Genomic DNA, 72,089 nt, shown 5'->3' on the forward strand with positions numbered 1-72,089 from the left:
GCCAGGTGCAGTGGCTCATACCTGTAATCCCGGCACTTTGAGAGGCCGAGGCAGGCAGATCACAAGGTCAGGAGTTCGAGACCAGTCTGGCCAACATGGTGAAACTCCATCTCTACCAAAAATACAAAAATTAGCCAAGTGTAGTGGTGGGCACCTGTAATCCCAACTACTCGGGAGGCTGAGGCAGGAGAATCACTTGAACCCGGGAGGCAGAGGTTGCAGTGGGCCAAGATCATGTCACTACACTCTGGCCTGGGCAACAGAGTGAGACTCTGTCTCAAAAAAAAGATAGAAAAAGAAAAAGAAAAGTTGGCCAGGAAAAGCATCGTTAAAGAAGCATAATATTTGATAACTAGATTTAAGTTGATGCGTTCTCTGGGGAATTAGTTATTTTCTTTCTGATGCAGAAAAGGAGACACCCTTACAATGGAAGTTTTCTTTAAAGATGTAAATTTATCTTATGAAATGGTAACTCTGCTTTCAAAGCTAATTTGTTTCCAAAGCTCTGTGTTTGCTGTTTCCCAAAATAGCTCAAAATAATCCTTAGGTCAAAAGGTGTATTTTGGGGTAGTATGTCCTGAGCCCCATCATTACTCATCTTTATTTCCCTGGCCAAAGGTCTCCTTGCTCGTGACAGTCAAGTACTAAAGGACAGAGGGAACTTTTTAATGAGAGTTTGCTGACATGCAAACACGTGTCATCCACTTTCTGATAAAAAAACAAAGAATACATTCCTGTGGCCCAAGCCTGACATTTTAAGCCATTTGAGATACCCAGCAGTCTAGAAAGAATGCCCCTGAGAACTAAAATGAAAGAAATGTCTCCAACCAAATCAGAGACTACTAAATGAGTCTTATTAAGAAGCCAAGTGGAAACCCCATCTCAGAGAACAAATTAGGCCATAGAAATCAAATTGCCATCATTAAACCAAAATAAAATTCTAAGTCCCTCGACCAAGTGAATGGCCCCCTCCTCTCAGCCAAGGGCCATCTAAAGTAAACCTGAAACACTAGTTCAAGCCATGATGGGAATAGGTGGTCAGACATGTCTCATTACACTTTCCTCCTTATGGAATTCAGGCACATCTGACCAGCATTTACATTCAAATAGCAACCTTAAGACTGACAAAACAGACTATTTGTGGCAGTAAGATATCAACATGACAGATAGCAGGCCTGAAATAAATAGAAGTATTTTACCCCAAAATATATTTCTTTGACATATTTTGAAATGGCCCTGCAAAGTTGTCTCTTGTGGGAAAAATCTACATTCTATAGAGAATCCCCTTCCCTTTCCAGGTCTTTTTCCTGATTCAGGAGAGAATTAAGAGTCTGGCACCTTTTTAAGGCTTATAAGAAACATTTACCATCTATTATCTCTGAAGCCTGCTACCTAGAGGTTTCATCTGCATAATAAAAACCTTGGTCTCCTCAACCCCTTGTCTTAACTCAGTCACTTCCTTCTATTGATTCCAGGTCTTTAGATAAACTCAACCAATCTCCAATCAGAAAATCTTTGACTGCACCTAAGGAATCAAAATCTTTGACTTCACCAATAGGAATATTGAGAAATAGGCAATATTCCTATTGGGGCACAGAAAACAAGACCTCAACGTCCACGAACGCAAAGGAAACATCTTCATCTTTTACACAGTCAAGGAGGTATCACAAGCATGAATGTGTTGGGGTCCGTGTGTTTCCTAAACAAAGGAATGAACACACAAGACAACACAAGACAAGACAAACATGGCGGCCGCCCCGAATGGCGTGCTCTGCTTTATTTTATACAGTCGTTTGTGGAATGTTGCCAAGTCCCAAGACACATTGTTGCTTTTCTGACCTTTCCCTGACTTTCTGGATTTTCAAGATGTTTACACATAAACAAGTCCCCAGAGTCTGCCATTTGCAGCTGGCTCCTTTGTCCTCCCTGCAAACAGGGAAGGAACACCCTGCTTCATTTGCAAGAGCAGGACTTATCGGGAATGTCTCGTTTGCGAGCACGTAGTCCTCTACATGAATGCCCTACAAATGTTTCCCCAGTTTTCTGTTTAGTTCTGTTAGTTTCAGAGTAACAATATTATTAATCATATCTACCACTAATTTAGTGTTAGCCACATGCACCTGGCACTATGCTGAGTGCTTTACATGCACCATTTCATTGAAGGCTTGTAATTACAATGTGAATTATTATTATTATTTATTATTAACCTTATTTTACAATGAGACAACTGATAAAGGAGGAAATTTATAAATAAAAACTTGTAATTCATAAATGAAACTTGTAAATGAGATCATGTGTAAATGAGAAGAAGCTTTATAATGGGAGTATCAGGGCTCTGTGCCTCCATTAAACATCTGAATCTAAAGTAAAATTTACCTTCTTAAGTGAAAAATAAATTAACAATACAAATTAACATGGATGAGGGGGTCAGGAATGTTTATGATCAGGCAAGAAAAGCTAAAATGTTCAGGGTGCTGTGGAAGAATTAAGTAAACGTTGCTGGAAATCCATGTGGGTAGTTGGAAATCACTAATCTAAACCAGGTTTGTGAGAGTAAGGTAAGTGGTCTCTAGCCCTTGAGGACTAAACTGATTTTTTTTTTTTTTTTTTTATCTTGCCCAAATTCCTATCTAAGGGGTCTGGGGAGTCATGCCCTACAAATCATAAATTCTCATCAGATGAGTTTTATTTAACCCTATATATATATATATATCATGATTTACTTTCCAACCCGACTCTGGCATAACATTAAGAGACAAAGATAAAATAAAAATATTTTACCCCAAAACATGTTTCTTTGCCATATTTTGAAATGGCCCTGCAAAGCTTTTGTTTGTAGGGGAAAATTTGCATCTGTAAAGAATTTCTATTAACATAACTAGATCTTTTTCTTCCAGACTCTCCCAAACCTAAAGAGATTAACTAAGATCTGAAACGGAAACATCTGTCACCTATTGTCTCTAAGGACAGCCACTATAAGACTTCAAAAGGACTTTGGTCTCCACAGTCTTTATCTTAACCTGAACATTCCCTTTCTATCTATCCCAGGTCTTCAGACAAACTCAATCAATTGTCAACCAGAAAATATTTAAATTCATCCATAGCCTGGAGGCCCCCCACCTTTGAGCTGTTCCACGTTTATGGACCAAACCAATGCATTTCTGAAATGTATTTGATTAATGTCTCATGCCTCTCTAAAATGTCTAAAACCAAGCTGCACCCAGACCACCTTGGACACATGTTCTCAGGACCTCCTGAGGGCTGTGTCACCATCCATGGTCACTCATATTTGGCTCAGAATAAAGCTCTTCAAATATTTTAAAGAGTTCTACTCTTTTGGTCAACACCCTGTAGATCCTCTTCCACCTAGAGGTGGCCTCTCCCAGTCTTTGTGGAGGACCAGGAAGCACTGGTTGGAGAGGAGAGGAGAGCAGAGCGGGGATTGTTTGTGGCATAGAGCGAAACTGAAGCTCCTCTCTTTGAATGCAAAATACAACGTTGGATCCTTTAGTCCATCTGTGAATCTACATTAAGCACTTGGTGAATGTATTTTAATATATTTTTTATTACAGTAAAGTTTCATACAAGCATATTTAACTGACTTTATATACAAAATTCTTATATTTTAGCATCTCTTGATGTTGTCATAATTATAATTGGAAGCATTTTTTTCATTTTTACTAGTACCTACGATGATGATGGCATCTTATTCAATATCTACTATGTAACAGTTGAAATCTCTAAATGAAAGCCAAGGGTTTGGAAGAATTTATGTCCTTTAGTACTAAGTAATAGACATAGAGACATCTGATACATCATGGTGTGTGTGGGTGTGTGTGCTGCGGAGTGTGGATGGTTGAGTATATGCACACGCACTTAGTGGGTAATGGAAGGGGCAGGCCATGGGACAGAGAGGTGCAGAATCCAACCTGGGTAAATTTGTTTTTTTCTAGGGTAGTCCAGCAGATAATTCAGTGAGAACATATATTGAGTGACACCTACAGTGAGTATTTGCAGTGGGATCAAATAGTTAAATAAAGAATTAAATAGAAAGCAGCACTGAGTGATTTTTTAAAACATGACTTCAAAACAGTCAACAACATAGTAGAAGCAGAATTAAAGCAAATGAGGCTCATCTAGCTTGCTTTTCTCAACAAAATTGGAGTAATTAAGTACAAAGGTAGTATGATAAGAAATTACACAAAAGTAGGCAGATGCAGACCAAAATTGCTTCCCTAGAATTCTTTCTCAGACTCCCACTACCTTGCGCTTTTCTGCTCCCCAGCCCCTCTCTCTCCCTAACCACTTTTCTGCTAAATATTTTCTGGCTTTTGTCTCCCTCCTGTGCCCTATACATTTTTTTTTTTTTTTTTTTTTTTTGAGGCGGAGTCTCGCTCTGTCGCCCAGACTGGAGTGCAGTGGCCGGATCTCAGCTCACTGCAAGCTCCGCCTCCCGGGTTTACGCCATTCTCCTGCCTCAGCCTCCCGAGTAGCTGGGACTACAGGCACCCGCCACTTCGCCCTGCTAGTTTTTGTATTTTTAGTAGAGATGGGGTTTCACCGTGTTAGCCAGGATGGTCTCGATCTCCTGACCTCGTGATCCTATACATTTTTGTAGCTTTCCTGAGCTCAGGCTTCAGCCCTTTTTTCCCTTCAGTAGAAACAACATGGTACTCTGAGACACCATATGCTCTAGAGCCCAAAGCTTAGTGTTATCGTTGGCCAGCTATGTGTCCTAGTCAAGTTATTTAGTCTCTCTGAGTGTCACTTGTCCCATCTTTTAAAATGAGTAAAATAATACCTACCTTAAAAAGTTTTAATGAAGTTTAGAGATATTCCTTCTAAAATTCCTGCCGCCATGTGGCTGCTTCATAAAGTAGAGCCCTAGGTATCAATGACCCTTCAATCTCTTCATCTAAAACCCTTTGCTAACATAAGTATCATTTTTCCTTCCTTTCACAACACTGCAGTATCATATTTTTACTTTTTTAACTGTGGTAAAATACACATAACATAAAATTTACCATCTTAACCTTTTATTTTATTTATTTATTTATTTATTTATTTATTTATTTATTTATTTAGAGACAGAGTCTCACTCTGTTGCCAGGCTGGAGTGCAGTGGTGCAATCTCGACTCACTGTAACCTCTGCCTCCTGGGTTCAAGCGATTCTCCTGCCTCAGCCTCCCAAGTAGCTGGGACTCTAGGCATGCACCACCAAGCCCAGCTAATTTTTGTATTTTTTAGTAGAGATGGGGTTTCACCATGTTGGCCAGTGTGGTCTCGATCTCTTGACCTCACAATCCTCCTGCCTCGGCATCCCAAAGTGCTGGGATTACAGGCATGAGCCACCATGCCTGGCCCATCTTAACCATTTTTAAGTGTACAGTTCAGTAGTGTTAACTATATTTACATTGTTGAGCAGCCAAGCTCCAGAACTTTTTCATGTTGCAAATCTCAAACTCCATACCGAGAAAATAACAATTTCCCATTCTCCCCTCCCCACTCTGAGCCTTTGGCAACCACCATTCTACTTTCTGTTTCTATGAATTTGACTACTGTAGGCACCTCATGTAAGCCAATTTACCTAACTTTTGTCTTTTTGTAACTGACATATTTCACTAAGCATAATGTCCTTAAGGTTCATCCATGTTGTAGCATGTGTCAGAATTTCCTTCCTTTTTAAGGCTGAATAATATTCTATCTGTATGCATAGCCCACATTTTGTTTATCCATTCATCCTCATTGGACATTTGGGTTGTTTCCATCTTTTGACTGTTGTGAATAATGCTGCTGTGAACATGGGTGTACAAACCTCTTTGAGCCAGGTGTAGTGGCTCACACCTGTAATTCTAGCAATTTGGGAGGCTCAGGTAGAAGGATTCCTTGAGCACAGGAGTTTGAGACCAGTCTGGGCAACAAAGTGAGACCCTATCTCTACAATATTAATAATAATAATAAATAGCTTGTCATGTTGGCATATCGCAATTGCTAGGAAGGCTGAGGTGGGAAGAGTTTGACCGCAAGAGGTCACACCACTACACTCCAGCATGGGTGACACAATGGGACCGTATCTCAAAAAATAAAAGTAGAACTAATCTCTTTGAGATCCTACTTTCAATTATTTTGGGTATACACCCAGAAGTGGTATTGCTGAATTATATAGTAATTCAACATTTAATGTTTTGTGGAATGGTCATACTCTTTTCTGTAGAGGCTGTGCCATTTTGCATTCCCACCAATGGTGCGCAAGGGTTCCAACTTTTCCTCACCCCTGCTGGCACTTGTTATTTTCTTTTTCTTTTCTTTTCTTTCTTCTCTCTCTTTTTTTTTTTTTTTTTATAGTAGCAATCCTAATGAGTATGAAGCAGTGTCTCACTGTGGTTTTGATTTGCATTTCCCTAATACTTAGTGATGTTGAGCATCTTTTTATGTGGTTGTTAAACATTACTATATTTTTATAGTTTTATATTTAGTTTTAACACCATCACTTCAAATAAAAAGTATTTTTGAATGCATTCACTTTAATCCTCAAATTTCCTCTCCCAAATTACTTATTTTTAGTTCATGTCTTGCTTACTCAGACTAGAAACTTGACCATCATTTTCATCATATTTTATACTGAATGACTCTTCAAGTCCTCACATCTCTGTTTTTGTGATGATTCTTACACACATTTTCCTCCACTTGGGCCGTCACCTACCTCATCCAGAATCTATTTCCTCACACTTAGACACTGCAGTGGCTTCCTGTGCACCATGACTTATTTTTCTCCACCAAATCCTATTCATCTTGAACACTGCTGCCAAATTAATCTGTCTTTAACATACCACATTTGTTCTAAAATTTGTGTAATCAAGAAATTGTGATAACTATTGCATACTCCAGAGGTTCTTAGATTTGTCTCTCACGGAATGTTTGTCTTCCTCAAAGCAGAAGTATTCTGTTGATAAAATTAAGTAATGGTAGCCATTTTCTAAATCATAGAAAAATTACATGGATGGCTAATTTCTTTTCAATTTTAGGCTTTTCTCCTACTTTTATTTATTTAGCCTTTTACACTTGTGATTGTCTGATTGGTGGCAGGTCCTGGCAGATAACATTATAAGAATATATATATATATTTGAAATTAATTGAAAAGCTCAGAAGTCATTAATCATACCTAGTTGGGCAGCTTGGGATTTTTGCCACTGTCATCATAGCTATTTATTTTGTTAATAAACATATGTGTATAGTTTCCTACTAGATAAATATATGAATACTGTAGTCACATTTTTAGCTGAGAAAATTGTTACACTTCATAAGGAACTAAAAAAGTATCTACATTAGTGATCCCTAATACTAACATGACTCTCAGGTTCTCTGCCATCTGACAAATTTGAAAACAAGTGATCCAATAATTGATTCTGGATTCCTCAACTTCTAAGGACAGTCTCCCTAAAGGGATATACTAAAGATGTTTATGATTTTCACATTTTGAGAGGGTGAGAAAAGGGGGGAGCAGGTATTGCCTATGTTGGGAGATGATTTTCCACAGAATTTTCTTATGAGACTCTCCCCTTGGAAAATAAAAGGAAGTCATAGGCATTATGTTCAGGGTTAGATACTGAATATAATTTTACAAACAATGTACAAACAATTAGAGAAGGGTCTACTATGGCCTGTAAGATCCTAGGAGGTATCTTTTTCAATTTGTGTGTATTTCACATAAGATAAAGCAAATGAGACAATGTCATTACCTCCCATCCCCTATCCATCTGCTGATACTAGGGAATGAGTCAACTGATGACCCCACCTTCCTGATGTCACAGCACAGGACAAGGTGGATCAGTCTTGAGCTAGCTTTCTATGGGTGCGTGGAAAATGGTGACCCTGGTTACTGGTTTGGATGGCTTTGCAATTATATTTTTCTCATGTAATAAGCAAAAAATCTTAAAAATTTTGTTTGAAGACCTCAACCAGTATTCTTCTTCAACTCTTTCCCTGAATAAAGACCTTTGCAAGAGGGCCCAGGACTTTTGAATCATCGTTCAGCGAGATCTATAAACACAGAGCTATAAACACAGCATCTGCCTTTGACCACTTCCCTCTGGAAGAACCTGAGAGATAATCCATTTTATGAAATTTTCCCTACCCTGAAATGGGAGAATGGTAGGTAAAGTAGTGGCAACCCCTTCTCCCTTTGCCTTCCGTGTGTGTGTGTGTGTATGTGTGTGTGTGGGTGTGTGTGTGTGTGATGTAAAGAATGCACACTTCAGGTAAAATATGTGAGCAGCTAGGGAAGATTTGGATTATTTAGCTCATAAAACATTCCTCATCATCCTCCAAGGTGTACACTTGCCCCATATCTAAACTTTTACTTTCCCCAACAAAGATCATTCACTCCAGCTAAGCCAGTCTCCTTCTTGTCCCTGCAACACACGACACCTCTCTACCATACCACCTCCATGCCTTTGCTCATGCTGTGTCTACACCAGGGATCATATTCCAGGCCTCCCTCCCCTCTGCCTCTCCAAATCCCATATATCCTTCCCCTAGAAAAACTTCTTGTATTATTCCAGTCTTCATATACCTTACTATTTCAAAAAAGTCCCTCCCTATTCAGAGCTACTCCTTTATTGCATCCTATAATATGATTCCATATTAACTGATTCATTCATTAACCAATATTTAGTGGGTGCCAGCCATTTCCAAATAATTCTGCTAAATTCTCAGTTTTTACTGTGCTCAATCAGATAACTACACAAATAAGTATGACACAGAGTAGAAAGTGAACATACATGAAAAAGCCAAAGATAGAGTGCTGTGGCCATTCAGAAAAGAAGGCAATGAACTCTAACTGGAAGGATCAGGAAAGACTTTGGGAAGGTGATTTTGTGGTGGGAATTAAAGGATAGGAATGTTTGGAGGCAAAGAGTAGGGAATTCCAAACTCAGGAAACTGTTTGCAGGATGCATCTTGCTGGCGATACTTTGCTACAAAGCTGCCTGAAGAGGTGCCAGGGAAAGCTGCTGGCTGCTAGGTGCTGCTGGCTGCTAGGTGCTGCTGGCTGCCATTTGCAGTGAAATCTGTATACTAGAAAAGCTACCTGTATTGTAGGAAACAAGTTCTGGAGAAGTGTCTGGGCTGCTAGAACTGGATGCTGGAGAAACCAGGTATGCTGAAGGAAGTTGATGAAACAAATACATTGGAATCAGAAAGAGAGTCCCCTTCCTCCTGCAGTATTCCACCAATGCCTTCTACTGACAAAGCTTAACATTATGTCAGCTGACTTAGAATAAGTATTTGCAGGGTCCAGCTGCATTATCCACAGAATAGGGAATGAAGGATGGATTTGGAGCTGAAAGAAAATAAGTTGACAACTGGCACAGTGAAGTATTTGGCTCTACAATTTCTGTGTACACACTTCTATACATATTTACACTTCTGTGCAACAATGAAACAACTCTATATTTCACCTAAAAAGATACAGCTGTCTTAAAATATAAAGAAGTCCTCAGCTTTGCTTTACAATGAGGAGATGCACAGTCAGTCTCAGTTGTCATGATTTCCATCATTGGCTATATATTCAATATTTCTAAAATTCTGTCACAGTCTCTGTTACCTAAAAATAAATTTGTAAAATTAACCTCCAAGAACTTACATGCAAAATAAAAATGAGAAGAAGAAAATGGTTAGCTTATATGAGGGGTCTTCAAAAAGTTCACAGAAAATGTGTATTTTATATATATATATATATAAAGATGTGTGGATTTCAAACATTTTTGGCACAAAAGTAAACTCGTACTAACTTGTTATAACATGCCTGAACAGAATCTAATTTGAGGCGCTAAGAAGGATAAGACATTCATTTGAAAAGGACTCCTATATTGCAACATGAATTCTGCTAAAATTGAAGCAAGAACAAACATCAAATTTATGATGAAGTTTGGGTAGAAGAAAGATGAAATTATTAACTTTTTATAAAAAGTTTATTGGGACAATACCCCAAATAAATCAGCAGTTTAAAAATGTATAACTTATTTTAAGAAGAAACAAGATGATGTTGCAGATGAAGCTGCAATGGCAGACCATCTACATCAATTTGGGAGGGAAAAATTCATCTTGTTCATGCCCTAACTGAGGAAGACTGACAATTAACAGCACTAACAGTAGCCAACACCACAGACATCTCAGCTGGTTCACCTTACCCAATTCTGTGTGAAAAATTAAAACTGATCAAACTTTCCACTCAATGGGTGCCAAAACTATTGCACCCAAGTTAGCTGCAAATAAGAGCAGAACTTTCAATTGAAATTTTAAACAAGTGGGATCAAGATCCTGTAGTATTTCCTTGAAGAATTCTAACAGGAGATGAAACATGACTTTACAGTATGATCCTGAAGACAAAGCATAATCAAAGCAATGGCTACCAAGAGGTGGAAATGGTCAAGTCACAGCAAAAGCAGATGAACAATGAGCAAAGGTCGTGGCAAAGTTCTCTGGTGATGTTCAGGGTGTTTTGCTTATTGACTTTCTGGAGGGCCAAAAAACAATAACATCTACTAATTATGAGAGTATTTAGAGAAAGTCGGTCAAAGCTTTAGCAGAAAAACACCCAGGAAAGTTTCACCAGAGAGTCCTTCTTCACCATGACAATGTTCCTACTCATTTTTCTCACCAAACAAGGGCAATCCTGTGCGATTTTCATGGGAAATTATTAGGTACCCACCTTATAGTCCTGGTTTGGTTCCTTCTAACTTCTTTTTGTTTCCTAATCTTAAAAACTTTTTACCTTAAGTTAAATTACATAACTATTTAAGATTTCCTAATCTTAAAAAAATTTTTCTTCAGTTGATAATATGAAAAAGATTGCGTTGACATAGTTAAATTCCCAGGACCCTCAGTTATTTATGAATGATCCAAATGGCTGGTGTCATTGTTTATAAAAGTGACTTGAACTTAATGGAGCTCATATTGAAAAATGAAGTTCATATTTTATATTTTTAAATTTTATTTTCCCACAAATTTGGAAGTTCCTTGTACATACAAGATAAATATGCAAAGTGACCACAGTCTTCATTTCTATAATTGGTTAAGCTGCTATTCATAATTGATATCTATGGTTAAAATGCTATTCATAATTGATATCTATGATTTTCTTTTTCTATAATCCATTTTATATTTTCATCTTTCTCAGCCAGCTCAGTCAGAACTTCAGCTGTTTGGGGTTTCTTTACCAGGTAGAGTGATCCAAACCTTCGTTCTTTAAGGGCTCACTTGTTCTGCTTTTTCTGCCTTTTTTTTTTTTTTTTTTTTTTTTTTTTTTTTGCTATAGCTTTTCATTAACCTTTACTACTGGGCATAATGGTACTAAAAGGTACCCGGAAGAATTCTCCTTGCCTCTGCTGTGAGCAGTGGCCTGTTTCCCTTGGTAAATTGGGACCAGTTCTTTCAGCCAGTAGGATGACCTCTTTTTCTGCCTGTTGGTTCAGTAGCATAAGGATCCTGAAGTCGCCAGGTGACAACTTCGTCTTCCAATTTATTGGAATTGTTGTTGTATCCCCTGGTGGAAATGTTTTCTCTCTAGGTACTAAAACTTCCAAACAAGCAGAGCTCACAGATAGCAGAAAAAGAAGCAAAGGTTCTGCAAGTGGGTTCTTATGTGTAATGGTGAATACAAAAAGTACTAACCAAATAGTTAAAACATTAAAAGAGATAAACAGGAGTTTATCAGAATTTAAAACTTGCTCTGTGTGAGACACTTATTTAAAAAATGAAGAGACAGGACACCAGCTGTGGGAAAATATTTGCATTTCCTGGATTATTAATGATACAGAGCACTTTTCATTACTTATTGGCCATGTTTTCTTCTTTTGTGAATGCCTGTTATTTTGATTGGGTTTTAATTGTTTTATTACTGAGTTATGAGTGATTTATATATTCTAAATGCACATCCTTTGTCAGATATATGTGTTACCAATATATTTCTCAATCTGTGGCTTGCGATTGTGCCCTATTTATTTTTTAAAGTCTGTTTTGACTAGCAAAAGTCTTGAATTAGAGTCTGGACTTACTAAGTTAAAGATGTTGATTAGACATCCAGTTGGAGATGTGGGCTAAGCAGTTAGATGTTAGAGTCTGGAGTTCAGGGTTGAGATCCAGGATATAGCTGCACTTGAGGGGTTCTCAGAATATAGATGGATTTTAAAGCCACCAGATTGGATGCTGTCATCTAGGGAATGGGTACAGATAATGAAAAGAAGAGGGACTAGCTCTGCGTTCTAGGACACTCCAACATTAAGAGGTTGAGAGAAGAAAAAAATCCAGCAAAGGGGACTAAAGATATTGACAAGTAAATAGGAAAATCAAGAAGGCGTGGTGTCTTAGAAGTGAAACCAAGAAAATATTTCCAAGAGGAGAGAGAGATCAGTAGTGACAAATGCTAGTAAAAGGTCAAGTATGGTCGCAACTAAAAACCAATCATTGGGTTTGGATACACGGAGGTCATAGATGGTCTTGACAAGAGCAGTTTTGGTTACTAATGGGGCATAGTATCTAACATGGAGGAAGAAACCAGAAAAGGGCTGTGTGATTATTGAGTGAGAAAATGGAGGTCTCGATTCAATCAAAGAATAATTTTAGGGAATAAGGGAATGTGAGAGATGTATGAACAGAAAATTGGTAAAGACTTTAAGCTTTCAGAAGTTAAGTCATTCTGGTTCATGACAGCTTTGAGGGTATAGCTATGGGTTTGCTTATCTGGCACAAATGGAGCTGAAGAACTTCAGAGTTGAGGAGTTTAAATACCTGTGAAACCCAGTCTTAGATGGGCTATGCACACAGACATTGATGTTGCCCAAGGGAAAGGCAGGAGGTGATGACAAACAAGCCCTGATCCCGAAAAAGCAAGATATGTTCTAAGAGTGGACGGAGGACTAAAGGACTACGATGCACTATTGAACCACCAGCCAAAATATGCACTAGTCCCTTTTTATTTTCTTCCTATTATCATGATTGAACATGTCAGGAATAAAGCAGCTGTTTAGAATTTTAGGGATTTACCAAAAAGAACAAATGGTCCCTGTCGTGTGGGCTGTGTCATGCCATTCCTCAATGGGCTGAGATAAGTGATTCATGGGTATGAGTCACCCATGACATCTGTCACACTGGATCTCTAAAGACAGTATGGATTTGCATTGAGATGACCTTGTTTTTTAGGGTCCTGGGTGTAGGGTGTGTGTGTGTATATGTGTGTGTGTGTGTGTGTGTGTGATCACAGAACTAAAAAATTTGAAACTTTCTGATTTAAAATATTTAGAGAAGAAGAAAATGTTCCAGAGGACACTGAATGCTCAGATCTGACTTTCATTTTTGTCTTGATAAAAAAGAGATATTAATAAAGCCTGATTCCTGAGCCATCCTCTGAACTCTTACTGAGGCCCACAGTGGTGTTTCAAGTGGATACATGGTGATATCTTCACAGTTTAAAACAAAAATACAATACCCTTTGTTTACTTTGCCTTGGCATACATTTTGGTTCCCTAGGTCCAGGAATTTACATCCTATAGAATCCCAGAGAAGTGTCTGGGACCACAGGAAATGTCACATCAAAGAGATAAATGATCAATGTCAGGTGATTACATAAAAATCTTTATCACATGAAAGTGAAACATGGGCTGCTGGGCTTTGGATGAGGCAGATCAGGGTTTGAGGATCAACTCTGCCACAGATCTGCCTTGAAAACTTAAGCTAAGACTTTACCTACCCTGAAATTCTATATCATCTTTTGTAAAAATAGAAATAATATCACTCAATTTAAAGGACTGCCATGATAATTAAATGAACAGACTTAAATGAAATCCTCTGACCCAGACTCAGCAAATATTGATTTCTTTCCCTTCCTCTTGTCTTCCCTTCATCAATAAGAGAGAAGTCTATCTGAGTGTCAAAAACTGCCTCAAACCCAAAAAGACAATTCATTAGAAAATGCCCTGGAAATTATAAACTATATCATTGTGTCATGCTAATTAAAAAGTGCCTAAGCTGCCAGTAGGCCCAGGTTGGGTTCAAGTCTACACTTCACAATTTATTGGATGTGTGACTGTTGGTAATTAATGCACTTAGCCTCAGTTTTCTCCTCTGTACAATGGGATAACAGCCCCTATCTCAGATGGTGGTCAATGAAAAATTTCAATGAAAGAATGTGTATAATGTGCTCAACAAGGTTTTAATCATGTAGTAGCATGTACTCAAAAGCCATTAGCTAGAAGATCCACCTTTTAACAGTCTTGGTTATGATCTAATTCTACTCTTTCTCTCAGAAGTAATAGGGAAAGTTAAAGGGAAGGTGGAGGAACAAAACAGTTTTAGAGGCCTTGCTCTTGTCTTGGTAACACAAAAGCCCATTCTAAGCACCTACCACCTTCCCTCCACCTCATCTGGCAATACCACCCCTGGAGAGCACAGATTCCACCATCACTGTGACAATGAACAGGTGGGTGTGGGGAGGCTTCTGAGAGATGTTCAGACACACACACATGCACACACACCAGCTTGGAAACCCAGGACAAAACACCCTAAAGCCCCTCAAAAAAAAAAAAAAATTTAAGTTTAATCCAGCCAATTTTGGTGAAAAATTTCTGAGTTTCAGAACAATTGTAGAAAAAAGCCTGGGAAGCTACAAAGCACCAGGCAGCACCTCCACACCAAGCGGGTGGCCAAGCCCTGGGTATGCTGTGGAGAATCGGGTCTGCAGGTACTCAGCACCAGGGTGCATGGTGGTGCTTCTCTTCCCTCTCACCCCATAGCTCTGGGATTCGACAGAAGTATAAATTGAAGGGTGAGAGGTCTTCTTGGGTTTTTGGCAGGGAGCTTCCAGTTGTGGTTTGTTTAGTTTTTAAAGAGAAAAATAGTAGTGATGTATGTGTATAGGGTGTGTATTTGTGTGTAGCGGTAGTAAAAGATGGTGTTGAATCACTTTGAAAGCTTTGCTAAACTAAACATAGTTGACCTTTCCTCTATCCGTTCCTAAAACACAAAGGTTCTAATTCAGTAATTCTGTTGAGAGGTTTGGACGTAAGTCTTTGGCAAAAGAGTTCAATTCTTTGAGACTTCGATTCATAAGACTCCCTAGGCAGCAGAACCAGTAAAAGAGTATCAGCAAAGTCATCTCTATCTACCTCCAGTTTTTTTAGAAGCAGAAAGTTAAAGTAATCCAGAACTCTTCCATGCAGGGCAGGAGCATTCAATCCACAAGAGGCTTGCATGTTACCCATTATGTTACTCATTAATATTTTCCTACTCTCAATACCCTCTTTTCTTTCTTCTTTCCCTGCTTTGCTTTAATCCTCCCTCTGTTTTTGATTCATTTTCTTTCCCCTTTCTCTGCTTCCTATTAGCCTCTATGATATTTGCAGGACTGGTCAGCATAATATTAAGGAACTTGTTTCTGCCACTGCTCTATTTTAATGCCCTCCCACCAGGGGTCCCTCAGGGGCCCTCCATTGCACCTGCATTGTGATGCTCTTTAGTTGCTGGTGTTTACCACAGTATAGCAGGGAAGGGGCTCTCTTTGCTGGCGACACACTGTCCTGCCCAGGCTGTTCCCTGCCCCTCTTCCTGCCTCCCTCATCCATGCTCACCTCCATTCTGATGTTCCTGCCTCCCAAGACACCATGGTGGAGAGCAGTGCTTCTCCAACTTAAGCATGCACCAGAATCCTTTGGAAGCCTTGTTAAAACTGATCGCTGGACCCCAATCCTCAAGGTTCTATTTCTAAATCTGAGTTAGATCCCAAGAATTTGCTTTTCTAACAAATTTCCAGGTGATATAAAGGCTGCTGGTCCAGGGACAACACTTTGAGAGCCACTGGTGGTGAGGAAAGAATGGACATCGTGGCCAACCTCTGACAACCTTCATTTCTAGTTTAGCTGCTGACCAGCTGAGTGATCCAAACAATTTATTTGCCCCCCTGAGAGGCTTGGTTTTCTCAGTTGTAAAAATATGTTAATAATAACCTTGCAGTACTGTTATTATATAAGACATTGTCTTTCTGACCTTCTCTGTGAGAATCAGAATTTATTCAATAGCATCAGAAATACTGAGCTCACCTTATCAGCAATCATTGGTTATGCAGGCATTACTGGCCACTAATACCAATGTCATATGGCGACTGCAAATGTGTGGCCTTGGCTCATGTGGGAAACCACTTAAATATACAAACTCTGGATTCTCTCGCCTTCCCCTGACACTTAGGTTCCCTATAAATAGATAGTTTAAGTAGATAAGGGAAAAAAGTCACTTTCATCTTCCTGGTTCTCACTCCCCTTCCTCCCTTATTTATGCCTTTCATTCTGGAATCCTGTAGCTAATTCTAAAGGGCATATTTTGTCCTTAGAAGGTACATGCAGGGCTTGCATTCCTGTGCTCAAAAGAGAGTGTGGTCTAATGGGTAGGAAGTGGGTGTGGAAGGAATGGTGGGTTCTATTTAAAGCCTCCCTACTGACTCACAGAGGCATCTAGGGAAATGGCCTAACTTATCGGGGACTTGGGTTTCCTCTTGTTAAAAGGAGGACAGATAACCTGTTCTTAGCAGGGTGCTTCTGATGACAGAGAAGTTAGTGTTTGAGAAGCACTTGGAGGTGGGGAGCTATCTGATCATATAAATATGGTATCTAGAGATGCACATTCTTTCTCCACCTTCTCACAAGCATTATACAATGATTCTGTCCAGCCAGTTAGGCAGGTCAAGATCCCATCCTGACCTATTTGGAGCTTGCAGATTGAAAACGTTTGGAAAAATAGAAAAGTTTTAAGCATTCCTGCCAGGCCTACATCTCATCTCCCCTGAGATGTAGGGTAAGGAGAAAGCAGGTGCAGGAGAGTCATGGCCCAGGAGACTGAATATAAGCAGTCTCGGCCTGGCTGTTACCATCTTGAGGTCTTGGCCCAGAGCCTGCCCCACTCTGAGTTTAAAGCTCTGATTATTTCTGACTCTGCTTTCAGCTCATTAACACCCCAAGGTTCTATAGTCCTGAGTAGTGAAGTCTTTTGGAAGTAAATAGAAAATAGCTCATGGTTCCTACTAAGAGATCACAATTCCACTTGCACTGTCTTTTCCATCTTCCCATGGAGAGGCTCCCATGCATCAGCTATTTACTATTTCAGTTTTTTAATGGAGTTCTTACTTGCCTTGGGCTAGAGACTGAGCTAGAACTGGGAATACAAAAGATAAGACAAGGTCCTGGCCTATTAAAGCACTTACCATTTAACAAGAGAGACAGCTCCTTGGAGAATGGCAGCACAGAGGAGAGTTAACCCCGACTGAGAGGTTGAAAAGGCCTTCGAAGAATAAAAAGGAAGAAAAAGGAAACTATGGCTTATTGGGAAAAAAAATTAAATCACTTATTCACCTATTTTGCCAAGTACAAAGTCAGTTGCTTTACATACATAAATGTATTTATCCTATGAAAATGCTTAACTGGGAGGCCACTAGACTGCAGAAACTCCAGCACCCTGGGTCTCTTCCTAAGCAAACCAAATCCCAACCTAATGTAAACAGTGAAACAAAGCTTAAGCTTAACCTATCAGAAACCACCAAGTAGCCTCTAACTAGGGACTTCACCAATCAGAAACCACCAACTAATCTCTAACTAGGGACTTTCCATTTTAACCAATCAAATTATTCCTCTGTCTTTCTTTCACAAATGCCTTATAAAAGTATCCCCTTCGCACCTCTTCAGTGGAGTGCCAGGCCACTTGCGGTCTAATGCTGCCCAAGTAATGAAATGCTGAATGCTCAAACTCAGTAAAATATTAATGTGCCTAAGTTCATTTTTTAACAATCCTTACATTAATCTTAAGAGGTAGATATTATTTTCCACAATAGAAAGCTAAGAAAAGTTGGGCATGAAGAGAGTAATACATTCCCTTGTGTCCACAGAGTTAGCACATGATGAGGCAGTGATCAGGCTGAGGTGTACTGGATTCTACAGCATTTTCTCCTCAAGACGTGAAACTTTACCTGGACCTTAAACGATCACGAAGACATCTCCCATCAGAGAATGGGAAGTTTCTCCAGGTAGAGGGAGCTTAAAGGACAAAATCAGAGAGTCTGGATTACACTAGTGGTCACGATGTAAAGGCAGACACAGGCAGTCTCGGGAGATAAGGTGGGAAGACAGGTAACTCCAAATGTTCTAGATGCTGTTCCAGGCTGCTGTGCTCTACGGACTGAGGAGCTATGGAAATGGGAACAACTTGACTTGATTTTTGCCCTTTAAAGCTGCTTCTTTAACAACGGTGTAAAGCAGTGGTGCCCAACATTTTTGGGACCAGGGACAGGTTTGTGGAAGACAATTTTTCCACAGACCAGGTTAGGGAGATGAATGAAGTGCATTACATTTATTGTGCACTTTATTTCTATTATTATTACATTGTAATATATAATGAAATAACTTTACAACTCACTATAATGTATAATCAGTTGGAGCCCTGAGCTTGTTTTTCTGCATTAGATGGTCCGATCTGGGGGTGATGGGAGACAGTGACAGATCCTCAGTCATTAGATTCTCATAAGGAGCACACAAACCAGATCCCTTGCATGCACAGTTCATAATAGGGTCCACGCTTCTATTAGAATCCAATGCCAACACTGATCTGACAGGAGGTGGAACTCAGGTGGTAATGCCAGCAATGAGGAGCAGCTATACATACAGATGAAACTTTGCTTGATTGCCCACCTCTCACCTCCTACTGTGAGGCCTGGTTCCTAACAGGCCATCGACTGACACTGGTCCATGGCTCCAGGATTGGAGACCCCTGGTGTAAAGGATGAATTAGAAAAGAGTTTGACTGTGTTCATTCATTTACTCATTTGCAGGCACCGATGAAATGATACCGGGGAAAGGAGACCAGTGAAAAGATGACAGCAGTAGCCCAGAAGAGAGATGACGAGGACATGAGACAAGCTCTTGCTTCCCTGTCTTTGACATTTCATTACATGGAGAAGACCTAGAAAGCCCAGAGGGCATATGCTTGGAATTCTAAGAGCTTTCAGGAAGCCTAAAGTGACCCTCAAGCCAAGATCCTTGGGGCTACTTAATAGATACGAATTTAAACTAGACCAAGCCCTGAAGGTTTGTACATTTTTATGAGAATGCTTCAGAAACAGACCTGGTCCTCAAAGCTACAAGGCCCAGTGGGGATTCTAATCTCCTTTGGGAAGGAACTAGGGAAGCTTGATTCAAATGTCTCCGGACCCTCCTGAATATATATCCTCTTAACGGAGGAAAGAGTTGTTCTTGCCTAAGCAGGCCTCTAATGCTAGTTAGAAAAAGAGCAAGGTTCTAAGACTTCAACTGCTTGCCTGAAAGAGGAAGAGAATCAGCTGACTCATATACTGGTCCTTTTAGACTGCATGGTTTGAATGATGATGCTCAGGAGAGTTTCCAGCACAGCAGACCTCAGGGAAGGCAGAGCTTGAATTCAGGTAGCCCACTGTGGAGTCAGGAAAGCTGTAGGGACAAACTGGAAGTTGGTGGCAAAGAGGTGTTTTCACTGGGGTGTAGATCAACACAAGGCCAACCTACAGCCCCAAGGAGTCCAAATGGAAGCCAAGAGAATGTGGAAAGAGTGAGATGGTACACCCACTTATTAGAGCTGCACTGACTTTTAGAGTTGCACTGAATCTAAAAGTGATCAGAAAATGGACATGATGGTGTTTCCTGTTCATTTTGAGACCCAAGTAACTGATCTCATCTTCACCTCTATCAAAGAATTCACTTCTCAACTTGACTCTCACCCAGTACCTATTCTTCCTCCCATTACTTAGATGGGCAACAGGGTTAATGCACAGCTCACTAAGAGTTAGATAACCTAGAAGAGTCAGAAGAGTTCTGGTTCCTTCTCTGCCACTTACTAGATCTCTGGCTTAGCCTCATTTGCTTTGTCTTTTTATTACAAAAACAAAGAAACCATAAAATGATGGGTTTAGAAGAACAGACTTCCCTTTAAGGTCTCTTCCAGTTATAACAATCTCTTATTTGTTTCATTCTCCAAGCCTCCCACTCCTTACTGCACTTATTTTAATCTTTTTTTTTTTCTCCTTTCTCTGTGTTTTCTTGCTTATGAAATGAGTGTGTGTGAGTAATGTTCATATGCTGATGAACACAGTTGGGTCTTTGTCGTCTGTAATAATGAGAAATGGATCATGTGGATAACTCCAAACTGAAAACACTGTTCAAGTATGTGACTAAGGAACATTCCAGTCTGACTAACAGTCTAATGTTTAGTTAGGGCTGCACTCACTGAGTATCCATTATCTAGTTAGCAGGATGGGCAGAGAGAAGTCAACTGGGTTAACTGGGCTAACTTGTGAAGAATAGGGACTGAGGCTGGGATGTGCACATTGGCCGAGTCTCCTCCACTAAGAAATGGCTTGTTTGCAAATTAGACTTGCTTGGTTTGTGGGATTCATACTACAATGGCCAGTGTTTAGGACATGCCCAGGGATGGGGTGGAGGCTGCAGTAAGAAAAGATAATTGCTAGAGATTTTAGGAGACTGAGAGTCTCAGAACCAAGAAGGGTCACAGTACCTTGGGTCAAGAGTGGCTCAGCCAGCAGTGACGAGGGCAAGGCCCCTCCTCTGGACTCTGCTGTCACCTTGATTCACCCTACAGGTGGCTCTGCACTAAGGAAACCCCCTTGGACATTTGCCACACGGAATTAGGGGAGCCACTGTGTGCCCATATGCATCTCTGATTCTGCAGCCTGGCCAGGTCAGCTTTTCTGGAATGAAAATGGGGAAGAGGATGTTTCAGGGCTATTAGTGATGACTGTCCTAGGACTCATATCCTGCTATGCTCCCTGCCCACTCCACTAGTGACCTGGTCTCTAACAAGCCCCTCATCCTCAATTACCCCTTATCAGTTGGTAGAGACATGTGGCATGGGTGTCTCAGGTGAGTTTAAATGTCAATTTGAGCTGAGTCAAGATATTATACAAAGCTTGTGGGAGGCCGAGGTGGGCTGATCACTTGAGATCAGGAGAGTTCGAGACCAGCCTGGCCAACATGGTAAAACCCCATCTCTACTAAAAATACAAAAATTAGCCAGGCATGGTGGGGGACACCTGTATTCCAGCTACTCAAGAGGCTGAAGCCAGAGAATCACTTCTTGAACCTGGGAGGTGAAGGTTGCAGTGAACCTAGATCGTGCCATTGCACTCCAGCCTGGGCGACAGAGAGAGACTTTGTCTCAGAAATATATATATATATATATGTGTGTGTATATATATATATATTATACAAGGCTTATTCTGTTCAAAACTGGTTGAACATTATAAGACTACAGATCACACAATTCTGCATGTTTTATTTTATGATAATATTTTATTTTTATTTTTGGTAGTGGAGGGATCTCACTATTTTGCCCAGGCTGGCCTTGAACTCCTGGCCTCAAGCAATCCTCCCACATTAGCTTCCCAAAATGCTGAGATTATAGGCATGAGCCACCACTCCTGGCCTATACAAACTTTGATTTCTCTTTTATTGTAAAGATAACATGATCACTATGTATTTGGAAAACATAGTAGAAGCATACAAAAGAAAATGTAGACTTGCTGTAACACCCGGAGATACGCACTATCAATGCTTTGGCTTATTATTTTTATTGTCTTTCTAATAAACAGATAAATAGATGGTAGATAGATAGATAGATAGATAGATAGATAGATAGATAGATAGAGATAAGATAGATGACATTGTATATAGTTTCATATTTTACATTTTCTAACAATTTTGTAAGCATGTTCTTGTCATTTAGTTTTTTTAATGTTATATGTTAATGTCTCCATTATAATTTAATTATATTCATGTATAATAATTTATTAAGCACTTCTTTATTATTGAGAGAGTGTTTCTAACTCTTCGCTTATCTTATATAATGTAGCAATGAAAACCCTCTTGCATGAATAGTTCTTTGAACTGCTGAGTTTTCCCTCAGCAAGGATCAGGATAAAGGTATACAAAGATTTTTAGGGCTCTTAAATAAATTGTCAAATAGTTTTCTAGATAAGTGGCAACAATTTATACTTCTACTGGCTGTCACAACATTAAGAATTGTCATGTTTTGTTTTATTTTACTTATTTAGTTTCGAGACAGTCTCACTGTGTCACTCAGGCTGGAGTACAGTGAAGCAATCATGGCTCACTGCACCCTCTACCCCTTGGGCTCAAGCCATACTCCCTCCTCTGCCTCCCAAGTAGCTGGGACTACAGGTGCTTGCCAACATGCCCAGCTAATTTTTGTATTTTTCATAGAGACAGGGTTTCGCCATGTTGCCCCGGCTGGCCTCCAACTCCTGCGTTCAAGTGATCCACCCACCTCGGCCTCCCAAAGTGCTGGCATTACAGGAGTGAGCCACTGCACCTGTCCAAAACCTGTCATGTTTTATAATGTTTGGAACTTGATATATGCAAAAAAAAAAAAGTGATAACAAAATGTTATTGAAATTTTCTTCAGTTTATTTTGTGTGATTGAAAATGTTGTATATGTTGATAGAATGCTCTATTTATAACCTTTGTCCATTTTTCTTTCCTAGTGAAATATTCTTATTTATTTATATGAGCTATTCATATGATATATATATACATGCATATGTATATTAATCCTTTGCTATCTATGTTGCAAATTTTTTTCTACACGTTTTCTGTCTTTTAATTTTGCTGATGATTTGCTGATGATTTCAATATTAAAAAGTTTTAGGCTGGGCACAATGGCTCACGCCTGTAATCCCAGCACTTTGGGAGGCCAAGGGAGGCACATAAGCTGAGGTCAGCCTGGCCGACATAGCAAAACCTCGTCTCTACTAGAAGTACAAAAAAATTAACCTGTAATACCAGATACTCAGGAGTCTGAGGCAGGAGAATTGCTTGAACCTGGGAAGCGGAGGTTGCAGTGAGCCGAGATCGCACCACTGTACTCCAGCCTGTGCAACAGAGTGGGACTCCATCTGAAAAAATAGAAACAAAAACAAAAAGCAAAAAAGAACTTAAATTTACTTGTATTCAAATCTTTGCTTTTACTTTGTAATTTCTTCCATGCTTTTTTGTTTATAATTCCTTCTCAACTTTGAAGACAGGAGAATATTTATTCATATTTTGAGATGTTTTATTTTTTGTAATTAACTTTATAATTCATCTTGTGTTTATTTTACATGTAGTATGAGGTGAAGATCTAACTGGAGATCATCCCCAAACTGTTTGCTGACTAATCCATTTGTGTGGTTTTCCTTATCATGTATTAGATCCCCATACACACCATGGGTGCCTTGGTCCATACCCCAGACTCCCTTTCAGGAATGAAGGGCTTGTTTCTCCAGCAGCTAGAAGATAGCTCCCAGCTGCCAGCTCTTTGGGGATTGACTCCGCAGGATTAAAAAAAAAAAAAAAAAAAAAAGACAAAAAAAATCTGCCTGAAAAAAAATCTAAGTGACCTTCTCAGTCCCACAGCTCCCTATGTGGTGTGTGGCTGCAGCCTTTCTTGGGACTGAATCACAGCTCAGCTTCTCCCTGTGCTCAATTTCATGTCTGTCCTCTCCTTCCATGCTCACCCCAAGCTTACTCCCTAATGAATGTCTGATATGGTCTGGCTGTGTGTCCCAACTGAAATCTCATCTTGAATTGTAATCCAAATTGTAATCCCTATATGTTGAGGGAGGGACCTCAAGGGAAGTGATTAGATCATGGGGGCAGTTCCCCCATGCTGTTCTCATGATCGTGAGTAAGTTCTCATGATATCTGATGGTTTTATAAAGGGCTTTTCCCCACTTCACTCTTCACTCATTCTCTCTCCTGCCACCCTGTGAAGAGGTGCCTTCTGCCATGATTGTAAGTTTCCTGAGGCCTCCCCAGCCAGGCAGAACTGTGAGTCAATTAAACCTGTTCTCTTTGTAAATTACCCAGTCTCGGATAGTTCTTCATAGCCACGTGAGAACTGACTAATACAACGTCCTACAACCTAATCTCCATATCAGAGTCAGCTTCCAGGGAGTACAGCCTATGACATACATAAAGGCCCATGATCTGCAATCCAAAATTTCAAAATTAGTAAAGTTCTGAAAAGCAAATTTTGTTTTCATGAGTTTTGTGCCAATATTCACTTGGGAACAAAATATGATGTGAATCAGTTGGAGATTATTTGTGGTTTTGATGTATCCTACTGAGTTTCATTACAGAAATATCAGTATGTTAGCTTATGTAGTACTGGTCTTAACCGCACTGGGTTCTGAGGTCTATGAAGTATTCAGTAATATTTAGGATATGACCAGATTACCTTTCTGAAATTCAAATTTTAAATTTGCAAACATATATAACCCCAAGAATTTAAGACAGAAGACAGTGGGCCTATATGGGATGTATTTTGAAATTTACCTTGATTTGTATGCTGTTTTGATGGCAAAATCATTAAGCATTTAAAAATCTCGTAGGTTAAGGCTTCTCCCTTAGCATTGCTATTCTTTTGCAAAATACTTTTTGTTATTCCTACCTGTTTACTCTTTGAGATGAACTTCAGAATCATTTTACCAAATTATCTCCCCAATTGAGATTTCCCTTGAAATACTACTATGCCTAAAACCTAATCCAGGGACCATTAGTATCTTTCAAGTATTTATCTCATCTAAGAATATGGTAAGTCTATCTCTTTGTTGATGTTGAGTTTTACAGCTCTAGGTGAGTTTTAAAACTTCTTCACAAAAGCTCCGCATGTATTTCATTAGAGTTATTGCAATGACCTAGATTTTTGTTGTTATTCTGAAAGAAACTATGAATGTTTTTTACCTACTAATTATCCTAATTGATTATTATTTGCTTATAGAAAAAATAATCCTTTCATAATTTTACTTTTTATTGCCTCGCTTCTGAAATTACATTAATTCTAAGAGCCTTTCAGTTGAATTATCTTGATTTTTCTTTGTATTTCATTATGTCATCTGCAAATAATGATATTTTGTCCTCTTTTAAAATATTCATGCATCCTCTTTCCATTTTATACCACATTGTGCTGGACAGTATGTTCATTGGTAAGAATGTGAAATAATGATGGCAGTGGCAGAAATTCTGGTCAGCTTCCCAGTTTTAATTGGGATTGTCCCTAGTGCTCCACTATTAAGCATTATGCTGGCTGGTGTTTTATGATGCTTATTTTTAATCATCTATAGAAATATTCTGTTCTTAGTTTTCTAGGGGTTTCTTTTTCATCTGTAAGAAATATGTTGCATCGTATCCTATATTTTTTGACATTTGTTGAAATTACCATATGTTTGTCTCCTTTGAAATATTGCTATGATGCAATTATATTAATACATTCCCTAATATTAAAAACATTCTTAAACTTTACCATATCCTTTATTTCATTGTAGTGGGTAAGTTTCACTTATTCTTTATAGAAATATGGATTTTTACATACATATTTATAATTGAGACCAGTCTATAGTGATTAACTGCTCTCAAATGTGAGAGCAGATGTTATCATCTGGGGAACAATTTTAAAATGAAGATTACATAATCCAGTAGCCACGACAGAAGAGAAAGATGAATTTGATTCTCAAACCGTTTTAATTTTCTAATAGAAAATAATGCTCTATAGTTACAAGAAAAATAGTCATGTGTTAACAAACTGACAGGAGATCAATTTCATATTCTACAAAGTGCTCAAGAAATCAATTATGAAAAGAGAAACAATCTAATAGTAAAGTGAACAGTGGTTATGAACAGGCATTTTCCAGAAACAAAATTATAAATGAGCAATATAATTTGGAACAATGACCAAATGTAAGTCTTTGATAATTAAAGACCTACAATTCAAAACTCTAATAGGTATTGTTTTATGCCTATCAAAAATAGCAAAGTTCCCAAAATTTGACGATGATACTCAGTCCTGGCAAGAGTATGGGGAAATGGGAATTCCTATTCCTTGTTTCCAGAGAAGGGTTTGGCAATAGTTTTCAAATTAAAATCTATGTCTATTAGGTCCAGCAATTCTGCAGCTAATAATTTACAGTACAGATTTATTCACCAAATATACATAGAAAGTACAAAACTAAGTCAAAACAACTGTTACATCCACTAATAGAAAACTGATTGAATAAATTAAGACATACTTATTTGATGGATAGTATGTTGCTATGAAAAAGAACAGATAGATCTGTGGGTACTGATGTGAAAAATTTCAAATATAAATTATTAAGTCAAGGAAAGCAAATTGCAGAAGAGTAAGCATATTCTGACCCTTTTTGTAGATATGTTGAATGTTGGACAAATATAGATGCTGGTAGTGTGCATCTTTTTTATTCTTCATACTACACTGTTAGCTAGGAAATAGGTATAAGAATAAGACAGTAAGGTCAGGCACGGTGGCTCACGCCACCATGTAATCCCAGCACTTTGGGAGGCCAAGGCGGGTGGATCACCTAGGGTCAGGAGTTTGAGACCAGACTGGCCAATACAGTGACACCCACCTCTACTAAAAATACAAAAACATTAGCCAGGCGTGGTGGTGGGTGCCTCTAATCCCAGCTACTCAGGAAGTCGAGGCAGAAGAGAACTGCTTTAACTCAGGAATTGGAGGTTGCAGTAAGCCAAGATACTGCCATTGCACTCCATCCTGGGCAACAAGAGCGAGACTTTGTCTCAAAAAAAAAAAAAAAAAAAAAGAGAATAATAAGATCGTGAGAAGGAAGGAGGTCAAGGACACTTTTTATTGTGTGCTCTCTGCACTGTCTGAATCTTCTATATTACCTCCACTAAAATGTAATATAAGCAAAGGTTTTCTGACATTTTTAAAGTTTGTTTGCTTCTAAGTACTTTTTAATATTAAATTTATAATAGGAATTTAATATCATATTCCCAAGTTCCACCCTTAATAATTCAAAAGGTGAGATGTGGAACCCAGGAAACTGACATTTTTGCAAATATTCCCAGAAAATTCAACGTAGGTGGTTGGGAAACACAGTGAAAATCTCAGTTCTGTAGCTATGCTATTTTCCTTTATCTCATTCAAATATGAATACCAAGATGAAGCCAGCATAATACCTGTCCTTGATTTTCTATGATCTGGAAAAGTTACATAGCATATGAATTATCAATGTCTTGACAATATGGAAAAAATACCAATAAAATAAGAGCCTTTGTAGAAATAATGCATTGATACCTTACTTATTTTCTTCAAAAGCTAATTTTATAGTCTTCTACTTATTTTTTTAATCACATTGAGTCAATTATGTTTTCATCCCAAAGTACCCAGATTTTCAAACTTAATGCCATAGTTAAACAAATAAATCTCTAAAATTTTCTTCTCTAACATATCTGTTATATAACCCCTTTCTGATTTCTCGGTTTTATTTATGAATACCCCTTTCATTTTTCCTTTATTATCCTCTATTTTGTAAGTGTTTCTAAAGAAGTTAGCCCTTTAACTTTTTGATTAGCACTAATTATTCTGTTCCTGTTGCCTATTTAATATCTGCTTTTATCTTTATTAATTATTTCCATTTCTATTTTAATTAAATTAGTTTTATTGTTTTTTGCAATTTAAAACAGTCATTTTCACCCTGTTCTACTTAATTCTAAAAGCATGCAAAGTACTAAATGTTACTGTAAGTATAATCCTAGCCACATATCATAATTTTCTAAGTAAGTTTCTTAATATGATTTCATGGTCTTTAGCAATAATTGTACTTTTCTTTTAGCATAGTGGTTAACAAATTTTAAATAAATTGTCATGTAACTGTTCCACGTAACTGTGGCTCACACCTATAATGCCAGCACTTTGGGAGACCAATACAAGAAAATCACTTGAAGCCAGAAGCTCAAGACCAGCCTGAGCAACAAAGAGAGACTCTCATCTCTACGGAACAAACAAACAAACAAACAAACAAAAATTAGCCGGGTGTAGTGGCGTGTAGGCTTGCGGTCCCAGCTACTCCGGAGGCTGACTTGAGAAGATCATTTGAGTCCCAACCCAGAGTTTGAGGCTGCAGTGAGCTTTGATCATGCTGCTATGCTCCATTCTAGGCCACAGAGCAAAACACTGTCTCTTAAAACTGAAAGAAGAAATTATCGTGTGATTTAATGTTTTTGTTAAAATTGTAATGGTTAATATCTGATGAAAATGCAAAGTTGTTAGAAAATGTAATTATGCTACATCTGTGTTTTGAAATTTATTGAGGTTTTCGTCATATATTTAATCTGTATTTTAAATGTATATTCTATTTATTAATAGATATGTATTAACTCATTCTTGTCAAATAGTATTTATTAGTTTAATTCTGTTAAGTTATATTGTCAATCTATCTTTGTCTTTGATTTTTGGCTACCTAATGTTTCAAAGTATGAGAGGCATGTGGTAAATTTTCCTGCAACAATTTTACTTCAATTCATTTCCATGTCCTCTCTATGTTCTCTAATCTTAGGTGTCTCTTTTGCCTTTCAGGTAAATTTTAGAGGCTTTAACTTATTAAAATATATGCCTGGGTTTACTTTAGGCACCTTGTTTTATTCATGTAGTCATTTAACAAATATTCCGTACTCACTCTGTATCAGTATCAGCTGGCAGAGCCATGTGCTAGTGTTCTGGCCAGTAAGGTGTAGGCAGAAGTCCACTGGAGTGACTGCTTCTTTTTTTTTTTTTTTTTTTTTTTTTGAGAAGGAGTTTGTCTCTGTTGCCCAGGCTGGAGTGCAGTGGCGCAATCCCAGCTCACTGCAACCCCTGCCTCCAGAGTTCAAGCAATTCTCCTGCCTCAGCCTCCCTAGTAGCTGGGATTACAGGTGCCCACCACCATGTCTGGCTAATTTTTGTATTTTAGTAAAGATGGGGTTTCACCATGTTGGCCAGGCTGGTCTCGAACTCTCGACCTCAAGTGACCTGCCAACCTCAGCCTTCCAAAATGCTGGGATTACAGGCGTTATATACCGTGCCGGCCCTTTCTCCTTTCTTCTTATTGGATGCAGTCAGCTGGCTGGAGCTACAGCAGTCACTTTGTAAGCGTGAGGGAAGGACCAAGACTTGTAGTTATACCTTCCACCATTATTTACTTACTGAAACAACATAAATAAGTATCTACCTCTGGAATTCCTCTTATCAGAGAAAACTAAATTTCTATTGGTTGAAGCTACTGTTAGTTGGCTATTGTGTACTTGCAACCGAATACATTTTTAATTAATCTATGTCTTTACTTCTGTACCTCAAATTTTCAAAAATATATTTGAAACTACACACTTTTAATTATTAGGTTGGTGCAAAAGTAATTGCGGTTTCTGATATTACTTTTAATGCTGTTTTGCCATTACTTTTCTTAATATAAAAATCAAGTACCCTGCAATAACTCCGTAGGTAATAAAAGAAATTAGAGTGCTTTAAACTCTACTGCCTTCCTTCCCATTTTCCAATGTTTATAATATTTGTAAAATCAAAATTTTATTTCGATTGAATTTTTACTTTAAATATCTTTTTCATATCATTTACTTTTCATTCAAGTTATAAACCATAACTATAACAATTATTTAGAATTAACATTTTGTGTTCAATGTTATCAGTTTACACTAAAGTTTTTTAAGAGTTCTATTTGTTCACTCTTGGATAAAAGCTTTTCACCCATCTTTTGGCCACCTGACAGATGTCTTCAGGCATTTTTCCTAAAGGATACAAGAGTGCTATTTCTCTTTTAAATCCTTCGCTAATTAAAAACGCCTTTCTTTTGCCTTTAAACATGAATAACACATAAGACAACAACATCTTGTTAAAACTGTAGAATTCTTGAGTTAACATATTGCATAAAAACTCCAGATTTCAAAAACTGTCTTATGAAGTTTTTATGTAGTATTATGAAGAAAAGCCTGTGAGCAGCATAGTTTTTTTCCTTGCTAAAGTACATGTTTAAAATTATTTCTGAAGCAGTGTAAGAATGTGATACTCTATCAGCAGTTTATCCTGGAAGATGTTTAACCCCTTGGATCACAGCTCAAATGATCATCATGATGGATGGTGATGGTGACGATGACATTGGGAGTAACAGTGGTAGTAATGGTGATGACGATGATGACAATTTTAGCTCAGGAAAGTTTTCTTCTATATATCTTTTCTTATTTCTTCTTTTCTCTTGGTTTATTTCTTCTGAATGTTTCCTGTTTAAAATTGGTTTCTGTTCTTCGTATCAACTTTCTCTCTCTGTTTTTTTAAACCTATTGTCTTAGCATTTATAGAAAGATGTAGCTTGCCTTTTATGTCATTGACTTGATTTTCTGTGGTATCTATTCTCCTATTTATTACCTTCAAGGTACGCTTTAATTCTGTTATTCTATTTGTAAGGTACTAGAATTCTCTTATTTTCCTTATAAAATCCTTTTAGATATCTACTGGCTTTCCAGAGAGCCAGTATTATCTCATCTCTCCACTCTTGTCCCATAAGTCCATGCTTCCTCATTTTCATTGAGAAATACAGAGAACATCATCTAGTTTATTTTTCTTCACTTATTTTATTTTTTTCTGAAAATGTTATTTTAGTTTCTTTTGTTTTTCTTCTAACTTTTATTTTGGATTCAAGGAGTACCTGTGCAGGTTTGTTACATGAGTAATTTGCATGTGGCTGGGGTTTGATGTACAAATGATTTTGTCATCCAGGTATAGAGCCAATAGGCAGTTTTTCAATCCTCATGCTCCACCTACCCTCCATCTTCAAGTAGGCTACAGTGTCTATTGTTCTCATCTTTATGTTCATGTGCACTCGATGTTTAGCTACCACTTATAAGTGAGAACATGCAGTATTTGGTTTTCTCTTCCTGTGTTAATTCACTTAGATCATGGCCTCTAGTGTCTTCCACGTTGTTGCAAAGGACATAATTTTGTTCTTTTCATGACTGTGTAGTATTCCATGGCATATATGCACTACCTTTTCTTTATCCAGTCCACCATTGATGGGTATCTAGGTTGATTCCATGTCTTTGCTGCTGTGAATTGTGCTACAATGAACATATGCATGCATGTGTCTTTATAGTAGAACAATTTATATTCCTTTGGGTATGTATCTGGAATGGGACTGCTGGGTCAAATGGTAGTTCTGTCTTAAGTTCTTTGAGAAATCTACAAACTGCTTTCCACAGTGGCTGAACTAATTTACATTCCCAGCAGGATGTGTATGTGTTTCCTTTTCTCCACCACCTTTCAAACATCTGTTTTTGTTTTTTTTGTTTTGTTTTGTTTTTCTGAGTCAGAGTCTCACTTCATCACTCAGACTGGCATGCAGTGGCATGATCATGGCTCATTGCAGCCTCAACCTCTTGGACTCCAGCAATCTTCCTGCCTCAGCCTCCCAAGTAGCTAGGACAATAGGCGCATGTCACCACATCCAGCTAATATTTTTAATTTTTTTTCTAGAGATGTAGTGTCCCTTTGTTGCCCAAGCTGGTCTCAAACTTCTGGGCTCAAGTAATCCTCCTGATTTGGTCTCTCAAAATGCTGGGATTACAGGGGTGAGCCACTGTGCCTAGCCAGTTTTTTTTTTTTTTTTTTTTTTTTTTAACTTTTTAACCATAGCCGTTCTGACTGGTGTGAGAAAGTATCTTGTTTTTTTGATTTGAATTTCTCTAATGATTATTGATGTTAAGCATTTTTTCATATGCTTGTTGATTGTGTACATGTCTTCTTTTGAGAAGTGTCTATTTATATCTTCTGCCATTTTTTAATAATTGTTGTTGATTATTGATTTATTTAAGTTCCTTACAGATTCTGGTGATTAGACCTTTGTCATAAGCATGTTTAAAATTGCCTGTTTGCCTGTTTAAAATGCAAGTATTTTCTCCCATTCTGTAGGTTGTTTATTTGGCATGTCTCTTGGACAATACAGACAGCTGAAATACCAGACTATTTTTATTGGTTTCATGTTGTTATCTTTCTGTTTGCTCATCCTTGAGTAATTTGAGTTGAGTCGAGGACCTGTTTTGCCATTGAGTATTTCTTAATGTGTTATTCTTTCCAGAAATTAGCAAATAATTGACTGATAGCCTTAATTTCTGGTTGTTGTCACTTGGCATCTGAATTATCATGGCTGCTTCAGTAGAAAAGTAGAATGAAGTTAATCAGGTACAGATTTCTTACTGCCATCCTAAAAAGAAATGCTGCCTTTTCTTTTACTAAAAGAGAGAGATTTCCTATTTCATGAACTCCATGAATTTCAAATGCATCTGATAGTGATTTCAAAAATAAATGAGGAAGTTTGATTACTGGTACATTTACTCAACATGCATGCAGCAGGGAAGCAGTAAAGTAGTATGGTTAAAAGTATAGGTTTGAAGATGAGTTGGGTACCTTTCCACAGTGTGACCTCAGGAGACCCACATCTGTGAGTCTCAGTTTCCTCATGCACAAAATGGCACTAATAATATCTACCTCACAGAGCTACTAGGAAAATTAAATAATATTCTATATATTCTATGCAACATATCACTAACATATGTTAGGTATTGTTAATACAGAATCTAATACATGACAAGTATTCAATAAATAGTAGCAACTACAAATATTTTCTTAGTAGCATAATATTTTGTAAAATCTGCTGTTTTCCATTCCTTTTTGTTTTCATTTTCTTTTTCTTTTCTCTCCCTCTTTTTTTTTTTTGAGACAGAGTCTCACTCTGTTGCTCAGGCTAGAGTGCAGTGGCATGATCTCAGCTCACTGCAGCCTCCATTTCCCAGGCTCAATTGATCCTTTCACCCCACCCTCTCAAGTTGCTGGGACTACAGGTACATACCACCATGCCCACCTAATTTTTGTATTTTTTGTAGAGAAAGGATTTCACCATCTTGCCCATCCTCCTCTCAAGCTCCCGGGCTCAAGCAATCTGCCTGCCTTGGCTTTGCAAAGTGTTGGGATTAGCCCCTTTTTCATTCTAAGCAAATCATCTGTAATAATTTATTTGGAGTACCTAGTAATAAAATTTCTAAATAAATACCATTCCACTTTTAAAAACATTTAATTAGTTTTAATCACATTAAAATACATGATTACAGGTCCATTGCTAGCCATTGATCAATTTGATCAAGTAAATAAGAATCCTGAAGTATTTCAAGAACTGTGGGATGTGCTCAGTCAAAACATAAGTTTGACTCAACTTTACATACTGATAAATAACTCAAGAGTTTCATGATAAAGTCTTTTCACAGACTAAGAAAGACAAAAATATTATCCAGAATTTACTTTCATTTTCATCAGGTGAAAAATACTTTCACTGTGGGCATTTTTATCCAACTTAGGTTCACAGAAGGAATGTTTTCAGTTGGTTACAAATATCAAAATGAATTGTCATCTGCTGGCAGGGAAATAAAGAACCAGAGACATGGGGGCTGAGAAAAATTCAGAAAGTACACTTGCTTTTATCTGGCTACTTCACAACATAAACTTGACCCAAGCTACAACCAAAGTTGGAAATGTTTTTCACATGGAAAAATTAGAAATAATTTTAATTATGATTTGCTTTGTAATTAAATTGATTCCTTTAGAACTTCGTGGAAAGTTGTTTTTATATTGAAAATCTCTGCCAGGTGCAGTGGCTCACGCCTGTAATCCCAGCACTTTGGGAGTCTGAGACAGGTGGATCACTTGAAGCCAGGAGTTCGAGACCAGCCTGGCCAACATGGCAAAACCCCATCTCTACTAAAAATACAAAAATTAATTGGGCATGGTGGCGGGTGCCTGTAATCCCAGCTACTTGGGAGGACTGAGGCAGGAGAATCACTTGAACCTGGGAGGCAGGGGTTGCAGTGACCCGAGATCACGCCATTGTGCTCCAGCCTGGGTGACAGAGCGAGACTTCGTCCCAAAAAAATAAAAATAAAAAAGAAGGAAGGAAGGAAGGAAGGAAGGAAGGAAGGAAGGAAGGAAGGAAGGAAGGAAGGAAGGAAGGAAGGAAGGAAGGAAGGAAAGAAAGAAGGAAAGAAAGAAAGAAAGAAAGAAAGAAAGAAAGAAAGAAAGAAAGAAAGAAAGAAAGAAAGAAAGAAAGAAAGAAAGAAAGAAAGAAAGAGGAAAATCTCTACAGATGAGTTTCCCATAGTCTCTGAGCTCCGAATTATAGCCAGACAAGACTGGAGGGAATTTAATGCCTTATACTGTTTCCCTTTGATAAGCAGCCCCTGCAGGCAGCCTGAGGGATCTCCAATTCCTAAAGCCACAGGTGTTCTCATCTATTCTAGAGGAGCTGCAGGAGCATAGTGAATTAAAATGGTTTCACTTTTGCTCAAGGGAGCCACCTACTGTGTCACTTTCACATTGTCCAGATCCAACCCAGGTAAAGATAGGCCTTTTGGGGGAGCTAGGGGTATGATATTTCTAATAATTCAAAATTCTTAGAATATTAAATGTGTCCACGACTTTAAGAAAGGGGTTCTTTCTATCTGCAGTATAATTTCTTAAAAAATGATTTGACTAGATATATAAATACCAGAAGGCACTAGTAATTAAAAATCTAGCCAAGATAAAGTATCTTTTGAACGATTTTGTAAATCAATGCACTGGGGAGAAGGAGGAGAGGAAAGCCATCCAAAATGGGCCATATCCTTCCATTTCATCAGAATCAGTTCTACTGCTGAGATCCCGATATGTAACATTTATCCTGATATTTGGAAAATGGTATGTTGTGTTTGAAGACCACCCTCCAGGCAGTCTGAAACTCCAGACTGGAGGCTTAGCTCAAACCAACCATCACAAACTATATGACTGCACAAATCAATTTCTCTCTCTTAACCTCAGTTCAAACATTTTAAATGTGGGTGCAACAGACTAAATCAGAGTCCTCAGAACTTCCTGTTTAATATGGCTAGAACACAAGTATATGAAAATAGATAAAACTGGATTGGCCCCAGAGCACTTCTGAGGAACCCCAGGGCTCTGTGGGACTCAGTTTGCAAACCGCTAGATCAAGGGATTCCATAGACATTCTCCAGCTCTAATAGGCTATGATTCAACATCAAAAATATTAAAAAAAAAAAAAAAACCCAGAACTGTATGTCTCCATCTATATAATATGTCCCTGAGGTTCAGCTCTATGGAAATTGGTCCAAGTTGCATCACTGGAAGAAGATGAGAAAAAGAAAATAACGAAAAAAGAAAAATTGACTTTAATGAACTCAAACAGGAGCTGGTTAGTATTTCTGAACCTTTGCCAGGGCTCCAGCCTCCCCTCTAAATAGTACATGTGGGGAACACAGAGCCCCATCAGATGAAAAGAGATGGAGTGCACAAGAGGACTTTCCAAAAGAAAGGCTCTTCTCCTTGAACTCTGCAGGATCCATTTGCACTACTGGACATTTCTGACATTGGAGAGAAAAAAAGCTTGCAGGAACCCTTTGTCCTCATAACAGGTTTCCCCCATTTGTTGCTTTGTGAACTAATGTAAATCAAATAAAGCAATGTACTCAAACCACAGTGGACCTGAGTGTATAAATGAGGAACAGATGGTGACTAGGTGTATAGTGTCATTTCTATTTTGTGATGGTAATGGATCACAAAACTCTATAGTCCACATGGCAGGAGTGGTCACAGCCGCCCCTCATACTCTTCTTCTAAACGTGCTCTCCAAACCTCCTTCCCTTCTCATCTCCCATTCAGTTCTGGGAAATGTAGAAAAATGTGTAATAGTTAATGATAGAAAGAGCCACTGACCTAAATACATAGTGGTCATTTATTATGCATGGCTTCTGATCAAGGGATTAGAGAGTTTTCATTGAATCTTTATTTTCAGCCACTCAAGTTCCATTTCTGTTGCTTTATTTAGTTTTGACAAAGACCATTTCTATATTTACACTTAACATGCCTAGTTTCCCTAAACATTCAAGGATACCATTAACCCTCACTGGAGGGCTCTTTGATAATGGTAGGTATAATTTCTGTATTAGTTTTCTGTTTTTGCATAACAAATTACCCCTCCCCCCCAAAAAAGAACAACTTAGTGGCTTAAACAATAAGCCTACATTATCTCACACAGTTTCTGTAGGGTCAGGAATTTGGAAGTGGGGTAGTTTTGGCTTGAAGTCTCTGATGAGATTGCAGTCAGGATGTCAGCCAGAACTCCAGTCATCTGAAGGCTCATCTGGGGTGGGAGAATCTACTTCCAAGATGGCTCACTCACACAGTTGTTGGCAAGAAAACTAGGTTTCTCACTAGACTTGACAGGAGGCCTTCATGCCTTACCACATGGACCTCTGAATATGGCTGCTTGAGTGTCCTCACAACAGGGAAGTCAGTGTCTCCTCGAGTGAATGATCTGAAAGAAAGACAGAGAGTGAGAGAGAGCGAGAAAGATGCCATATGATGTTGATGACTTACTCTCATAAATCACACAACATCACTCCGAGTATATTCTATTTATCAGAAGTGAGCCACTAAAGCTGAACCCATGCTTAAGGGGAAGGGAATTAGATTCCACGTGTTTTAAGGGAGACACACCAAAGAATTTGCAGACACATTTTAAAACCACCAAATCTTAGGATGGCCCAGAATCTGAAAATGGAAACTTTGAAAAAGTAATGCAAGGATAACGATTCAAATGTCAAAAAGATTTTCTGCAGGTTTTTGTTGCTCGGCAGTGTGGGGGAGCCAGAGGTCACCTCCAAACCCTTTTTAACTCTTAGTGGGCTCTATGGCTTGACCTAGGAGCCAAATCGACATCAAGTAGATTAACAAGAAAAAAATCATACAAACTTTATTAATTTTACATGTACATGGGGATTTTCACAAGAGTGAAAATTGAAGAAGTGGCCAGAGCAAGATGCTTTTATACTTTTTAGACAAAAACCAATAAACTTGAGAGGACAAAGAGGATCTGGCTAGGGGCAGTAAATTTCTTCAGGGTTCACTAGGAGATATATGAGGGGTGGAGAAGTAGTGAAAGGTAACGGCTACCTTGGTAAGTATGTTTATTGTGGTTCATTGCAGCCCCCAGTTCCCAATCTCTGTGATAAGGGCTATTTTATCACCATGGTACAGGGTGGGGGGGTCCCTTCCAGAGGAATCTCTGTGACTTGCTGTCTGCTGGAAGAGATAGGTCAGCTTGCCCTTTCTGAAACTACCATTTCTTCAATGTTTTTAACTCAAAATAATCAATACACCAACTCAGCATATTTTGGGATAGCGCATCCTTCACTCCTTCAGCACTGGCACAACACACATCAGTATTGGTTTACAGATCGTTAATTACTTGATAATACGATTAGAATCAGAGGATCTTTAATCTAAATGTTAGAAAGAAGGAGTACTTAACATCACAGATATCTCTTAACAAATTACAGATATCTCTGTCATGATCTTGTCAAGTAATGTGGAAAATGGTTTAATTCATAGAGATTTTCAGGAATACATCTGAAGTACACAAGAAATTGGCTTTGGAATTTCTCTGCTGTGAAGATGCAAGGAAGTCTAAGATCAAATAAACAAAGATGGTGATAAACATAGATGATAATGAAAATGTTACTGCTTCTAACTCAGTTGATGATAAAGAAGATAAAGAAATTGAAGTGATTCTCAGGTGACTACAGTAATTTATTTGGAAGTACGTCCATGATTTTGCCAAATTTTACAACAACTCTTGGGAAAAAGGAGTGACAATGATTGTGCCATTTTTATTGTGTGTTGAGGATAGAAGGGGAAGAGTGAAGCTTGATATTCATGTACCAAAACCAAAAGTAAATTCTTGCTGAAAGTAAAAAGTAAAAAATCAGTCAGACTACGTTTACTGGCAGAGAGGCAAATAACCAACTTATTTGTGTCATTTTATTTTTTTCATTTCCAACAGCTTATTTCAGCATCACACAAATACAGCAACTTCCCCATTCCCCCCAAAATGTAAAAGGTTTTCTGACAGAGTCAATAACATTTACACTTATGAAACAAACTATTTAGGTTGGTGCAAAAGTAATTGAGGTTTTTGCAATTGAGGTTTTGCAATCAATGGTTTTTAAGGTGACCCCCGGATAATTCCTCTGTGTATTTAAGTTTGCAATTAAATGTAGGTTGGTGCAAAAGTAATTGTGGTTTTTGCCATTACTTTTAGTTGCAAAAACCTCAATTACTTTTGCACCAACCTAATATTGTTAAGTTCCACTGACAAAGAAGCAGAGGCTTGTATAACAACTTTCCAAATAAATATTTCTCATCCTAACAAGTGATTGGGTGTGCTTAATTAAATGAATAATAAGAAAACAGAATAAATTGTGGCTGACCTCTTTAAAGGTTGCATTCTGGCATTTGTTTCTTGATGGGGCCATTCATCTATTCCTTCTTGAGCTGTCTAGCTAGAGAACTCTGTATTTCAGCAGGGAGTGACAGTTCTCCCATCTGTACTTCTTATTTGCCTCCTATTCAAATAAACAAAACGTATTTTAGATACTGGTATATATTTTGTTTGGGACAGGTTTCTACCCCTAAGTTACAAGCAGACTTAGCAACTACCAGGGAAGAAGAAGGCTGTGGTGTTTGGAGTTGTGTGGTTGTAGAAAATGTTGTGAATGGAAGAGCCTCTTTGACAAAGCTTGTTGTCTAGATAGTCTTGCTCTTTCAAGTATGGTCATGGAAATTGTGAGTCATGTAGACAGAAGTCTCACGTGGTGTCACAGACCTATTGAATCAGAATCAGTGGAATCAATGACCTATGGAATCAGAATCAATGCCTTTTAAGGTGACCCCGGGATAATTCCTCTGTGTATTTAAGTTTGGTAAGCACTGCTCTGCAGAACTCAAGCCAAAAATATTTGCATTCTGGATAAGCAAGAAAGCTTTACACAGAGGCTAGTCCCATCCACTGTCTTCCTCTCATCCGGTTACACTGCAAATCTCGCCCTAGACTCAGACTGCAGAAGAAAATTGCTGGATGCCAAATGTTTACCTCCTTGTAGCTAATTTCCATGTGCACAGGAACTTGAGCTATCTCACCAGGCCATCACAACCAGCAGGTCCAGAGTTCGAGTAAGGGTTCCTAGCAGAGGTTTGCAAATAAAATCATTCACATAGACTAATCCTGGTTGGAGGGAAACGCATAAGGCCTACGGTAAATCAAGGTGTAGTAAGTGGGGGCCCAATGTACACATATTTAGCCCTGTTAGCTTTCCCGGGCTTACTCAACTTTCTTCCTCTTCATTGATTTATACATGATCAGGATGACAACTTACAAATATATGCACAAAGAGCCAGTGCCTCCATACTGAACAGGAGAAAATGATAATACTGCTGTTCCAAAACTGAAATACTCCATTTGGAACTGAATCGCTTTCAGAGTCATATTCTCATACCCAAAAATAGCAAACACTCTTGACACTCAAATATTTAAAAACAAACAAACAAAAAAAAACACCATAATTACTAGCTCATGAGAAAAAAATACAAATTTCATATAGTTCTCAGTAGACTTGGAGACTCTTCCTTTCTTATACAATGTTCCATGACTGCCACAAGGCCTGTTAGATACTTGGGGTATTATCACCCTCTCCATTTTACAGGTAAGGAGAAAGGCCCTGCTCTGCTCCCCTTTGTGACAAGCCTTCCATTGTGACAACTATCAAGGGACAGAACTACAACTACATCCAGGCTCCATGATTCCAACACAACGTTGTTTTCTCCTCTACACATGGTGTGACTATAGGAAATGATCACTTTGCACTTCGAAAGACTGCTGAAGGCCAATCATACGAGACTATGCCATGTGATAAAATTGCATAGTGATTTGGAAACTACAGTAAATATAGCCCCACCACTATGTTACTGCTCAAAATGCATCCATCCATGTTCTTTTTTTTTTAATTTTTGTGATAAGAAGACTTAAAATGAGATCTACCCACTTAACAAATTGTGTACAATATACTGTGGTTAATCATTGGTACTATGTTACAAAGCAGATCTATAGAGCTTATTTATCTTGCTTGACTGAAACTTCATTCCTGTCAATTAGTAACTCCCATTTTCCCTGCCCCCAGCCCCTGGCAACCACTATTTTACTTTTTGATTCTATGAATTTGACCATTTTAGACACCTCTTATAAGTGGAATCATGCACTGTTTGTTTTTCTGTGACTGGCTTATTTCATTTAACATCATGTCCTCAAGGTTCATCTGTGTTGTGGCATATTACAGAATTTCCTTCTTTTTTAAGGCTGAATAATATGCCATTTTATGTATATACAACATTGTATTTATCCATTCATCTATCAATGGACATTTAGGATGTTTCCACATCTTAGGTATTGGGACTAGACTAGTGTTACAATGAACATGAGTGCTAATATTTTTCTAAGATCCTAACTTTAATTCCTTTGGGTAAATACCCAGAAATGGGATTGCTGGATCATAGATCATATGGTAATTCTTTTTTTTTTTTTTTTTTTAAGAGACAGAGTCGGCCGGGCGCGGTGGCTCAAGTCTGTAATCCCAGCACTTTGGGAGGCCGAGGCGGGCGGAGATCGAGACCATCCTGGCTAACACGGTGAAACCCCGTCTGTAATAAAAAATACAAAAAACTAGCCAGGCGAGGTGGCTGGCGCCTGTAGTCCCAGCTACTCAGGAGGCTGAGGCAGGAGAATGGCGTAAACCCGGGAGGCGGAGCTTGCAGGGAGCTGAGATCCGGCCACTGCACTCCAGCCCAGGCGACAGAGGGAGACTCCGTCTCAGAAAAAAGAAAAAAAAAAAAAATAGAGACAGAGTCTTTCTGTGTTGCTCAGACTGGTTTTGACCTATTGGCCTCAAGCAATCCTCCCACTTCAGCCTTCCAAAGCGCTGAGATTACAGGTGTGAGCCACCATGCTTGGCTGTATTTTTAGTTTTTAAAGGCACCTCCATGCTGTCTTCCAAAGTGGCTGCACCTGCTGAGACATTATGACTCTTGCCAGTGAAAAATACAACAAAAAATTCAGCAAAGTGGCTGTACCATTTTGCATTTCCACCAACAGTATACAAGGTTCTAGTTTCTCCATATCTTCTTGCTTCCTATTTAAGCTGGAACTTCCTCGGGTCTTCAGGTTAGGTTTAACTATCCTGTTTTTATTTTTTATCAGTTTTAGAAGTGTGGCTCACAGTATTCTGTGTTTCACATCAAACTCAATGGACTGAACCCCCTCTAATCCTATTTTACTTGTGATTCTTCCCAGAAGAACCTACTTTGTTGCAGAAAAAATTGAAGCTAATGTTCATGGCCTTGCCAGAGCTGTCTGCAAAATGCACTAGCCAAATGGAATTATGCAAAGCTTATGGAAGAAGGTCTGATTAAATTCAAAAGGCTGGTATTGTGTTCTCAATTGTTCCAGCATGGTGCTAGGCACTGGGGATACTAAACTAAGTAAGAATACAGCTTAAACAAATAATGACATAATGTAAGAAATGTAGTATAATAGACATGAAGCATATGGATATTAGGGTGGAAAGGTATGGATGGTGATCCTGAAAAGTTACATTGGAGGGTAGGCAGGCAGTTGAGCTAAACCTCGAAAAGTTAGTAGGCAAGTGTACCAGGCCAACACGGGGACATATTCTATAATCTGTACCATGGTTGGTAAATATGGGTACACTTGGCTCCATTCCCATTACTGCGCCCAGGGCAGACATTACTAAATGAATGTAATGTTCAACCAATATATGGTCTCAGAATCTTTATTAATGGTGTTTCAAAGAGCACTACTAGTGCATCCTAAATGGTATGCAAAGTCTTTGCCATCTGCCCTTGATTTAGAGCACCTTCTTCAAGTTTCCTTGTTTCGAACAAGGCAATCTAGTGACATGATTCAATAGTATTCCAAGACAGTTTCAGTGAGCCAAAGTTTGAAAGAATTTGTCTCCCTTTTTAATGTTTTCTTCCAGGTAGAAGGAACGCAACTCATGTGAAATATCTGGTCCCCTCTGCCAGTGTTATTTATTCTTCTCTGGTAAAGGGGGACTAAATTCTCTGATTGTTAAATTTGCAAAGGATAACATGTATGTACATAGCTCATCTCCCAATATTTTCCTTTCGGGAAGAGGAGGTCTCAGTATCTCCATTCTGTATGTCTTTTCTGAGTAAGTGTTTGCCTTGGTGCAGCCTGCCCCACCCAGCCTGAATGCCATTCAGTGGAGCTCTTCGGTTTTTACTCAAAAGTATATCCTTGGGGAAATGAGACAGACAAATAAAGTTATACTTCAGAAGGTTGTGTGTAATAAAGAAATAAAAGAAATGTCAATTGGGGAAGAAGAAGGCAAAGCTTCTTTCTGAATTTGTGTCATGTACTTACAAGCCAAAAAGGGATCATTAAGTTTGTTTACTCCAAAGAATCATGGGTGGGTCTAGAGGTAAGTCTGAAAGAGCTGTGAATCTTAAGGAAGAGCTGATCATTCAATCCCGAGTGTTGGTGTCTGGCAGAAGGAATGGTGATACTACACTTCAAAAGGTCAGTTAATGCCAAGGCCAAGTCTGTTCTTCTTGGCTAGGGTCATGTGGCTAACATTTTCCACTGTGGGAATGCCACAATATGTACACAATTTCCCCTGGCTTTATAAATTGGAGTAAGAGTGTGCAGATTGTTTTCATAATGGCCTCCAATATATCATGTCATGCTGTGTCCATACTTGTTTTTTCACTGTGATTTTTGTCACTCCTCCCATCAAGAGGTGAAATTAATTTTCTGAACCCTTTGAATCTGGATTGACCTTGTGATTTGTTTTGACCAATAGAAAGTGGCAGATGTGATATTGTATGACATTTGAGTATAAGACATATGAGGCCTTGAAGCTTCCATTTTCTCCCTCTTGGAATTCCCATCACTATGTAAGGAAGCCTGAGAGAGACTATCACATGATGAAAACCATGTAGAGAGAGTCAAGCTGCCAATCAGTACCTAAGCTCCAAACCTTCGAATGAGGCCATCTTAACCCCTTCAGGCCCAGTTAAACTGCCAGATGATTACAGTCACACAGACAACCTCAGGTAACAGCAGAAGAAACACCCAGCTAACCCCAGCAACTCAAAGAATCAGGAGAAATGATAAACTATTGTCTTAAGCCATTATATTTTGTGGAGTTTTGTTATAATGCAAAGGTTATCTGGTATAAGGAGTGTATTTCTCTCCAGATATAAAGACTTTTCCCAGAACCTAACCCACATTGAACATGAAAGTTCTGTATCTTTAACTTCTTAAAAGTAGTAGTCTTCCTTTTGTGTGTGTGTGTTTTGTTGTTGTTTTTAAGGGCAATATCTTTTCCTTCCCTCACTGTCTTAGACTCCTTTAGTGAGAATCTACCTAATTTTGCATCAAGAAGTTTTAGGAGAAGCTACAGTTGACTAAACTAATTTCTCTCTCTCTCTTTTTTTTTTTTTTTATTATCCTCTTAATGAAAGTCACGCCCCTTCTCTCAGATTCCTATTCCACCGTTTAAAATATATTCTCTTCCTCCCATATTCTCCAAAGTAATTGAACTGCAATGGGGGAAGACATACATTCCTTGCAAGAGAAAATTCATTTTTTTCCAGACAAATCCTTATTATGCCAATGGCATGCTTCACTCTGGCTGTTTGTAGCTGGGCACAGGGACTAAATCGCTGCTAATTAGAGATATGCAAGCTTCAAAGGGACTTGACTCAGATTCCAATTTGCAAATAGGGTTTGTGTGTTTGGATTTGGATTTAGATTGGACTAAAACTTCCTTTTGCGTATTATCTTAAAGCTCTTGTTCTTAAACCCAGTCAAAACATTGCACTCCCATTTATGCATGGGAACACACACTAAGCAGAAATGACAAACTTTTTTCAAGTCAAGGTAGGGGTTTGTGTTGATATATCCCAGTTGTGGAAAATTGGAGATTCATATTTGGAATTGTTCTGCTTTCCTAGACACTTATTAGCATCAAACTTTCGTGGTTGTTTTGCCTTTTGTCTTTCATATTTGCTGCTGTTGTTATTGTTGTGGGAGGGTAGTTTTTGTTTTTTGGACTTTTTTTGGTGAGTCACACTGAATGGAAATTCAAAAAGGTATTCACAGAATTCTTTTTTGATCTACATGATGGATAACAGCCCAACTATATTTTCACAGATTCACTGGATAACTTTGGAAATCTTATACACTAACATTAGTTGACCACTTACTGTGTGTTTGTGTTCATTTAATCCTTAAGAGAATCGTAAGAAGTGGGGCTGCTATTTATTACTCCTATTTTTCAGATAAGTTATACAGGGAGGGAGAGGTTACAAAATTAACCATGCCATGTTGCCACCCTATTCTTGGTCGCAGTCCATTAAAAAGCAAACCATGATAAGGCAAGAGTAAACTATAGGAAGTTCTTCTATCATAAATACTTAGATATTCATTGTGTTATTCTGGAATAAACCGTAAATAACTAGCACCTGCATTAAATACATCACAACTTAGACCTGGAATTCAGAATATTAGAGTTCAGATATTATCTAGTCTCCAATTCCTTTGTTTTGCATGTAATAAGATTTAAAAAAACTCCAAAAACATGTTACTTGTTGAAGGTCAAAGGAAGGGCTGTTGGTAAACATGGTTTAGAACCAGCTGCAGTTTTCACATTAAGGCACATGGTGCTCAGCAGCGAGTTGAAAGTAGGTCGTCCCTTCAAAAAAGTTGGCTTGATTCTCCAGGAGGTTAATTCTTGAATGGAATTGGTCTTGCTGAATTCACAATTATCCAGGGCATGGCCTTCAACATTACAGACTCAGGAACTTCTATTTATTTTTCAGCTTGAGAAAGGGAATCCATGTCTAAAGCGTAGAACCACATTAACCAAATTTACAGGTTGAAATAATATAAACCAGAGTGTAAATGTATTCACATCAAGTAATACCATTATTACGGCCTAACACATAGTATGACAGTTAAAATGTTGAAATATAGATCTAAGTCTATAGATCTATGTAGATTAGACATAGCATGCTCAAAGGCAAGACAAGCATATCAACAGACCCAAAGCAGAAGGAAAAAGCCCAGAGATGAATGGACATAGAAGCCACCTACAGATCTCCAGGACCAGAAACAGGAAAAGGCAGGTGAGAGTTTCTCAGCTTCACATCATTGATATTTGAGGCCAGATAATGATTTATTATAAGAGGTTGTTCTGTGCACTGTAGCATGTTTGGCAGCATCCCTGGTCTCTACCTTCTGTATGCCAGTGGCACCCTCTCTCTCTTTACCTTCTACCAGTCATGGTAATCAAAGATATCCTCAGTCATTGCCAAAATATCTTCTAGTTGAGAACTACCAAGGAAATCTAAATGCATATTACAAATGGTGAGACTCCAGACAAAGACTTACTTTGTAAAACTGAAGGCTGAGGTAGGGTGTTGATTTATGAACAGATGCAGACAAACTGCCATCGCTATCCAGGTTTGGCCGGCTGTGGTCAGACCAGGACTAAGTAATAGGAGGGACAGAAACAACCACCCTTCCAGAGTCCTGGCCAAGTCTCCCACTGGCACAAATGACTAGATCAGTGATTCTCTGCTATCCCAGTGAGCTGTCTCTATCTCCAAGTTTTGCAAGGTCACCTTTGTGCCACTTCCATCTCCTAGGGACTAATGTCCATAACCTTGATTCCTGATCCCCAGCACAGTGTTCTCTGCACTAGAACACACAGCCTGAAGCCCACTCAGACTATGATTTTAAGGCATAAACTATGTGTTATACATGATTGCATTGTGAGTTCATATGAGAATCTGGCACAAAATAGGTGTTGAACAAAATGTTCATTAAATGAACAAATGGACAAAAAAGATGAATGGACTAGCCTGTAGTGAGCCCCTATTTTGTACTGGGTTCTGTGCAAGGTTTGTTAGTGCTAGAGCTTTTCATCCTACAGAGCTGGGTTTAAACCCCAGCGAAGCCTCTTGCTAGCTGTGGGACTTTGGAAATGTCATTTAACTTCTCTGATCTTTCATTCCTTTAGGAGTAAATAGGAAAAACAATGGAGCTTTTAGCACATTGCTTACAAATGGTATGGTTTTGACTTTATTTTTCTTATCCACTAGTATAATGGCCATTAAATTCTGACAACCTGTAAAGTGAACCCTTTCAGTAGTTTCCTCGTTTTACAGAAGACAGAAAGAGGGTCAAAGGGGTTAAGTGATTTGCTCAGGCGCAAAATTCTGTTAGTGGAAGAGGCAGGATTCATACCTATTCTGACCAGCTGAGTTCTGGGGCTTTTCATGACACTATCCTCCCTCAGTTCAACTCCTGGAGGCCTTGCCAAGGTGACTAGAGATTTTCTTGATTAGTAGAGGGGGTATATTACAGTTTGAGTCAGGGCATTTTTTGTTTGTTGGCTAACAGACTTCACTTTTCTTATTCTATGTCTGGGAGGATGCAGGAGACATAATCTCCTCCTTAAGCAGAGATGATGTCTCTAAGCTCTACCGCCCAACTCACACAATCAGTCCAGGCCTCCTTTAACCTCCTATAGCCAGGATTAGGAATTTTGGTTTTATTAATTAAGATCATTGAAGTTATATTTTTTGTTTGTACTTCAAAACTATGCTAATAAACCTCTTACTTTGGTTTCTTTTTCAGAGTTTCTCTATTTTTTTAGATGAAATTTTTTGATTAGTTTGTACTTCAGGATCACAGCGTTTGGTCATTAAAGGGTTGACTGGACATGACCAGAGTTGGCTCCATCCGTCTCCTAAACTCATGACATCAGCTCCATCAGGATGTCAGGAAGCTGGGTGGTTTTCACTGTAGTGGTAGATTCCAGGACCACCAAAATGAATTTGAATGCCTGGTAAGAGGCGGGATTGAGTAATTGTGGGATCTTGACTCAGCACTCAAACTTCCAACACTGTAAATGAGAAAATGTCACTTTACCAAATTAAAAAAGTAGCCTAATAATGTTTAAATCAAATACAACTCACCTATGATACTGGCAAGCTTTTTCAACAGTAGGAGACAGACTAATGACACAGATCCCCTTTGAGGGGAAAGGGCAGGAGTTTCCAGCTCAAAATCCACAACAATAACAAACACTTATGGAAAAAGTCACACCCACAAAGAGGCCCATTGTGCTGTCACAGGTTCCCGTGTGAGGGACAATGATTGAATGGAGACCTCAGCTCTCCTCTGCTTTCTGGTAGTTTACTTAGCACAGCATTTCTTCTCTGAGAACAGCTATTTCTTCTTTTTTCTTTTTTTTTTTTTTTTTTGTTTTTGTTTTTGAAACAGTATCTCACTCTGTTGCTCAGGCTGGAGTGCAGTGGTGCGATCTTGGCTCACTGCAACCGCCACCTCCCAGGTTCAAGCGATTCTCGTGCCTCAGCCTCCTGAGTAGTTGGAACTACAGGTGTGGGCCACCACTCCTAGCTAATTTTTGTATTTTTAGTAGAGACCCAGTTTCACCATGTTGTCCAGGCTCATCTCAAATGCCTGACCTCAGGTGATCTGCCCACCTCAGCCTCTTAAAGTGCTGGGATTACAGGCATGAGCCACCGCGCCCTGCCAGAACAGCTATATCTTCTGATTCCAAGTAAACATATAAACCAAAGACTCTCCTGCTTTCCCTTCCTGGGAAAAAGTTTCTTTTGAACTCCTCTAAGTGTGAATGTCTGTTGTGCTGTTTTCTAAGAGTTGCTGTCCTTCTCCCCGCCTGTCCCGGAAATTCAGCAGAGGCTGCCTACTATTCACAGGGCAAACATATGGAATCATCTGAAGAGTCCATCAATGGATGAAATGTGCCAATCGAGAAAATGTCAAGACAAGTCTCAATCATTTTGGGAGGTTTATTTGCCAAAGTTAAGGATGCGTGCCTGGGAGGCGAAGTTAAGGACTTGCACCTGTGCCTTTCTCTGAAGATGATTTTTGAGGGCTCCAAATTTAAAGGGGAAAGAGCTAGATATTCAGAAGTACACAATTTTTACGTAAGAGGCGAGGTAGGGAAAAATAGTCATTCGTGCCTTTTTCTGGCTTAGTGTATCTGCATTTTTTTTACATAAGGTGACATAGACAAATGGGGCAGAGGAAAAATGCAGGGAAACCTGAATTTTACGTAAGATAACATGGACAAAACGGGCAAGGGAACAATCAGATATGCATTCGTGTCTGGCGGGCCAGGAGGTGACTGCACCTGTGAAGATAAGCTATCAATTTACATTGCCATGGTGAAATTTTAAAAGAAACACCTTAAAAGATATTGCATCCCAACTACTCAGGAGGTTGAGGCAGGAGAATCTCTTGAACCCGGGAGGCGGAGGTTGCAGTGAGCTGAGATCGCACCATTGCACTCCAGCCTGGGCAACCAGTGAAACTCCCTCTCAAGAAAAAAAAAAAAAAAAGATGATGATGAAGGTAAGACGCCCCTTGTGAGGACCCTATGTACAGAAGAGCCAAACACATCTGGCTTCTTAGCCCACTGGGCATCTGCAGATGGTGTCCATGACATCAGGGATAATGACAGGGGGATACTACAGCCGCTATTGTAAAATAGCAACCTTGGCATGACGACCTGGAAGTGGTTTCCATGATTCAATTAATTTCATAAATGAAGCAAACCCAAATTTTTTCCTGATTTGAGTTTTCATGAGTTACTTTACATTCTTCATGCATTCAAGAGGTTGTTCTTCACATGCTGAGCAACTGCAGGATATGTTTAGAAGCCAGTATACTACAACAATGCCTGTCCTTGACTTCCCTGGGTGCGTGTTTGTATCTTCCAAGCAGATGGGTGATGGACTTTTCCCGTTATCAAAACCTCTTGATCTTTTTTTCACCACTGCTGCCTGTATCTGGGTTGGAATGGCCAAGTTCTTGGAGGGAGGTGGAAGATGAAAGAGATGAAAGAAGCCCCTTAGACAGCTTTAGATCCAAAACAGGAAAGTTCAACATCCTTCCTCATAGTCGTGTCTCCAACAAAATAAAATTTAAGAGCTTAAAATGTTTCTGATGAAAGCACAAAGAAAACAATGCATCCTAATGTAGCCTAGATTTCCTAATTATAAAAAGGCAGAGAGCAAGAGGATAAAAAAGAAGGCCGAGCACACTGTTGTTGTTGTTGTTTTGTTTTGTTTTGTTTTGTTTTTTTGAGACGGAGTCTCGCCCTGTCGCCCAGGCTGGAGTGCAGTGGTGCAATCTCGGCTCACTGCAAGCTCCGCCTCCTGGGTTCACGCCATTCTCCTGCCTCAGCCTCCGGAGTAGCTGGGACTACAGGCTCCGTCATCACGCCCGGCTAGTTTTTTGTATTTTTAGTGGAGACAGAGTTTCACCGTGTTAGTCAGGATGATCTCCATCTCCTGACCTCGTGACCCACCTGCCTCGGCCTCCCAAAGTGGTGGGATTACAGGCGTGAGCCACCGCCCTCTGCCTGAGCACACTGAATTATTTTGGGCGGGCCGTTGGACTGCAGCCTGCCCTGGGCCCAGGCTCACATCCAGTAAACACTTCCAATCTGAAGACCCACACTGGGGGTGGATTCAACAAATCTGATTAAGAAGATAGCACTTCAGTTTCTTGCTTCATCTCTGGAGAAGGTTGGCGTTATACATACATATATATATATATATTTTTTTTTTTTTTTTTTTTTTTTTTTTTTTTTTTTGAGACGGAGTCTTGCTCTGTCACCCAGGCTGGAGTGCAGTGGCGCAATCTCGTCTCACTGCAAACTCCGCCTCCCGGAGTTCGCGCCATTCTCCTGCCTCAGCCTCCCTAGAAGCTGGGACTACAGGCACCCGCCACCAGGCCTGGCTAATTTTTTTGTATTTTTAGTAGAGACGGGGTTTCACCGTGTTAGCCAGGATGGTCTCGATCTCCTGACCTCGTGATCCACCCGCCTCGGCCTCCCAAAGTGCTGGGATTACAGGGGTGAGCCACTGCACCCGGCCATAAATATTTTTTTAAACATCAAACAAATCATGAAATCTAGTATATCGAAGTCCCTGCTATCTCATACTCTTTAGGAAGGGACTTGTATTTGTCCCTGGGAAATTGTTTTCCAACCGTGGAGGGTTTGCTCCCTCCAGAACTAAAACTGGTTTTGTTTCATCCTTAGGCATCCATGAGTCTCTTTTGTTGTAAGAAATAGAGAGTAACCCACCTACCTCAAGCAAAGGGTTTACATTAAGGCATAGAGATATTAGGCAGGCAAGAAACTTAGTGATTACAGAGAACAGAACCTGTTCCCTCATTCCCTTGACAGGAGGTCCTTCATAATCTCCTTTCACTGAGAGTACTCAGCCTTTTGAGGCTGTTTCTTCCATCCTTGCCTCTATTCATCATCTATTTTATGCTTTTCCCTGGTACTCAGCATTCTTTCTCTACCTCAGTACATTTTTGAGTGAGTGGATAAGGAAATGAATAAATGCTCATAGTTTCTAGTCCATCGTCACGTTGCCTAGTTCATAGTTTTGACTTACTCAGAGCCCATCGTAGCTGTTGCTGCTTTGTGACCTGTGTGTGTGTGTGTGTGTGTGTGTGTGTGTGTGTGTTTGCTGCTTCTTACCTCCTTCTGATTTCTGATTCCCAAGTCAAATTTCAGGGACCTAACAAATCACTATTGCCACTGCTTAAGTGTTTTTCATACCAGGTCACTTTTTATATCAAGTCACTGTAGTCCAGTCAGCTTTTTCATTGTTCTGTTTTGCTTTGTTTCCTGGGGGTGTTTTGCCTCCTAATGGAAAGGGGCAAGATCCTGTGGTTCAGAACATACTTACATTAGGGTGCTCTCTCTGAGGATTGCCAGATTCAACAAATAAAAATGCAGGATGCAATATTTGGGACATCTTTTTATTTAAAAATTACTTTTTCATCTGAAATTCAAATGAACTGGCTGTCCTATATTTTACCTGGCAACCCTACTTTCCACCCAAGCAGTTCAATGAAGCAGCTTCACATAGATGGGATTATTGGATGCCATGATAGATAGGTGTGTCCAGCCCCCAGTTTTTAATGAAAATCTGTCTTAAGTAGAGATGGGATCGTTGTCCTAACAGAAAAAGGATGTGAAACACAATTTGCCATGTCTTCATCATACATGGTCATCACTATGTCCATTTTGGTTGTGTGTTCAAGGCTTACTGTGGCCTCCAGCTGTTAGCCCCTGCCTGGAATTCCCATTTCTTGGTTGCTTTTTCTAGATTTAAACTGTTCCCTTTCTTTTAGTTGTCATTTCTCACTGCTGGGCATGTGCTTGCCTCTTTTTCTTTCAAATTGATAGTTTTTGTGGTTTTGTTTCTATGTTTTCTTTTTTCCTATTAAGCTAAAGTAAAGGTGAATAGAGACACTGAGTGAGGGAATTTTATGAGCACTTCGTGATTTCCAAACTTATGGGCTCAAATACTTGGATTTTATGGAATTGGCTGTTCAGAAGTATTTTGTTATGCCCAGGCTAGGGGAAAAAAATGCATTTATTGTCATTGAGTAGTGTTCCAGGTCCTCTGCTAGATATGACACATAACTTAGTGTGTTCCAGGTACGTGGCATTGGGAGGTATGGCTAAGTTCCTAATAGAGAGGTCTATTACTCCATTAAAATATAACATTGTGTAATCCTTGCTTTAGCAGGCCTTTCCTGAATGAGCAAAAATGAATAAGGTTAAAAATAACATTTAAAATTGTATCTTTTTTAAAAATTTCTGAGCTTCCACCAGTGTAAATGCTGACACAAAACTACACTTTGCCAAGCTTCTCCAAGACTGCTCCTCCTCCTGTATCTCCAAGCTCAAAGAATGGCACCACAATCCACACAGTTGCCCAGCTCAGAAACCCAAAAGTCTCACTGGACTTCCCCCTTTCCTATTAATTGAATCCCTGTGAATCTGGCCAGCTTGACCTTCTGATTCTGTTTTTAATCTTTTTCTTATTTCCACCCATACTAACTCGTCCCTGTTTGGGTCTTTTTAAATCTTGCTGGGACAGAAAAATAGCTTCCTTATTTGTCTCTTTTAGTTTGGCCTACTCTGCACCCACAAATCAATGCACATTATCATTAGAATGTTTTCTCTAAAATACAAATCCATCCATGTCACTGATCTACCTGCAACGAACTCGCTACTGGTCCTGGGAGCCAAATGCTCCCAGATCACAGTCTCCTCTCCCACTGTGCTTCTTCCACTCACCTTGAACTTTACACTCTGAAAACAGTTTGTATTCCATCTCCCATGTGGCACTATTTCACACCTCAGTAGCTTTGCTAATACTGTGTTCTCTGCCAGAAACACTCTTAGCAACTCTGTTGCTTAGCCAGCTCCTACTAATGTCTTTCGAAATTTGGTCCGATCATTCTCTCTTCCATCCTCTCCTGACCTAAACCCCAAGTTGGGTTACGTGTCTCTCCTTTGTGTCCTTGTTACTTCCAGAATATCTCTTTCTCACAATATTTACTGTGCAACATCAAAATAACGCACGTGACCTTTCCTTAAACGAGACGATCAGCCTATTGAGGGTAACGGTATTGCTCACTTATGCTATATCTTAGGTACTGAGGACAGCAGCTTTCACACAGGAGATGATGCAGGTCCATGAAAGCGGTCTTGGAAATCAGAGCATCTAACATGTTCTTGGAGGGCTTTGAGTTCCCCTCTCCATCAACAGCACAGTCTCTGCTCAACTCCAGGCAGTCCTCTTCTGCGGCTGTTGCTGTCCCTTCCCTGCTGATGTAGATAACATGGCAGTAGAACCTGGCAGGTGACAGACTGAGTGTTGCTTTTGCTTTTTAAAGTCTTGTTTCTGCTGCTGCTACATCTCTCCCAAGGTTCCCTACCAAAAGAGACTTTGCATTTCTCTTCCTTAGCATCCTAATTATATTTTTAAAGTATTTTGTTACACTCATAATCTCAGGTCTCTACAGTCCAGACTTGGGAAAAGTTCCCTGAAAATTAATGTGAAAGACAGTGTAAGTGGCATCCTCCAGTGCCTATAGAAAACCCTTCTTACACTGATCAATCCTTGTCCCTCAGTGAGTTCAGGAGTCAGCTACTTCATTTTGCAGGTGAATGCCTGTCCTGTCCATCTGGAACAGTACTGAGATGATGGAGCTCAATTTTATCATTGCAGTTTATGCCAATGCTTAAACACCATGTATAAAGTCTTAACTTCATTCTTCCGGGCCTCTTAAGACTGGTACCTTAAAATGCCAACCATTGTTTCTCTCAGAGCTCCACTGATTTTTATGTCAACAAGATTCCTCCAGACCTCTATCTTGGGCATCCTATTCTTCTTTCTGGGGGACTTCTCCATTTTCTAACCTCTCACATTCTTTTTCTAGAAATGGCCTCTTCTATTTGAATAAAGCATCTGACCCTTTCCAGGGGGACCAGAGGCTCTCCTGGACTGTGATGCCCCTAAAGCATTATTCCCAGCTCTGCCAACAGCGTACATCCATATTCTTGATGGATGACAGTCAGGTTATATAGTGACTTTAGACCTATTGTACAGAATTTGGATTTTCCTCACTCATAGCTGTGCATGTGTCTGAATACCTTATAGTCTGCAGTCAAGTGTTTTCATTCAAACAAGCTCCCTGGTTATTCTAGAGAGAAGAAATTTTAAAAAGTAATTAAATAACCTCATAGCTTCTGAAATATGTTCTTCATGGTCAAATTATTAACACAGCAATCCTATATAAGGTTTGGGATTTGGTTTCTCAATTCAGCCTCAAACGTCGTACCCTTTGGTGACTGTTCTTTTCTTCCACATTTATCCAGACCGCTTTTTCCTGCAGATAATGCATATGGAATTCATAAGACACCTTCTGTTTCCTTCTTCAAAGCAAACCACAATGAAGTTCATTAGCTGATAGTGATTCATAGTTAGATAAATTAGAAGCTAAATGAAGAAGTTTAGAGTATTTAGTTATCTATGAATGCATAACAAATTCCTTCAACACTCATTTAATACAATAAATGGTTTATTATACCTCACAATTGTGTGAGTCAGGAATTCACACAGGGCTCAGCTGGGCAATTCTTTTGTTCTTCAAGGCATGAAGTGCATACAGCAGTCCTCAGCTGGCAGATGGGCTGTTCTGGATAGTCGAAAGCAGCATCGTTCATATGTCTGGCACCTTGGCAGGGGTGGCCAGGAGGCTGAGCTCAGCTGGGACTACCAGTTAGAGCACCTGCAGCTGGTCTTTCTAGGAAGGCATTGTCAGGGAAGTTGGACTTTTCACGGAGCTAGCTCCCCTCATGACAAGTATTCTAAAACACAGGAAGTGGAAGCTTCATTCGCTTTAAGGAGCACAGTGTCACTTCCACCACAGTCAATTGATCAAGCAGTCAGAGCTTACCTAGTAAAAGAGAGAGGACATAGGCCCTGTCTCTCTATGGAAAGAACAGAAAAGAATTTGCAGCCATTTTTTAATGAACCTCCCAGATGGTTTCCTCAGATATTGGCAGAGAGATTAAGACATCATTCATTGTCTCAGCAAAGACTTCTGAGGTGTCCGCGATGGAGTGCAGGATGCCTTGGTGGGTCCTACAGTGCAACTGCAAACGTGTGGGCCGCAGACCTCAGCAGCTTGCAGACATGGGTCAGCAGATCCGCAGTGTTTACATTTAAATATTTGCATTCATTACCAGTGTTTCAAAACCACGAGGTTTCACATCAAATCTGAGTTTTTAACTTTTCTGGGAAGAGATTCATCTGGTTGGCACCAGTCTTGAATTGTCCAAGGGTCACTCCCAGCTTGAGATGAATAGCTCTGCCTCATGCAGAAAGGGCACAGGCTAGGCAGGTTTTCCAGTCCTTCCCCCCACCACCCCACTTCCCAAAGTGATTTGTCTGCTCCCTTTGGGCATTTGAATTTGCCATTCTTGCTCTAGAGATGGAAACATGGATAAAACTTTGTCCCCATCTTTAGCTATTTCATCAAAGCCACAGCTTTTGGAACAATGGCAAGATTTCATAAGATTTTTAAAGAAATTTATATCACTATTGTGAATCAGTGGTTTGATATGCTAGTAATATTTTTTTCTAACATATACTGAAGTAAAACAAGACTAGTAAAATAAAAATTCATTTTCACGTCATTGCAAACTAACTCTTACAATCTCTTATACCATTTGTGATATGCAGGCCTCACTTACACGTCACTCTTCCTAGGGAAGGGTGTAAGGAAGTATAAATGGCCCTGGAAACTGATGTGATCACTGTAGCCAGTTTTGTCTTCTTCTGCCCCATATCCAGAAAGAAGGAATGCTGCACAGAGAGACAAAGAAGAATCAGTACAGACAGGCTTTGCTGGGTCCCCACTCCCGGTTTATTATGATTAGATCATATTTTTTTTGTTCAGTTGTCTACATAGCTGTCCATTCTCCATTAACCTAAGTATAAACACAGTTTTCCCTAAGTCTTTGGGTCTTCATTTCTGAAGGCTCTTGTGTAAAAAACTTTGATTAAATAATTTTGTTAAGTTTTTCTCTTATAAACCTGTCTTTCACCTTTTCTGCCTCTATACCTCTAAATATTTAAGCATCTTACACTTCAGTCTTAGTCATCCTGGAACTTTTTTATATATGATGTGAAGTAGGCATCTAATTTCATTTCTTTCATAGGGATAATCAATCGTCCCATCACCATGGTCCATTTCTCCCCAAATGTGCAGACTCTATCTTATACCATGTTTCATATGTGCAGGAGTGGTTTTCCCAATTCTTTAGCCTAGCAGTCTATTTTTCTCTCTGTACAGCTGGTACACTGACTTAATTAGCATGGCTTTAAAAATATCACGTAGGGCATGTTTCTCTACCCTGTTCTTTTCAAGAGTGTTTTTGGCTATTCTTGGTTGTTTGCTTTTCAGTGTGAATGGTATATATATTTTTTTTTATCATTGCATTTTCTAAATGCTTATTGATGGCATTTACATATTCAATTTTTAAAATACTAATTTTAAATTCAGCAACTCTACTAAACTCCTTAATTAATTCTAATAATTTGTCTTTAGATCACCTAAGGCTATTTTTTGTAGAACAAAAATATTATTATCAACTAATGACAGTTTTGTTCCATAAGCATCCTTATCTTATTTCTGATTTTAAGGGAAATGCTTATACTATTTCACCCACAAGTATGTGTTTGCAGAAGTTTTGTGGTTGGCTACCTTTCATGAGATAAAATAATTGTCCTTTTCTTTTTAGTTTGCTAAGAGTTTCTTTTCATGAATAGATGTTAAATTTTATTGAATGCTTTTTCTTCATCTAATAAGATAAGCATACAGTCTCAGTATTAGAGCAAACTTGCATTTTTTGGAATAATTCAATAAGATAATAAATTACGCTTACATTATCTTTTTATATTCTACATCACTCACTAAAATACTTCGTCAAGAATTTCTGCATCTATGTTCATGATTTAGATTGCTAACTTCTCTTTTTTGTATGATCTTTGTCTGATTCAGGAATTATGAAATGAGTTGAGGAGTGTGTCCTGTTTTGCTATTATCTGAAAGAATTTGAATAATGTTTAAATTACCTTGAATGTTAGTAAAACTAGCCTGGAAAATCAACCTGTTATGCACAATGTAAAATAAGTGTTGTATCTGTTCTAATGATAACTCAATAATATGGATGAAAAGCAGGGTGATTTAGTTGGAAAAGACTGAATTTTATACAGAGAAAACATACTTACTATTCTCTTTATATTCTCTCTTATTCTGATAATTCATACTCTCTTATAAAGATTTCAGATGCTTAGTATTGCCTCTTTTTAGCTGTGATCTTGATCAAGGTAGTCCTTCTGATTCTGTTTTATTTACATAAAAATGAAGGGGCTTTCTTCTTTTTTGTTTTGAAATATATGCTTTGAGAAATTAGTTTGATAGTATACATAATACTCTGGCAGAGAGGAGTAGGCCCTTATTAAATCTTATTCTGTCCCCACTACCACCACCACTTCTAGGAATTTGGTCAAAGAAAAAAAATCTTATTTTTAATGTTTCACTTATTCTATATTACTAATTTCAAACTGCTGTACTTGTGAAAAACCTCAGCCTGATGGAAAGAAAAGGACACATGTTTGTGCAGTTCTAAGAATGTATGGGTGAGAAAGTTGACCTCTTTGGATTAACACTTGAACTCTACATGTTGGGTCTTGGCTCTGTCTCTGAGCCAGATCTCTTAGCAATTGAGATAAATTTATCTTGCTCAAGATTAGACACACGCAGGGGGTCAAAAAGCTGAGCAGACAAGCTCTGCAGCTTGGTTTGGAGATAGCCCAGCTCAGAGTGATGCTAAGAGCTGTGTGACAGGTCTTATGTCTCACCAAGACCTTCTTTCATTAGCTGTCCGGATGCATCTGAGGCCACATACTGGGAGTGGCATTTAGGAAGCCATTATGGAAACCGTCTCCATAAACTAAAACCAAAATATCCTCTACTGTCATTTTTCAAGTTCACTAATAGGGTTGCTAGAAGTAGGTTAACCCCTTCAACCCCTCTCTTGCTATTAGCCATCCACATTAAGAAAAATACTGTGCATCAGAAGCTTAGCGCTGAGGTGTCAAAATTAGAAACTGGTCTTTAAGCAATTCAAGTCAGTAATTTGGAGATGATGGTTCACTGGAGAAATCTTACCACTTTCTAACATTTTGGTTAAATCTACTGTGGAGAACATGTGGAGTTTCAAGTTTGTTAGCAAATGTGTGCTTAACTACTCACACCATATTATCAGCAATTTAAGGAAAGGAATCAGACTTCCTAATTTATTTTAAAGCCCTGGGATGGTGTTGACAGACAGAGTCCCTACTTAATGAACATTTTTGGAATGTTATTCTTCTGTCTGAGCTCAATTTGCATGGTGTGTACTTTGGTAACTTCTCATCTAACCTTCCACCCTTCTTCTCCCCCTTACCCCCTTATCTCACTAAATGATTTCTAAGGCATCCTTCCAACAACTGGCTAGAAACCCATCTGAAATTGACCACACCGTCTGTGGCCTCCCCCTCCACATTTGTTATTTCTTCATCCTTTCAGGGTTTACACTGTTGATGGGCTGCTTTACACATGTTCTCAAATTGCCTTATAGATAATAACTGTTCTTTTCCTATTAAAGAAGGATAAATGCCTAGAACTATGTTATATATATAATCATTTGCTCAATAAATATGCATTAAAAATGGAATGTAGAGAGGGAAGAAGAAAGAGCAAAGAAAGTAAGAAAGGTAGTTTAGGGGGTATTTCATGCGTAATATATACTGCTGGTAGATACATGGTCATGGCCAGATCAGGTGAATAACATGATTCCCTTTGGGCCATTATCCTCCAATAGGATACAAACAGAAATCTGGGAAACACAGAGAAGCCGTGAACCACATAGAAAGAAATAGGTGTTTGTCTGTTTTTCCATCCAGCCCTTAGGTGGATATAGGGATTTCACAAAGGTGATGCCTTCTTCGTTTTTTTTTTTTTTTATATTTAACAAGCCATCACTTGTTCTTGTAAAGAAGATCTACTTTTTATACTCCTTTTATGCATCTGGGAGTATGGCCTAAGTCAAAAAATAAGGGAGCTGGGATAAAATTCAGTTTAACAGTTGTCAGAAATCCTTGGTAAGTCCAGAAGCCACACAACAAGGGTCTGATGGTGATGTCTGCCATGAAGGTGATACCCATGCTGATGATGATGGCTGGCTGGAAGCAGGTTCCTTTGTCACTATGCTGGATTATTCTTGAAGCTGGGTACTGCACAGAAGAGACAAACTTCCCATTCATTTTTTCTTCCATTGAACCATTATTTATTGAATACTTACTATGTGCCAAAGATTCTTCTAGGTACTGAGGGTACAGTAATGAATGACACAGATATGGCCCGTCTCTCTAGGATTGTACATTCTAGTGGGGGAAAGACAGTCAATAAGGAAGTAAACAGATGGGCAAGATAATTTTAGAATGATGTAGACTATGAAGTGTAGTGAAAGATAGTGTAATAGATAGATAATTATTCAACCCAACACGTATGACTGTCTTTTGCTCTCTTTGCTAAAATCTCCAAATAGGGTCTACCAGTTTATCTGTTCCCAAATAATTGCATTTTTCAATGTCAGGGTAATCTAACTTTTTCTCTTTCTCTACCTCTCCTTTCCTTTCCATCTCACATTTATTAAAGAACCAGGTTAAAGTGCTTTGCGAGGCATCATCTCACTTAATGCTTACAGCAGCACCATGATTTTACTATCATGAATAGAACCATTTTGCAGATGAAAAATCTGAGGCAGAGAGAATGGTGTAGCAACTTGTCTAAGATCATACAACAAGTAGTGAAGCCAGGATATGAATGCCTGTCCTCTTATTAGCAAACTTTATGCTAATCTTTCATCCTTCTTCCTATGGCAGTTAGTCCTTCCAACAAAAGGATGCCCCAAACAGATGTTCTCCATCTCCCCGGGGTATAGTAGAAGGATTTGTATTATACAAAAGGATATGCAAAGGGATATGAACTAGACATAGTGAAGAATGTCCAGCAATAAAAGCTGAAAACTTCCTAGAGAAGTTTAGGCAGTTTCTCTTCTAGAGATTTAGAACATGAGTTGGCAAACCACTGCCTGTAAGTGAAATTCAACCCTACTACCTGTTTTTGTAAATAAAGTTTTACTGGAAAACAATCATGCCCATTCATTTGCCAAATGTCTATGTCTGCTTTCTTCTAAAAGGATAGAATTGAGTAGTTATGACAGAGACCCTATGGCTCAGAAAGCCTAAAATACTTACTATCCGGTGCTTTACAGAAAATATTTGTTGAACTTTTATCTAGAATATCAGGATGGATTTTGCTTGGGTTGGGTTGAGTATGGTTCTCTCTGAAGTCACAGAATGGTCTAATTGAAACTTTGCTATTCTTTTCAGCTCTAGGACCAAAGAGGTATATTTCTGTGGTGGTCAAAACAGGCCTATTCCTAATGGACAAGACCCCCCTTCACACTTCTTTCAGCTGTCTTCAAGCTCCGCTTTGGCTATGTCTGTACATTGCCTGAATTGTATTTAAAATGTATGTAGCTGACAGAAGTTTCCCAAATTGCATTTCAGACTACCAGTAAACACAGCTTAACTGTGGTGGGGGTTTCAGGGGAGAGTAAATTCCACCTACCAGGGTATTTAGGGTGGTGTTAATACTCTTGTTAACTCTATTCCAGTTGCCATTTGGATTGGGCATAAAAAGATGACAAGTTTCTGCTGTCACATCGTAACAGTGATTAATATTATTGTTATGATTTCTATTATCAATAAAACAGATTTTTTTGAAGTTTTACTCTGGATAAAATAAAAACTAATGGTTAGGAGAATTAAGCATTAATTGATTTAAAATTCTTATTGATCAAATCAGAGAAGCAGAACTAAGCTGAGGCATTTACAAGTTCCTTTGGAAAAGTATGATATGTGCGTGGGCACACACACACACACACACACACACACAATGTAGGAAAAATAGGTACTACTGCAAAGTGTTTTCCATCCCTAAGAAGTTCATGAGTATTTTCTCAATTCAGTTCAATGTAAAATGACATTTTCTTTTGCTTTTTTACACCATCCCTGCAAAACTGGATGATGAGCCTGCCTCTCACAAGCTGTGTGATCTTGAACAAGTGGCTTCCTCTCCCTGAGCCATATTTCCCTCTTCTGTGAAATGTAGCTGTCAGCATGGATGCTCTTTTCCTGTTCCGACAGGAGCCAACAAGCCTGTGATCTCTGAAAGTCCTCCAGCCTACCCCGGCTGCCTCCTTCCATTTGGCCTCAAAACCACTTCTCAGCATGGTATAGTGAAAAGACATGGACTTGGGAGTCAGCCAGACTTAGGTTCAACCTTGAAAAACACATTTTTATTTAGCAGTTCAAGGCTCACACCACTCTCTGAGATGGCAGACGCTTGCACTGTTGTACATACGGTTCTCTCTGGCTTTCTCTCTGCCTCGTGCACCACATGCCTGATCTTCTATTTCTCCTTACAGATTCAGGTCAGAAAATTAAAATCTCAGACTGAAAAGAGAAATCATAGATTAGGTGAAAATATTTGCAAATGACATATCTGATAAAGGACTGTTTTCCAAAATACACAAATCAACAATAAGAAAACAAAAAAACTGATTAAAAAATGAATCAAAGACCTGAACAGACACCTCACCAAAAAAGATATTAAGATGATAAACAAGGATATGAAAAGATGCTCAACACCATTAAGTCATTGGAGAATTGCAAACTAAAACATCAATAAGACACCATTACACACCTATTAAAATGTCCAGAATCCAGAACACCGACAACACCAAATGCTGACAAGCATGTGGAGCAATAGGAACTCTAATTTATTGCTGGTGGGAATGCAAAATGCTACGGCTACTTTGGAAGACAATTTGTCAGTTTCTTACAAAACTACATACTCTTACTATATGATCCAGCAATAATGCTCCTTAGTTTTTACCCCAAGGAGATGAAAACTTATATCCACCCATAAATTGGACCTGCACATGGATGTTTATAGCAGTTTTATTCATAACTGACAAAACTTGGAAGCAACCAAGATGCCATTTCTGCAGGTGAATAAGTAAATAAATTGTGGTATAGGAGAAAAATGGAATATTAATCAGTGCCAAAAAGAAATGAGCTCTCAAGCCATGAAAAGACATGGAGAAAATTTAAGTGCGTATTACTAAATGAAAGAAGTCAATCTAAACAGATTATATTTGATTATATTCCACCTATATGACAATCTGGAAAAGAGAAAACTATGGGGACAGTAAAAGATAAGTGACAGCCAATAGGGGAGGGAGGGATGAATAGGCAGAGCACAGAGAACTTTCAGGACAGTGAAACTACTCTGCATGATACTATAAAGGTAAACACATGCCATTATACATTTGTCTAAACCCACCAAATGGTATGACACCAAGCGTGAACCTCAATGTAAACTATGGACTTTGGGTGACAATGATGAATCAATGTAGGTTCATCAGTTGTAACAAACGCACCACTCTGGTGGAGGATGTTGATAATAGGGGGACTGTCCATGTGTAGGGGAAGCAGGTATATGAGAATTCTCTGAACCACCTTCTCAATTTTGCAATGAGCCTAAAACTGTTTTTTTTTTTTTAAATAATGTCTTTAAAAATATTAAAACCTCTAGAAAATTTCTGATTCCTCTCCTCGCCTTCAAGGAAGAGGGATATAATCCCAGGTCACCCAGGCGCTTCACGCTGTTAACTGTGTGTTTGTGATGGGCTCCCCTCATAGACACCGATTTTCTTGAGGCCAGGAACTGTGACTTTGCACTTATGGGAACCTCCACATTAAAAGGACTCCCTGCCTAAAGCCTGTCTATAGCCTTCCTTCTCACCCAGGCTCAAACCAAAGTCCCCATCATGGCTCCAAGGTTCCACACAAGCCGGTCTCTGCCAACTTCTGCTTCCTTTCAGCCCATTTGTCGCCCTTCTTTAGGTTCTCAGGGCCCAGCTTTATCCCCTCATTTTCTTTATACCTATAGTAATTTCTCTGGGGTGGTTCTCTACAGACAGCTCCCACCAGCCTTTTAACTGAGACTTTTCAGATCTCAGCTTCAGTTCATTCATTCATTTAACAAATCTTTACTGAGCATTGTTCTAGGCATAAGGAGAAGGAAGCAGACAAAAATCCCTGCTTACCTGGAGTCTACGTTCTGGCTGCGAGTAAGGCAGACAAGGAAGAAACAAACCAATAAATGCAGACAAAGTTACATGATAACATGTGCTAAAGAGAAAAATAAAGCAAATACAGCGAGGCGAGATGGGCATTCCTGGGTGGAATGTCTTTTCACAGGAGGACTCAAAAGGCGCCACTGAGAGCATAATGGATGAGCAGAGACCTGCAGGGAGGGTGGGAACAAGCTGTGTGGGCGTTTGTGGAAGAAGCAGTGAGTGAGAAGACCCTGAGCCTAAGTGGACTCCACAGGGTTGAGGAAAAGCGAGAAGACCAGTGAGGGAGGGAGGGAGTGATGGGAAATAAAAACAGATGGCAGGGGTCTGGGTCTTGTATGGTCTTGCCAGCCACTGTCAGGTCTTGAGCTTTTATTCTGTGTGAGATGAGTGTTTTCAGCAAAATAATCCAACATTTGGAAGGGGCCACTCGGGCTGGTGCAAATAGAGGAAGATTAGTCAGGAGATTTTTCTAGTACTCCCGGTGAGAAGTGATGTTGTCTTGGACCAGAGTGATAAAGGTTATAAAGTGGTTGACAAATGGTTGGGTTCTGGATCTATTTTGAAGGTAAGAACTACAGGACTTACAGAGATGTACTGGAAACTGAGTATTAGAGAAAGAAGAGAATCAAAGATGACTCCAAGGTTTTCATATGAGTCACTGGAAGAGTACATTTATATTTCCTAAGACGAACAAGCTGGGGAGGAGAAGGTTGGAGATGAGAACGGGAAATGAGGATTGTGATTTTGAACGTATTATGTAACATGTATCTATTAGACAGCCTAATAGAGAACTCAAGTATACAGCTTGATATACAAATTAGGAGTTCACGGGAGAAGACTGGGGTGGTTTCTGGGGTATTCCAATATTTAGAAGCTAAGGATATGAGAATGAACCAGCTAAAAAGCAGGACAAGGAAAAGCCTGCTCTGTATGAGGAAAATCAAGAGAGTGGTTTCGCAGGAGCTAAATAAATAAAGCATCTCAAGAGGGAGGGACTAATCAACTGTGTCAAATGTTGGTGATAAGTTCAGCAAGACAGGGACTTATCACAATTTGTAATTATCTGTTTCTGGTGAGTGTGTCTTTCTTCCTCTATGTCCCCACCCCATTGTTTATAAGCCCCAGCAGGGCAAGACCAGTGTCTCTTTGTTCATCATTTAATGCCAAACTCTGCTGGACATAGAGTAGGCATACAAAAATATATTTCTTAAAAGAATGAGTAAATGAACAGCCAAATGGTAAATCATTCTGTTAAGTCATGCCCACTTTTTAAATGTAAATCCTAGAGACACATCTCTGCTCTGCCCTTAACTAACTAGCTGCTTGCCCATGGGAAAACCTCAGTTTCCTTCCCCTGGATTTCAGTTTCCTTATCTATTAGCAAACTGCATGAGTTAATGGCCTCTACCAGATCTTGCATCCCACAATTCTTCAACAGGTCTAAGTCAGACCTCTTAATTTCCAAGCCATGGTGTAATTTTAGTCACCGCCTCCCCAAAATGCCTACCATTGGCCTGAGGCTGCCTTGAATTCTGTCACTAGATTTTAACACTTTTCAGTACAATCTAATCCCCATAAGATACATAAATGAGGAAGCAGCTATGACCAGTCATTTATGCCAGAATGTGAGTACATTTGTCTGGTCTTTTGCTAATAACTGTTTTAGTTAAGGGCCCGTTGAGAAAGAAAGAGAGTAGAGTATACTCAGCTGTCTAGGGAGGAAAGGGGTACAAAAAAAAAAAACCACTAGAGATAAACTACTGAAAGTCTATATAGGGCAGGTCTTATTTGATGAAAATTGAAAGGAAAGATTCAAGAAATGTTAACTTGTGTCTTTAAGTATCTCCAAATCTGAACTGAATCTCAGGAGATGTTGGGTAAATCATTTCTCCAACCAGGGTTTTGATCTCAATTATAAAATTGGTGAGGATGTACTTGATCATCTAAAAATGCTCTGCTGCCTTTAAAGTGAAGGATTCAGTGACTAGGGAATGACTTCTCTAATTAGGTAGGGAAGGGAAGACAGTCTATTTTAGCCTAGGAATGAAGGATGAAGCAAATAGTCACACATTTACAAATATGTGGTCAGTCACTTCAGTCCCAAGAAGGACTATCCAATTATCTTAGCACAGCAAAATAATAATAATAACAATAATTTGTTTACATTTACTCATGTTACAACAAAAATTTAAAATGGCTCTTGCCCGCCTCTGAACAAGGCACTGTAAGTGTGGTCACATGCCCTGTGAATGCCGAAGGTCACAGAGTCTGTCCTCAGTATTGTCCTTTGGCCTGAGACTGTATACACAGAATTAGGATTAGTTCAGTCTCTGTTGCTAACCTCCCCAAAATAACCCTGCTAGCATCAACAACAAAGACTTGGCTCTGGACACTTCTCCCTGTAGTGGACTAGCTTGTACTGGACCATGTTTACCCTTAAAGAAAGATGATATTTGTGACCAGGCACAGTGGCTCACGCCTGTAATGCCAGCACTGTGGAAGGTCAAGGTGGGTGGATTGTTTGGGCCCAGGAGTTCGAGACCAGCCTGAGCAACATGGCAAAACAACAACAAAGACAAAAATTAGCAAGGCATAGTGGCATACACTGGTAGTCCTAGCTACTCAGGAGACTGAGATAGGAGGATTGCTTGAGCCCAGGAGGCAGAAGCTGCAGTGAGCCACGTTTGCACCATTGCACTCCAGCCTGGGTGACAGAGTGAGACCCTGTATCAAAAACAAGCTCACACACACACACACACACACACATGAAAGAAAGAAGAAAGAGACAGAGAAAGAAAGAAAGAAGAAAGAAAAGGAAAAAGAGAGAGAGAGAAAAAGAAAGGAAAGAAAGAAAGAAAGAAAGAAAGAAAGAAAGAAAGAAAGAAAGAAAGAAAGAAAGAAAGAAAGAAAGAAAGAAAGAAAAAGAAAAAAAAAAAGAAAGAAAGAAAGAGAGAGAAAGATATTTATAAATCAGTGAATAGAATGGAATCTCTGACCTCACCCCAAATCTGTATTTGGTGGAAGTTGAATGTAAATAAACAGATGAACCAGAAGAACAAAGAAGCAAACAACATTTATGACCAGGAAAGAGAGTGAAATCACCTAGAGTATCCACAGAATCCAGCCTGTAACATCAACCTCATTAGCACAGCCCCAAGGGCAGGAGAAATTATGTTTTGGGGCAACAAGGATGAGATAAGAAACTTGATAATGACCATCTGCTGCTGATGTCAGGTCTACCTTAAGCAAGGGAGCAGGAGCGCTGGCAATGGGCACACACGAGGACGTGTTCCGTGTGGTGTGAGAGTGTGTGTGTATGCGTGCGTAAAGTACTGCGGGTGGTGCACTTAATACAGCACTTTTCTGTCCAAGAAAATCATATCCCCTCCAAAGCCCTGAATTATTGAAATCTTGAAGTTTCTCACATCTGTTACAAGCCTTGTATCACCATTTCCGCACGCTATTGGGTGCCATATACTGTGTCTGAGGTTACAGGCATGCCTGAACCCTCCCACTGCCAAGCTGGGAGATCATTTGTTATTTCTGTAGCCATAGGGCTTGCCAAAACCTGGGGAGCTTGATTCTGAGAGGAGCCATCATGCCAGAGGGCAGCAAGCTGGCGAGCTGTGGGGTGGTCTCAACCCTCGATATCCAAGCCTTTCAGCCTGAATGTAACCAGAGTCCCTCGGAGAGAAAGTGGCCCTGAGCTGCCTCAGCTGCTGTAAAATTCCTCTAATGGCCTAGTCTAAGTCCCTCTCACACAGACCACCTCCATTTAGATGGAAAGTGAGTTGGGTCCAAATACGGTGAACCAAACTTCTGTCCAAGCAAAAAAGTTGGCCCAGGGCTCAAGAGCTTTAAATGGACCATGAATAATGTTTTACAGCCTCGGCACTGGGGTGAACTCAGCCCCTACACTTAGCCTCACCTTTCACGGTGTTATTTTTAGAGATCTCATTACACCCCAGCTTAAACTAAAAATATGTTTCTCAGGAATAGCGGAACATAGTTTTAATTGTGCGAAGTGACACAAATGTTCATGGACTCTGATTACATATGATGTTTCATGTATTTGATATCAGCTGTAAGGAGGAAGGAGGAATGGCAAAATTGCATTTTTCAAGAGTAATGACTAGACTTGCTTTGAGACTACAGGGCTCAATTAGCTTTCTGGGGGCTGGCGTGGATTTCCTCAATTGACACTTTGATTTCTAATAATTTGGTGTGACTCATGTAAGACAGGATCACAGGTCCCAAGAAGCCCTGTTCATGAGAAGCTCACCTCCAAGTTCTACCAAGCCATTCTCATCCAACACTGACACATAATTCCCTCCCCACTCTCCCACACTTGGAAGGAGAAGTGGTGCAGTAAAAGAGCTTTGGAATCTGACAAATTGGCAGCTGAATCTTTATGCTGCCTCTCCGCCTCTGTGACTTCAGGCAAGTTATTAATCTCCCTAAGTCTGGTTCCTCATTGAAAAATAAGAATAATAAATGTTGTATGGATAAAATACAATAATTTATGCATACAGCAGAAGCCTAATAAATTATTACTTTTTTTATTTGACTTGCTCATATACTCGAATCAGTAGGGGCATTTGTTGAGCACTGACCATGACAACACATGTGATATACGATGCAACGGTGTCAGACCCTGACAAAGAGTGCACACACGGACACAACTGGCTCTGATGCAGGACAGCATCAGCACTAGCCTGGACTGTGGGGACATCAGCAAGGGAGCGCTTTATCCTGGGGGAAGAAAGTCTCATGAATTCAAGCTGGTCCTTTAAGGATTCTTAGAACAGTAGCATTATCTCTACTGGCGCACACAGATGTTAAAGATGTAGGAATAGGCTGTCTAAGATGGAACCCCAGCTCTGCCTCTTATTACTAGCCTAACCTTGGGCAAGTTACTTAAGCTATTACATCATAATTTCTGTAGCTGCAAGACGGAGCTCATGTTAACACCTACTTCATAATGTGGTTACGAGGATTAAATCAGATACTTGATGTGATGCACAAGCCTTCAGTACATTGTCACAAAGCAATTCGTGAAGAAATGTTGGTGGTTAATGGTACTGTGGGAAGTTTATTCCTGGAAAACGGAACATTTGAGCAAAGAGAGGAATGCACAGGATAATTAAAGGATTATCTTGTGGCTTAGTTTGACTGAATCATAGCGCATATTATGGGGAGAAAAGGCAGGTCCTCAAGTATCCTCTCTGGATTAGTCTTTGCATTCACTCATGACATTTTCTCTATTCCATCAGTGTACATTCCCTGTCTCTCTCTAGTTCCTAGACTTGCATTGTAACCACTCAGACCACTCAGCCTTCTCTTTTCCATGAGAATCATTTTCCATCCCTGTTTTCAGACTATTCTGGTTTCATCAGCTCTTCAAGACAATTATTAATATTTTGATGAACTTGGCAGTTTAGTGATGACAATGTGATCACTCAACCTGGTTACAGGGAAAAATATGTTTGCAAATTTTCTATCTGGTGAAAAGTCTAAAGTTCCTAAACTCATTTCTGTAATCTGTCAAATTCCAGTGCCTATTCTAGAAGAGGGCTTGGTCAGACTGGACCAGACAGCCACCCTGAACCTGGAGGGAACAAGCTCAACAGCACAGGGACAGGGAAGGAGGTCAGGACACCAAGTTGTAGGTAGGCTGCAGGGTCTACGGAAGAGTCAGTGCATTTTTAAAATGAGATGCCCGTGAGTCCCCTGTGTGAATCGTCTGTCACTGCAAGATACTCACGCTGTTCCTATCGTATCATTGGGGTACTTTTCAAAGCATGGGCTGATACCCAATACTTGGAACCTTTTATTTTATTTATTTTTCCCAGAGAGGTATTGACGTATTTGCACAAAGAAATAGAAGTCTCTATCTGATGGACTTTTGGACGCAGAATAATTATTTTGCACACCAATGTGAATAAAGAGCAGGAAAAAAGTAGGCAAACAGAAAGAGAAGCGGATGCCCCGTCTCCAGGGTATGAGTATCATCACTTCGTGTTTACGTCAGAGTTCCTGAGTATCACTCTCAGATCATAGTTATTTTACTCTTTCCCCCAATATCTACAAGCACAGTCTGACACTGTGCAAAGCTACCAGTGTCCCCTGAGGGTTGTTTGCCCCTGATAGGTCTTCTCTCTGCCTTCCCACTTCAGTTTCCAGTCCCAGGGCACTGGCCCCAGCAGAAGCCCTGCCCCTCACTGTGTGGGGACAGGAAAGGTCCCTCCCCAAGCACCACATTATCAACTACTATTGGACCCACCTGGGCAATTTGGCAGCCCATGTGCCCTGGCATTCTGGGACAGCTCAGGAGTGTCTGAGAATAGACAGAGATGGCCCAGAGCTACAGCTGCACAGCTGAGGCAGAGAGTGCCCCAGCGCCCCAGCTTCAGGCAGGAGGAGGCCTCCCTCCCAGGAACAGCCTGGCTGCACAGCTGATCCTCACTAATCCCACTCCGCAGAGCCAAACTGCTTGATTTTCATGTATCTATGACTTGCGTGTTCTTTACATCGCCTGCTTTATTTTCAGAGGCTGTCAACAGGCCTCTGAAAAGGTTGCACACATGAGCAAAGGTCTGGGCAGCTCCAGGAAGGACAGAAGCAGCCGCAGGCTGGGCAGGAGGGGGAAGGCCTGGGGTGGCAGCCCAGCTACAGCAGGAGGCACTCAGACCTGGGAGACTGAGTCAGGAGACCATGGACTTCCCATTTTGGGGATTTTGTCTCATCAAAACAAAAACAAGGCATATGTTTTTCTGCCCTGAGATCCTATCTGGTTGGATTAGAAAGCTGGCTATAAATCTGAGATGGACCACATCCTTACTGAACTATATCAAGTTTCTTATAAAGCAAAAGGCCCAGAAGCATTTGAGAGTGAACACTGTTTTTTTCTGACAGAGACATAAGCCAGCAACAAGCAGTTTATTGTTGTTGTTCAGTTGCCAAGTGGGTGATTCAATTAAAATAGGAGCTACATCAGATCTGTCTGCATGAGCCCACAGCATTGCTATTTGTAAAGGGGCCCTACTTCTCGGACTTACATCATTGCTATTTTTTTTTTCAAGATTGTTTTAAGGTCTCTAAAAGAAGACTCACAGGTTGAGATTTGCCTATCGCATTGTCCCGACAAAGACCAGACAGTCAGACTGAGGCTGTCTCTGAATATGGATGTTGTGCCAATCATTGTTTCTAAGCTGACAGGTCAATTCAATCTAACAATGGAATTGAAGATAATGAAAGCCAGAATATCAGAATAGAAGAGGATCTTGGGAGTTACAAGGTATGACTCCTTCATTTGAAGCTGAAGAAAGTGAGGACCAATGACTTTGCTAGACTGGGACTTGAAAGCAGAATTATTAGGGCTCTTTCCGGTGGATTACACATACCCACGAGCTCCCTGGCATCTTGAAATAGAACCTGGTTCAGGAACTTCATGTTGAAACAGATAAATGTGTAACACGGTGGGTGAGAGGAAAATCCGGGTGCTATAAATGGGAAGAACAGTATTGTGGGCTCTCATATCTACACGTGTCCTCTCAAATTAGAGAAGTAGCCTCCAGAATTTCTTTCACCCATAGACCATGTGGAGAATTCACAGTCTCTGATGGGCTCTATAAAAAATCTGCAGAGGAGGCGGGGCCTAGTGGCTAACACCTGAAATTCCAGCACTTTGGGAGACTGAGGCGAGCAGATCACAAGGTCAAGAGATAGAGACCATCCTGGACAACATGGTGAAACCCCATCTCTACTAAAAATATAAAAATTAGCTGGGTGTGTTGACGGGTGCCTGTAGTCCCAGCTACTTTGGAGGCTGAGGCAGGAGAATCACTTGAACCTGGGAGATGGAGGTTGCAGTAAGCCAAGATCGCACCACTGCACTCCAGCCTGGCAACAGAGCGAGACTCCGTCTCAATAAAATAAAATAAAATAAAATAAAATAAAATAAAATAAAATAAAATAAAATAAAATAAAACCTAGAGGCAAAAAAGCAAGATAATCCAGGAACTAACGAGTAATGCAGAGGAAACGTTCCCTTTCTGGTGGACGCTAATGCACTGTTCAAATATTTCAATGTAACAGGATTGTAAGTTGGAAGTTTTCTTTTTTTTTCTTTTTTTTTTATTATACTTTAAGTTCTAGGGTACATGTGCATAACGTGCAGGTTTGTTACATATGTACACTTGTGCCATGTTGGTGTGCTGCACCCATCAACTCGTCAGCACCCATCGACTCGTCATTTACATCAGGTATAACTCCCAGTGCAATCCCTCCCCCCTCCCCCCTCCCCATGATAGGCCCTGGTGTGTGATGTTCCCCTTCCCGAGTCCAAGTGATCTCATTGTTCAGTTCCCACCTATGAGTGAGAACATGCGGTGTTTGGTTTTCTGTTCTTGTGATAGTTTGCTAAGAATGATGGTTTCCAGCTGCATCCATGTCCCTGCAAAGGACGCAAACTCATCCTTTTTTATGGCTGCATAGTATTCCATGGTGTATATGTGCCACATTTTCTTAATCCAGTCTGTCACAGATGGACATTTGGGTTGATTCCAAATCTTTGCTATTGTGAATAGTGCTGCAATAAACATACGTGTGCATGTGTCTTTATAGCAGCATGATTTATAATCCTTTGGGTATATACCCAGTAGTGGGATGGCTGGGTCATATGGTACATCTAGTTCTAGATCCTTGAGGAATTGCCATACTGTTTTCCATAATGGTTGAACTAGTTTACAATCCCACCAACAGTGTAAGTTGGAAGTTTTAATTGAAGTATCATGATTTAATAAATATCAGATACAGAAATATCCAAAAAGCCACACAATAATGATTTCACATTTCATGATCCTCTCTTTGGAGAAGCCTGCACTATGAATACCTCACAACCCTCAAAGAGTGTGGCATGGGAGGGTATCTGTTCCTCCCCTCAAGTCTCTTAGGAGGAGGCTCAGGGGATGACTCAGGAGTCTGTTATATGTCCCCTTGCAGGTAGAGGAGTGATGTGGACTGGTGCCCTTCTCTTACCCTTACAATGTGAGGGATGGCCTGGTAAAGGAGAGATGATGGTGTTATGCAGCTTACTCCCCTGGAGTTTGTTAAGATGATGTACTCAGAGTGTTCAAGGATCAGATGTAGGCCACGTTGGGGAGCTGGCGTTGGGGTGGTCGGCACAAGTTTCCAGGGGCTAACGAGAAGATATGTGACCTCTAGAGTGGAAAGCATCGCAGCATCCGAGGGTCTGAAGGTAAAAGACCACCAGGGAGCAGAGAAGACTTATAAGAAAACCAGAAGAAAGCACCAGACTGCAACTGTTCCCAAGCTTGTTGAGCTCTGAACTAGCTGTCTTTGGTTGGGCTTCCTGGGAGCATTGTCTGAAATAGGGATTCTTGTGAAGTGGTTTACTGGGGGAGTGCTCTCAGCAAAGCAGAATAAAAGGGAGAGATGCAAAACAAGG

Source organism: Rhinopithecus roxellana, chromosome 8 (assembly GCF_007565055.1).
Source record: "Rhinopithecus roxellana isolate Shanxi Qingling chromosome 8, ASM756505v1, whole genome shotgun sequence".
NCBI classification, from domain to species: Eukaryota; Metazoa; Chordata; class Mammalia; order Primates; family Cercopithecidae; genus Rhinopithecus; species Rhinopithecus roxellana.